The 72,089-nt window shown below is 36.9% G+C and overlaps 3 long non-coding RNA genes and 1 pseudogene across 5 annotated transcripts; all 4 read right to left on the bottom strand.

Annotated features, from left to right (window-relative positions):
• Positions 1 to 42,274: 42,274 nt before the first annotated feature.
• On the bottom strand, positions 42,275 to 44,553 carry LOC110868724 (annotated as a pseudogene).
• Positions 44,554 to 44,978: 425 nt separating this feature from the next.
• LOC110868723 lies at positions 44,979 to 47,742 on the bottom strand. Of its 2 annotated transcripts, none has more exons than XR_004862807.1 (5): positions 47,625 to 47,742; positions 47,432 to 47,528; positions 45,527 to 45,614; positions 45,297 to 45,402; positions 44,979 to 45,166 (listed from the first exon to the last, which is right to left on the bottom strand). It is a non-coding gene; the product is annotated as an uncharacterized LOC110868723 (long non-coding RNA). The 2 variants fall into 2 exon arrangements; XR_002552693.2 differs by having other exon boundaries at positions 44,982 to 45,166; positions 45,297 to 45,387.
• A 2,454-nt stretch (positions 47,743 to 50,196) lies between these two features.
• LOC110867371 lies at positions 50,197 to 51,020 on the bottom strand. 2 transcript variants are annotated; one of them, XR_002551550.2, is made up of 4 exons: positions 50,783 to 51,020; positions 50,568 to 50,623; positions 50,337 to 50,382; positions 50,197 to 50,253 (listed from the first exon to the last, which is right to left on the bottom strand). It is a non-coding gene; the product is annotated as an uncharacterized LOC110867371 (long non-coding RNA). The 2 variants fall into 2 exon arrangements; XR_004862808.1 differs by lacking the exon at positions 50,783 to 51,020 and having other exon boundaries at positions 50,568 to 50,711.
• Positions 51,021 to 54,309: 3,289 nt separating this feature from the next.
• On the bottom strand, positions 54,310 to 55,296 carry LOC110867370. Its single transcript, XR_002551549.2, has 3 exons — positions 55,213 to 55,296; positions 54,705 to 54,761; positions 54,310 to 54,613 (listed from the first exon to the last, which is right to left on the bottom strand). It is a non-coding gene; the product is annotated as an uncharacterized LOC110867370 (long non-coding RNA).
• Positions 55,297 to 72,089: the final 16,793 nt, after the last annotated feature.

Below are 72,089 nucleotides of genomic sequence, written 5' to 3'. Positions count from 1 at the left end.
GAAGGAGGATCCATGCTTCTCCTGTTTTGAGGATCCTACTTGTCTCTCCTGGATCCTTTTGTCATCCTCTAGCCGGATGAACCTGAGTGCTCGAGTTCTTACTTCATCTAGATTCCTGCATGGTGTCATAACAAGATCATCATAGAATAATGAATCCTTAAGCAGTCCCATTTTGAAGGCTTCAACAGCCGTAGCCATATCCAAGTTGGGGATGTCCAAGGATTCCTTACTAAATTTAGTTATATAAGCCCTTAATGATTCATTATGATTTTGAGTTATCCTGTACAAATCACTAGTTAATCTTTCAAATTTTCTACTACAAGAGAATTGGTTATTGAATAAATTAACTAAATTGGCAAATGAAGTAATAGAGTAAGGGGGAAGACTTAGCAGCCACTTAAGAGCTGATCCAGTAAGAGTGGATCCAAATCCTTTACATAGGCATGCTTCCTTCAACTTTTCTGGGATAGGATTGATCTCCATCCTTTCCCTGTATCGTGCTATGTGTTCCTCTGGATCCGTTGTACCATCATACAGCTTCATAGTAGGGATATGGAACCTTTTGGGTACCTCTGCATCACAAATTGGTGGTGCAAAGCGAGATACCTTGTGGCTTCCATCAATCTCTGGGATAGGCTTGACTACCCCTGGAACACTTGAGATCATATCTTTTAGCTTCTGCAACTCCCTGGCCATAGCATGATTGGTACCTGTATCCTTCATGAATCCATGGTTAGTGGTAGGATAATTATTTAAAGTGTTACCTCCCATTGGGTTCAAGTTAGGGAATCCATATTGCTGGGATTCTGGAACAACGGAGGGACCAGTGGAAGCAATGGTCTGCATTGGAATGAAGTCCCCTTGATGGACATCTAGACTTCCTGTTTGCAAACTTTTTAGGGATCCTGGCATCTGGAAGGATCCTGGTGTCTGGGATGATCCTGGAACGAAGGAGGATCCTTGAACCTGGGATGATCCTGGAACAAAGGAGGATCCTTGGCCCAGGAATGATCCTGGAACAAAGTAGGATCCTTGAAACTGCTGTGCCCCCGGATAGGCTCCCGGATTCATGAAGGATCCCGAATGCTGGGGGTAGGATCCTGCCGGCTGGAAGTGTGAGCCTAATGCCTGAGTCATTGCCATCGATCCGTGGTGCAATCCTCTTGATTCTCCCATGATTTGCACGTCTGGACATCCTGATGGCTGAGAAGTAATCATTGGAGTATCAAAGCTCAAGGATTTGGGCATCAGTGGAGAATGATCCTCTGCCGTTTTCTTCTGTCTTTTGAGATCTCCAATTTCCCTGAGGATCCTTTCATTAGTTTCATCCTGTCGCTGCATACGATCCTTCATCTGCAAAATCAAAGTAAATACATCACTAGTACTGGGAATATAAGAATTCATAGCAGAAGGAGATGGAGTTTTAGAAGTAGTAGGAATTTGTCTCTTCTCAGCATTCTTCTGGGATCCTGCCGGTGGTGGAGGCAGAATGTTCTGGGACGAGGTGACTGCAGACATTGCCGTGGACATGTTTTTCAATGATGAAGCCATGTAATTCTTTGAAATGATTTCGAACAAAAGGTTTTCTTATGAATGAAGCACCAATTGCCCCACGGTGGGCGCCAAACTGTTTTGGTCAAAAATCACACAAGGATAATGTAACCAAACTTTATGTAAACGGGGTATGATGCTTGGTTAATTGTAAAAGTAAAGGATCACTTTTATGAGAAATATGCAAAGACACAATGATTTATACGAGGAAAAAGCCATTGATCAATATATGATCTCCGGCATAAAAAACCTCGGGTGATGGCAACTACCGATCACCAAACTTCAATATAAGAACAAAATGGGTACAACTTCAGATGATAATGAGCTGAGTACAAGGATCACTATTGTTTCGAGTGTCTAAGTGTGTGAGAGTTGCGTTGTATGTCGTGTGTTCTTCCAAATGAGGAAGAGTGGTATTTATACAAGTGTAGGTGACCTATTTTAAGTAAAAAGACTAATAATCAGCTCATTACCCCTTTAGAAATAAAAGACAATCTAGCCTAAATTGCCGCCCATAAATCAAGCTAAGTTTCCATATCCTTTGCAACGTCTATCTTCGATTAAGCTCATGCCATAATTGTGAAGACGCGTCCCTTGATTATGATGCTAAGTGCGTATCCTGCTAGATGTTCCTGCAAAATAACATTGTTTTAAACGGAGGTAACTGTTAGCATGAGGATCCTTTGATGGTCCATGATCCTGATCCTGAAGTCCTGCTGAGGATCACTGTTTGCCAAAGAAACAAGGATCACTGGTTAGGATCACGTATAAGGATCATGTATAATAAAAATCCAGCCCTAACAATACCCTCCACTTTCCGTTTTTCTTTTGGACAACAACCACATTGGCTAACCATTTTGGATATTTTACCTCTCTGATCATACCTGCTCGAAGTAGTCTCTCTACTTCTTCCTGGATAATGGCATTCCTTTCTGGTGCAAACTTCCTCCTTTTTTGATGGATTGGTTTGATCGACCTGTCAATGCCAAGTTTATGAGTGATAATATCCTTAGATATACCTGTCATATCTTCATGTTTCCATGCAAAGGTAGATTTTCTTCTTTTGAGGAAGGATATTATGTCTTCTTTCAACTTGCCAAGGATCCCTGATCCGATATAGATTTTTGATTCAGGATCACTAGGATCCAAAAGGATTTCGTCCACATCCTGTTCCCTTGCCTCCAAGACACTCCTTGGAGGATACTGTAATTGCTATTGCTCCCTTGGCTTCGAGGTTGGTTTCATGGATGAGGTATAGCAATCCTTAGCCTCTTGCTGGTCACTGTCGATCTTGATTATCCCCCATGGGCTAGGGAGTTTCACACATTGATGGTAGGTGGATGGGACTGCTTTCATATCATGTATCCAGGGCCTGCCAAGGATAACATTACAACAAAACAGTCAATGACACAAAATTTTTGATAATTATGTAATCCTTCCACGTAGATTGGGAGTTTACTGTCCCCCAGGGTTTTCTTAGTTTCCCCACTGAATCCCACAAGCACGGAGGATCTTGGTGTGATATCTGATTCCGGGATACCCATTTTCTTTAGAACATCAAGCTGGATAATGTTTACTGAGCTTCCTCCGTCGATAAGGATCCTACGGACAAAATGGTTAGAAATAAAGAGAGTAATAACTAAACTATCATGATGAGGATCCTGGATGTTAATGCGATCATCCTCATCAAACGTTATCGTTTTTCCTTCCGAGACACTTGATGTTCGAATAGGTCTTTCACCATTATCCATTTTAGCTTCCTTTGCATGCCTTCTAGCCGCTGAGAAGGATGTACCACAGATGTCTGATCCTCCAGAAATAAAGTTGATCACTTGTGCGTTTGCCGGAGGGGCTGGAGCTTTTTCAGGGATCCTTTCAGGATCCTGAGTCTTTTGCTTTTTCCTTCCCAACAATTCTTTCAAATGTCCCTTGCTTAGCAGATATCCAATTTCCTTTCTTAATGCGATGCATTCTTCAGTTAGATGCCCGAAATCCTCGTGGTATGCACACCACTTTGACTTGTCTTTAGTCCCGGATGGTTTATCATTCTTTCTGGGCCACCTGGCTTTTTCGCCTAGATTCTGCATTGCAAGGATTAGTTCATGATTGTCAACAGAAAAACAATATTCAGAAATTGGAGGATAATCCTCATCATCCTCTTCTTGGTCAACAGCATGCACGTTCTGGTTGTCATTTCTATGGTAGGATTTGAATTTATTGCTCTTGAAGGAGGATCCTTGCTTCTCCTGTTTTGAGGATCCTACTTGTCTCTCCTGGATCCTCTTGTCATCCTCTAGCCGGATGAACCTGAGTGCCCGAGTTCTTACTTCATCTAGGTTCCTGCACGGTGTCATAACAAGATCATCATAGAACACTGAATCCTTAAGCAGTCCCATTTTGAAGGCCTCAACACCCGTGGCCATATCCAAGTTGGGAATGTCCAAGGATTCTTTACTGAATTTAGTTATATAATCCCTTAACGATTCATTATGACTTTGAATTACCCTGTATAAATCACTAGTTAATCTTTCAAATGAAGTGATAGAGTAAGGGGGAAGACTTAGCAGCCATTTAAGAGCTGATCCCGTAAGAGTGGATCCAAATCCTTTACATAGGCATGCTTCCTTTAACTTTCTGGGATTGGATTGATCTCCATCCTCTCCCTGTATTGTGGTATGTGCTCCTCAGGATCCGTTGTACCATCATACAGCTTCATAGTAGGGATATGGAATCTTTTGGGTACCTCTGCATCACAAATTGGTGGTGCAAAACGAGATACCTTATGGCTTCCATCTGCAATCTCCGGGATAGGCTTGACTACCCCTGGAACACTTGAGATCATATCCTTCAGCTTCTGCAACTCCCTGGCCATAGCATGATTGATACCTGTATCCTGCACGAATCCATGGTTAGTGGTAAGATAATTATTTAAGGTGTTACCTCCCGTTGGGTTCAAGTTAGGAATACTGGGTGTGAATCCATATGGCTGGGATTCTGGGATGATGGAGGGACCAGTGGAGGCAATGGTCTGCATTGGAATGAAATCCCCTTGATGGACATCTAGATTTCCCGTTTGCAAACTCTTTAGGGATCCTGGCATCTGGGAGGATCCTGGTATCTGAGACGATCCCGGAACAAAGGAGGATCCTTGAACCTGGGATGATCCTTGAACAAAGGAGGATCCTTGAACCTGGGATGATCCTGGAACGAAGGAGGATCCTAAGCTCATGAAGGATCCCAAATGCTGGGCGTAAGATCCCGCCGGTTGGAAATATGATCCTGATGCCTGAGTCATTGTTGCTGGGCCGAAATGCACTCCTCTTGATCCACCCATATATTGAATGTCTGGGACCTCTGATGGCTGAGAAGTAATCATTGGAGTATCAAAATTCAAAGATTTAGGCATTAGTGGGGAATGATCCTCTGCCGTTTTCTTTTGCCTTTTGAGATCTCCGATTTCTCTGAGGATCCTGTCATTAGTTTCATCCTGCTGCTGCATACGATCCCTCATCTGCAAAATCAAAGTAAATATATCACTAGTACTGGGAACAGAAGAAGTTAGAGCAGAAGATGATGGTTTAGAGGAGATAGAAGTTGGTCTCTTCTCAGCATTTTTCTGAGATCCAGCTGGTGGTGGAGGCAAAGGTGGAATGCCAGTAGATGAATTGACTGCCGACATCGCTGTGGATGTATTCTTCAATGATGAAGCCATATAACTCTTTGAAATGATTTCGAACAGAAAGTTTTCTTATGAATGAAGCACCAATGGCCCCACGGTGGGCGCCAAACTGTTTTGGTCAAAAATCACACAAGGATAATGCAACCAAACTCTAAGTAAACGGGGAATGATGCTTGGTTTGTTGTAAAAGTAAAGGATCACTTTAGTAAGAAATATGCAAGTGACACAAGGATTTATACGAGGAAAAAGCCCTTGATCAATGTATGATCTCCGGCATAAAAAACCTCGGGTGATGGCAACTACCGATCACCAAACTTCAATATAACAAAAAATGGTTACAACTTCGGATGATAATGAGCTGAGTACAAGGATCACTATAGTATCGAGTGTCTAAGCGTGTGAGAAATGTGTTCTGTGTCTTCCGAATGGGGAAGAGTGTTATATATACAAGTGTGAGTGACCTATTTTAGGTAAATAGACTAACAATCAGCTCATTACCCCTTTAGAAATAAAAGTAAATCTAGCCTAAATTATCGCCCTTAAATCATGCCGAGTTTCCATATCCTTTACAACGTTCCTCTCTGATTAAGCATATGCCAAAGTTGTAAAGACGCGTCCCTTGTTTGCGATGCTAAGAGCAGATCCTGCTAGACATTCCTGCAAGATAACATTAAATTCAATGAAAACAACTGTTAGCATGAGGATCCCTATGATGGCCCGTGATCCTGATCCTGGAACTCTGCTGAGGATCACTATCTGCCAAAGAAACAAGGATCACTGGTTAGGATCACATGTAAGGATCATGTGTTATAAAAATCCAGCCCTAACAAAGATCATCATCAACAATCTGAAGAAGAAACTTGGATCCAAGAAAGGGAAATGGGCAGAAGAATTACCTTATGTGCTTTGGGCTGATAGGACAACCCCCAAGAATGCTACTGGTCAAACACCATTCTCTTTGGTATTTGGGGCAGAATCAGTGATCCCAACAGAAATGGTGGTTCCAACTGCTAGAACAAGTACCCGTGATCCTGAGGAGAATGATGCAAACCTGGCTCAAGACTTGGATACTATTGAGGAAATCAGGGATCTGGCTAGGATAAGGATGGCTAGCTACCAACAAAGAATGGCTGGTGCTTACAACAAAAATGTCAGGATAAGGAAATTCCAAGTTGGGGATATGGTATTGAGAAAAGCATTCCAGAATACCACCAATCCTGCTGATGGGAAATTGGCACCAAAATGGGAAGGCCCTTATTTGATTGAAGCCGAAGCAGGAAAGGGGGCATATAGACTGCTAACCATGGAGGGTAATTTGTTACCAAGAGCCTGGAATGCTGTCCACTTGAAGAAATATTTCATGTGAGCAGGATCCTTCTGGCACATATGATCCTTACATTAGAAGTATCCTTCAAGGATCCCTGAAGTATCGATGATCCTTACTCTGGTAATGTCCTAAGCTCGAACTCTTATTTACATATTTTCTTATTTAAGGATAAGGATCATGTATCCTTCATCCTTCTCTCACGAGATTTTGAGTTCTGATAGTCCAGGTATCCTTAGCATATTGTCGACAATCTTCAGAAGCAACTCAGATCCTTGGGTTCAACCCCAGTTGTTTGGGCTTGTCCCCAGTTATCCTTGGGCTTGTCCCCAGTTTCGCCTGTAGCGCACGATGATCCTGGTATAGTTCAAGTCTTTGGGACCAGTACTCGCTTTAGGGGCTGATAATTCCATCGTAGTGGCTATACCTAGGATCCTACGTATAATGGTAGACGTACCATACATCCGTTCCTAAGGTTGCTAACGTTTTCACGTTAGCTAAGGTTTTGGCATTATCATGTCACTAAGTTTGGATAGTCGCCAGTAAGGGCCATACTCCAGTTCACCTATGATCTTTGGGCTTGTCCCCAGTTATCCTTTGGGCTTGTCCCTAGTTATCCTTTGGGCTTGTCCCCAGTTATCCTTTGGGCTTGTCCCCAGTTACTAACTTGTCTTTTATATTGGCTTAGTCCCAAGTTATATTCTATTTTCAGGTTTTCGAAGTAAAACAATTAAGGATCCTCAATCCTTATTATCCATTAAAGTTTTTCTTATGGTTATTGTTTTGGTCAAAAATCACACAAGGACAATGTAACCAAACTTTATGAAAACGGGGTATGATGCTTGGTTAATTATGAAAGTAAAGGATCACTTCTGTGATAAAAGATGCAAAGACACAATGATTTATACGAGGAAAAAGCCCTTGATCAATGTATGATCTCCGGCATAAAAAACCTCGGGTGATGGCAACTACCGATCACCAACTTCAATATATGAAAAATATGATTACAACTTTGGATGATAATGAGCTGAGTACAAGGATCACTATTGTTTCGAGTGTCTAAGTGTGTGAGAGTTGCGTTGTATGTCGTGTGTGTTCTTCCGAATGAGGAAGAGTGGTATTTATATGTGTGTTGGTGACCTATTTTAGGTAAAAGGACTAATTATCAGCTCATTACCCCTTTAGAAATAAAGACAATCTAGCCTAAATTGCTGCCCATGAATCAAGCCATGTTTCCATATCCTGTGCAACGTCTTTCTTCAATTAAGCTCTTGCCATAATTGTGAAGACGCGTCCCTGGATCATGATGCCTAGAGCATATCCTGCTAGATATTCCTGCAAAAATAACATTGCATTAAGCGAAGATGATCGTTAGTATGAGGATCCTATAATGTCCCATGATCCTGATCCTGAAGTCCTGCTGAGGATCACTGTCTGCCAAAGAAACAAGGATCACTGGTTAGGATCACGTGTAAGGATCACCTATAATAAAAATCCAGCCCTAACAATTGCCCCCAAAATATAAAGAGTTTATTGTAAATAAACGAATTATATTTTGCTCTGATCTTTATCTCCAACGGACTATTCGGATAACTAGCCGTTATAAGCGGACTAGCCGTTGTGATCATTACGTCACAGATGTGACAATCCCTGCAAATCATGATTATAAATAGGAGATAGGGTTAGGATCATTCTGCATTTAAATTTGAGATATCATCCCTTTATAATCGCTACCGAAGACTGATCAGGTATCCTCTTCTTCTTTCTTCCTTCTCTTTGCTCTGTTTTTTCTGCTCCGTCTCTGTTTCTGTTCCGTCACAAACATGTTGCTCCGGAATTCTCCACACGAGGATTCCAAGAAGGATAGTCCCCTAAAAGGCCAGGGGATTATCAAGGATTCCCCTACGGAGCGATGTTGCTTCACTGACGCTCATGTAGACAGAATTCGTCACTGCTTTCCAGCGAATACTGTCTTCAAATCCTCTACGCCTACCGCTCTGAGTGACTTTGTTTCGAATACCTGGGTGGCTTTTCCTGCTACTCCATTCACCATAGGGTATTCATATCCTTTTCCATCGTTCACCCAATCTTTCTTTTCCTTAACCGGCATCTCATATATCCAAGCTATGCCGATGATCTGGAGGGTTCTGTATACCTTTGAGAGGATCATCGAGCAGGAAGGGATTGATCTGGGGGTGGCGGAGTTAGCTGAGTTTTACGATCTCACCACATTTGGTTCTCACCGGTATTTGTTGAAACGGAAAGCCGGGGAGGATCACCCTGTCTTCAAGGTCACTAAGAACAATACAAACTGGAAGCGTCGCTTTTTCTTTGTTAGGAGGGATTCCATCCCAGATGGGAAGGATCTGCCCAAGGAATGGGCCACTCATGGTAGGATAGAGGATCCTCGAAGGATCACTAGCAGCCCTGTCTCATATAATGAGGATCACTAATATCTCTTTTTATCTCTTGTGCAGCTATATCCATTGCTCATCTGAAATTAAGCCCTGCTGCAAAAGAGAGAGTCCTAGCTTTTAAAAAGCTTAATCCTGAAGTCAGAAGTTTCCAAGTCACCGTCCAAGATTCTCAAGAAGTATCCTCTGCATCTGCCACTATGTCAAGTAAGTATCCTTACCAAAAAGTAAGTTTTAGGCAAAAAATATTAAATTAGTTAGGAGACTTATCCTGTTTTGATTGTGTAGGTGCTGGGAAATCCGCTAAGTCTGCCAAATCTGCCTCCTTGTTTGGGATTGATGATCTTGCCAAGGTCACGTCTTCGAAGAAGAAGACTTCTGTTGCTAGTCCTTCTGCTTCAGCCCCTAAATTACCCATTAGGGGTAAGGGAAAGAAGAGGAAAGTTTCTGAAGATCTTCAAGGATTTCCCCTGATTCGCCAGCAGTTTCTTGATTCTGTCAACGAGGTTAGGATCACTGCCCCTGTTGGTTATCCTGATGGTTTTTGAGGATCATCCGTGTCTGACGTTATATCCTGTTGCTTTTGCAGAAACTTACTGAAATAGAATCTTATGTTAGCCACGTTGAAGATCAGGATCGCCAGATTGCCGACCTTCATCAAATGGGTGTGCTGAAGGATCTCAAGATCACTGATCTTGAGAAGGAGATCCGGGCTGTTAAGGATGAGGCTGTCAAAGCATTGATCAAGTTCGATTATGAGAAGCATGACATTACTCAGGACGCTAAAGTCTCTGCCGCGATAGCTATGTACAAGATACAACTTCAAATGGCCGAGGAAGCTCAGGATCCCACCTTTGACAAGAGCTCGTGGGATGTTGAAGGTTGGAAGGCAAGGCTGGCGGATCTGGAGGACGAGGATGAGGCTGAGGACATCCCCATGTTGAAGGGTGGTGATGCTGACCAGGATCAGGGCGGAGAAGCAGGTGGTGATGGAGCAGCAAAGGTGTAGGCTGCATGATTGGGCGATGATGGATATTGTTGACTAGGCCGGAGCCCAATTTTTTAGGTTTGGTAGTGGTTTTTTGTGGTTGTTGATGTTTGAAACAATTATGGTCTGTAATCTCTGAACAATAGTTTCTTAGGGTTAAGGATCCTGGATCCTTTGAACAATAGGTAGGATTACAAAAGGTGGAGGGATCCTCTGTTTGGGGGATGAAGCCTTTGTGATCCAGCCGCTTTTTATTTCCTGCATAATGCTAAGACCGCATAGACAATGGACACCCTTTGCCAACCCATGTGGACGGGCCACGTTTTGCTGGTAGAAATGTGGGTTGGCAATTTTGACAACTTTCTGAAAGGGTTAATGATCCTTTTATTTAATAATATAACTTAACTTTTCTGGCTTATCTCGTGTTGTTATCCTTATCTTCTTGTTTCTCAGTTGTTTTTGTAGTATATTTTAAAGTAGCAAGAGTTGAAAATATGTTATCCAAATTTAGGATATGATCCTAGATCAAATATCCTGATATTGAAAGTTTTCAAAGTACTTTAGTTCAAGGATCATAGGTTTGGTTGTCAAAGTATAAGGGTCGGTTAGTATAACCAATATAGTCAAGGATCATACCTGAGGATCCAAGTTAGGATCCTAACCTTTATTCGGGATAACCATTAGTAAAACTTTAATGGATGATAAGGATTAAGGATCCTTATTTGTTTAACTTCGAGAACCTGAAAGATGGAACGTATCTTGGGACTAAGCCAATGTAAGAGATAAATTAGTAGCTGGGGACATGCCCAAAGTATAACTGAGGATGATCCCGGAGGATCACTGGGGACAAGCCCAAAGGATAACTGGGGACAAGCCCAAAGGATAACTGTGGACAAGCCCAAAGGATCGTATGTAAACTGGAGTATGGCCCTTACTGGCGACTATCCAAACTTAGTGACATGAAAATGTCAAAACCTTAGCTAACGTGAAAAACGTTAGAAACCTTAGGAACGGATGTATGGTGCGTCCACCATTATACGTAGGATCCTGGGTATAGCTAGTACGATGAGGTTGCCAGCCCCGGAAGTGGGCACTGATCCCAAAGACGTGAACTATATCAGGATCATCGTGCGCTGCTGGCGGAAACTGGGGATAATCCCAAGGATAACTGGGGTTGGACCCAAGGATCTGTGGTGCTTTTGGAGATCTTTGACGATTTGCTGAAGATACCTGAACTATCATAACTCAAATGGTTTGTGAGTAGAGGATGAAGGATACATGATCCTTATCCTTAGGTAAAAAGTAAGAAAATGCAATAGTTTTAGGATAAGCATATTACCAGAGTAAGGATCACTGATATCTCCGGGATCCTTCAAGGATACTTCAATATAAGGATCACATGCATGAAGGATCATGTTCACATGAAATATTTCTTTAAGTGAACAGCATTCCAGGCTCTTGGTAACAAGTTTCCTTCCATGGTTAGCAACCTGTATGCCCCCTTTCCTGCTTCAGCTTCAATCAAGTAGGGACCTGCCCATTTTGGTGCTAGCTTCCTGTCAGCAGGATTGATAGTATTTTGAAATGCTTTTCTCAACACCATATCTCCGACTTGGAACTTCCTTATCCTGACATTTTTGTTGTAGGTACCAGCCATTCTTTGTTGGTAGCTTGCCATCCTTATTCTAGCTAGATCCCTGATTTCCTCAATAGTATCCAAATCCTGAGTTAGGATTGCAGCATTTTCTTCAGGATCACGAGCAATTTTTCTAGCAGTTGGGATCACCATTTCTGTTGGGATCACTGCTTCTGCCCCAAATACTAAAGAGAAAGGTGTTTGACCAGTGGCATTCTTGGGAGTTGTCCTATCAGCCCATAACACATAAGGTAACTCCTCTGCCCATTTCCCTTTCTTGGATCCTAGCTTCTTCTTCAGATTGTTGATGATGATCTTGTTGGATGATTCTGCTTGACCATTGGCTTGTGGATGAACTGGTGTTGATGTTATCATCTTGATTCCCCAACTGTCACAAAAGTTAGTGGTTCTGCTTCCAATGAATTGGGAGCCATAATCACATACAATTTCAGAGGGAATGCCAAATCTAGTTATAATGTTTCTTTTAATGAAGGATATGACTTCCTTTTCTCTGACTTGAGCGAAGGCTTCAGCTTCTATCCACTTGGAAGAATAGTCAGTCATGGCAAGCATAAATACTTTTCCACCAGGTGCTTTAGGGAGCTTGCCAACTATATCCATTCCCCATCTCATGAATGGCCAAGAGGATGGTATAGGGTGTAGCAGTTCAGCTGGTTGATGAAGGATATTGTTGTGTCTTTGACAAGGATCACATTTCCTGGCATATTCTACAGCATCCCTTTTCATGGTTGGCCAGTAGTATCCTGTTCTAAGGATCCTTGAGAATAATGCCCTGCCCCCAGTGTGGTTTCCACAATCTCCTTCATGGAAGTCTCTCAACACTTCTTCAATTTCAGGATCCTCAATACATCTTAAGTATGGTCCTGCAAGGGATTGTTTATATAGCACATTATTTAAGATTGTAAATTGAGATACCTTGATCCGGAAAGCTCTAGGATTTTCTCCCATTGGAATCTCTCCGTTTTGCAAGTATTTCATGATTGGTGAGACCCATGATCCTGAATAAGATTGAGTTTCTTCACTAGGGATTATTGCAGTATCCTCTTCTATTTCCATGGCCACTTGACTTTCAATAGCAGGAGCCAGGATGTGGATGATAGGGATACTTATGTCTTCTGGAATTTTTAAGGATGATCCTAAGTTGGCCAATGCATCAGCTTCCGTGTTATCCTCCCTTGGTACCTGTGTTAAGCTGAAAGAAACAAAAGAGAGTGCCAATTCTTTGACTATCTCTAAATATTTGGTTAGTTTTTCACCTTTAACAGCATAGGATCCATTAAAGTGATTGGTGATCAATAATGAGTCTACATATACTTTAAGATATTTTACCCCCATATCCTTAGCAATTTGTAAGCCAGCAATTAAGGCTTCATATTCAGCCTCATTGTTAGTTGCTTGGAACTCACAGGCTATGGAGTGGGGTATTATGTCCCCCTGTGGCGATTTTAGTAGGATCCCAAGCCCTGTGCCCTTGACATTTGAGGATCCGTCAGTGTGTAATATCCAAGGATCCTTGGTTTCATCCAGCTGCTGGACCTCCAATTCTGCTTCTTTTTGTAGATCACTACTGAAATCAGCCACAAAGTCGGCTAAGGCTTGTGATTTAATGGCTGTTCTTGGTTCATATCTTATATCATGGGCACTAAGCTTCACTGCCCACTTAGCCATTCTCCCTGACATCTTCGGTTTCCTGAGGACATTCTTAATTGGAAAATTAGTTTTAACAACAATAGTATGGGTTTCAAAATAATGCCTTAACTTAGTGGATGCCATGATTAATGCAAGAATAAGTTTTTCGAGGTGTGAGTACCTGGATTCGGCATCAAGTAAACTTTTACTTACATAGTAGATAGGATATTGTGTACCTTCATGATCCTTGACAAGGACAGCACTTACAGCGGTTGAGGATACTGCCAGATATAAGGATAACACATCTCCTTTTTCCGGTTTTGCTAATGCTGGTGCTAAGGACATATACTCTTTAAGGGCTTGTAAAGCATTCTCATGCTTCTCAGTCCATTCAAACTTCTTATTCTTCCTTAGGATATCGTAAAATTCTCTGCATTTCTCTGAGGATTTCGATATGAACCTGTTCAGGGCTGCTATCCTGCCTGTCAGCCTCTGCACATCCTTAGCATTGGTAGGGGATTTGATATTTACTAATGCTTTGATTTGCTCCGGACTTGCTTCGATTCCCCTCTGAGTCACCATATATCCTAGGAATTTTCCTGCCTTAACGCCGAAGTGGCATTTTGAAGGATTGAGCTTCATGTTATAATTATCAAGGATATCAAATGCTTCTTCTAAATTCCTTAGGTGATCCTCAGCTTTCTTTGACTTGACTACCATATCGTCTATGTATACCTCCATAGTCTTTCCAATTTGGTCTTTGAACATCATATTCACCAGCCTTTGATATGTTGCACCTGCGTTTCTTAGTCCAAAAGGCATGGCAATACAACAATATAAACCGGTTGGGGTCATAAAGGCTGTATCCTCTTGGTCAGATGGTTCCATCTGAATTTGTTGGAATCCAGATGATGCATCCATAAAGGTTAACAGTTCATGCCCCGCTGTTGCATCCACCATGGAGTCAATGTGGGGTAATGGGAAAGGATCCTTGGGACATGCCTTATTCAAATCAGTGAAATCGACACATACCCTCCACTTTCCGTTTTTCTTTTGGACAACAACCACATTGGCTAACCATTTTGGATACTTTACCTCTCTGATCATACCTGCTCGAAGTAGTCTCTCTACTTCTTCTTGGATAATGGCATTCCTTTCTGGTGCAAACTTCCTCCTTTTTTGATGGATTGGTTTGATAGACCTGTCAATGCCAAGTTTGTGAGTAATAATATCCTTAGGTATACCTGTCATATCTTCATGTTTCCAAGCAAAGGTGGATTTTCTTCTTTTGAGGAAGGATATTAAGTCTTCTTTCATCTGGCCAAGGATCCCTGATCCGATATAGATTTTTGATTCAGGATCACTGGGATCCAAAAGGATTTCGTCCACATCCTGTTCCCTTGCCTCCAAGACGTTCCTCGGAGGATACTGTAATTGCTACTGCTCCCTTGGCTTCGAGGTTGGCTTCATAGACGAGGTATAACAATCCTTAGCCTCTTGCTGATCACTGTCGATCTTGATTATCCCCCATGGGCTAGGGAGCTTCACACATTGATGGTAGGTAGATGGAACTGCTTTCATGTCATGTATCCAAGGCCTGCCAAGGATAACGTTGCAACAAGACAAACAGTCAATAACACAAAATTTTTGGTAATTATGTAATCCTTCCACGTAGATTGGGAGTTTGATGTCCCCCAGAGTTTTCTTCGTTTCCCCACTGAATCCTACAAGCACGGAGGATCTCGGTGTGATGTCTGATTCTGGGATTCCCATCTTCTTCAGGACATCAAGCTGGATGATGTTTACTGAGCTCCCTCCATCAATAAGGATCCTGCGGACAAAATGGTTAGAGATAAAGAGAGTGATAACTAAACTATCATGGTGAGGATCCTGAATGTTAATGCGATCATCCTCATCAAATGTTATCATCTTCCCTTCTGAGACACTTGAGGTTCTAATAGGCCTTTCTCCATTATCCATTTTTGATTCTTTTGCATGTCTTTTGGCCGCTGAAAAGGATGTACCACAGATGTCTGATCCTCCGGATATAAAGTTGATCACTTGTGCGTTTGCCGGGGGTGCTGGAGCCTTTTCAGGGATCCTTTCAGGATCCTGGGTCCTTTGCTTTTTTCTCCCTAACAATTCTTTTAGATGCCCCTTGCTTAGCAGGTATCCAATTTCTCTTCTTAAGGCTATGCAATCTTCAGTTAGATGCCCGAAATCCTCATGGTATGCACACCATTTGGACTTGTCTTTAGTCCCGGATGGTTTATCATTCTTCCTGGGCCACCTAGCTTTTTCACCTAGATTCTGCATTGCAAGGATTAGTTCATGATTATCAACGGAAAAACAATATTCTGAGATTGGAGGATATTCTTCATCATCCTCTTCTTGGTCAACAGCATGCACATTCTTGTTCTCATTTCTATGGTAGGATTTGAACTTGTTGCTCTTGAAGGAGGATCCTTGCTTATCTTGTTTTGAGGATCCTACTTGTCTCTCCTGGATCCTCTTGTCATCCTCTAGCCGGATGAACCTGAGTGCTCGAGTTCTTACTTCATCTAGATTCCTGCACGGTGTCATAACAAGATCATCATAGAATAATGAATCCTTAAGCAGTCCCATTTTGAAGGCTTCAACAGCCGTAGCCATATCCAAGTTGGGAATGTCCAAGGATTCTTTACTAAATTTAGTTATATAATCCCTTAATGATTCATTATGATTTTGAGTTATCCTGTACAAATCGCTAGTTAATTTTTCAAATTTTCTACTACAAGAGAATTGGTTATTGAATAAATTAACTAAATTAGCAAATGAAGTAATAGAGTAGGGGGGAAGACTTAGCAGCCACTTAAGAGCTGATCCAGTAAGAGTAGATCCAAATCCTTTACATAGGCATGCTTCCTTCAACTTTTCTGGGATAGGATTGATCTCCATCCTCTCCCTGTATTGTGCTATATGCTCCTCTGGATCCGGTGTGCCATCATACAGCTTCATGGTAGGGATATGGAACCTTTTGGGTACCTCTGCATCACAAATTGGTGGTGCAAAGCGATATACTTTGTGGCTCCCATCTGCAATCTCTGGGATAGGCTTGACTACCCCTGGAACACTTGAGATCATCTCTTTTAGCTTCTGCAACTCCCTGGCCATAGCATGATTGGTACCTGTATCCTGCATGAATCCATGGTTAGTGGTAGGATAATTATTTAGAGTGTTACCTCCCATTGGGTTCAAGTTAGGGAACCCATATTGCTGGGATTCTGGAACAACGGAGGGACCAGTGGAAGCAATGGTCTGCATTGGAATGAAGTCCCCTTGATGGACATCTAGACTTCCTGTTTGCAAACTTTTTAGGGATCCTGGTATCTGGAAGGATCCTGGTGTCTGGGATGATCCTGGAACGAGGTAGGATCCTTGAAACTGCTGTGCCCCCGGATAGGCTCCTGAATTCATGAAGGATCCCATGTACTGAGGATAGGATCCTATTGGCTGAAAATGTGAGCCTGATGTCTGAGTCATTGCTGCCGACTTGAGATGTGATCCTCTTGACTCCCCTATGATTTGCACGTCCGGGATCCCTGATGGCTGGGAAGTGATCATTGGAATATCGAAGCTCAAGGATTTGGGCATCAGTGGGGAATGATCCTCTGCCACTTTCTTTTGTCTTTTGAGGTCTCCAATTTCCCTGAGGATCCTGTCATTAGTCTCATCCTGCCGCTGCATACGATCCTTCATCTGCAAAATTAAAGCAAATACATCACTAGTACTGGGAATAGAAGAATTCATAGCAGAAGAAGATAGAGGTTTAGAGAAAGTGGGAGTTGATCTCTTCTCAGTATTTTTCTGAGATCCTGCCGGTGGAGGAGGCAAAGTGGTCTGTGATGAGGTGACTGCAGACATCGCCGTGGACGTGTTCTTCAATGATGAAGCCATGTAACTCTTTGAAATGATTTCGAACAAAAGATTTTCTTATGAACGAAGCACCAATTGCCCCACGGTGGGCGCCAAACTGTTTTAGTCAAAAATCACACAAGGACAATGTAACCAAACTTTATGAAAACGGGGTATGATGCTTGGTTAATTATGAAAGTAAAGGATCACTTCTGTGATAAAAGATGCAAAGACACAATGATTTATACGAGGAAAAAGCCCTTGATCAATGTATGATCTCCGGCATAAAAAACCTCGGGTGATGGCAACTACCGATCACCAACTTCAATATATGAAAAATATGATTACAACTTTGGATGATAATGAGCTGAGTACAAGGATCACTATTGTTTCGAGTGTCTAAGTGTGTGAGAGTTGCGTTGTATGTCGTGTGTGTTCTTCCGAATGAGGAAGAGTGGTATTTATATGTGTGTTGGTGACCTATTTTAGGTAAAAGGACTAATTATCAGCTCATTACCCCTTTAGAAATAAAGACAATCTAGCCTAAATTGCTGCTCATGAATCAAGCCATGTTTCCATATCCTGTGCAACGTCTTTCTTCAATTAAGCTCTTGCCATAATTGTGAAGACGCGTCCCTGGATCATGATGCCTAGAGCATATCCTGCTAGATATTCCTGCAAAAATAACATTGCATTAAGCGAAGATGATCGTTAGTATGAGGATCCTATAATGTCCCATGATCCTGATCCTGAAGTCCTGCTGAGGATCACTGTCTGCCAAAGAAACAAGGATCACTGGTTAGGATCACGTGTAAGGATCACCTATAATAAAAATCCAGCCCTAACAGTTATCCTGATTAAATGTTAGGATTCTAACTTGGATTCTCAGGTATGATCCTTAACTGTTTTGATTTCATTCACTATTTTGAATAACCCTTACACTTTGACAACTGAACCTATGATCCTTAAAATTAACTACTTTTTGGAAGTTTTTGACTATAGGATATTTGATCCTGGATCATATCCTAAATTTCTTAAACATAATTTGCTTAACTTTTCTTACTCAGACAAGTATAAATCAAAACAATTGAGAGTTTAAAGGATATACAAGGATAACATCACAAGATAAGTCAAAAGTTAAAGTTTTATTCATTCACAAAATATTTAACCCTTTAAAGTTGTCAAAATTGCCAACCCACGTTTCTACCAGCAAAACATGGCCCGTCCACATGGGTTGGCAAAGGGTGTCCATTGTTCATGCGGTCATAGCAGTGCAGGAAATAAAGATCGGCAAGATAACAAGTGGCTTCATCCCCCAAACAAAGGATCCCTCCACCACCTATTATCCTACCTATTGTTCAAAAGGATCATGGATCCTTACCCTAAAAACTATTGTTCAAAGTACAAACCATCAAACTATCCAAACAAACAACCACCAAACAAAAAAAATTGGGCTCCGGCTAAGTCTCGAAATTTCCATCATCGCCCAATCCTGCAGCTCAATCCTTCGCTGCACCATCGCCTCCAGCTCCGCTTGCCTCACCACCTTGGTCCTTGCAAGTGCATCCACCCTCAAGCATCGGGATCTCCTCAGCCTCTTCATCATCCTCCAGTTCAGCCAGCCTAGCCTTCCAGCCTTCGACGTCCCAGGTGCTCTTGTCAAAAGCAGGATCCTGAGCTTCCATGGCCATTTGCAGCTGGATCTTGTACATAGCTATCGCGGCAGAGACCTTGGCATCCTGGGTGATCTCGTGCTTCTCATAGTCGAAGTTGATCAGCATCTTGGTGGCTTCCCCCTTGGTGGCTTGAAGCTCCTTCTCAAGATCAGCTATCTTGAGATCCTTCAACACACCAACCTGTTGAAGGTCAGCAATCTGGCGATCCTGATCCTCAACGTGGCCAACATATGTCTCTATCTCAGCAAATTTCTACAAGGAAGACAAGGAGTAACATCAGAAACAAGTAATCCTCAAAACTAGCAGGATACACAAGCAGGGACAGTGATCCTTACCTCGTTCAAGTAATCCAGACACTGTTGGCGGAGCAGGGGCAGTCCTTGCAAATCCTCAGCTTCAGAGGCCTTTCTCTTCTTGCCTCCCTTTCCCCTAATAGGTGCCTTGGGGATAGAAGCACTTGGGCTAGCAGTAGTCTTCTTCCTTGAGGATTTGACGTTAGTGAGATCAGTGATGCTGAACTTCGAAGCTGACTTAGTGGATTTTCCAGCACCTACACAACCAAAACAAGATAAGTATCTTAATTTTATTTGACTCTCATTATATAATTACTCTTTAAAATAGGATACTTACTTGACATTGTGACAGAACCGGAGGATACTTCCTGAGAATCTTGGGTGGTAACCTTGAAAGTTCTTATTTCAGGATCAAGCTTCTTGAAGGCCAAAAGTCTCTCTTTTGCAGCAGGAGTCAACCTAAGATGAGAAACAGAGATAGCTGCACAACGAGAAAACAAAAGAATATCAGTGATCCTTATACTAAAGGATAAGCTCTACGGTGATCCTTCCAGGATCCTCTATCCTACCATGGGTAGCCCACTTCTTGGGTAAATCCTTCCCATCAGGGATGGTATCTCTCCTCACAAAAAAGAACCGCCTCTTCTAGTTGGTGTCATTCTTGGTAGCCTTGAAGATCGGATGCTCCTCCCCGGGTCTACGTTTAAACAGATAACGATGGGAACCAAAGGTGGTCAGATCGTATAGCTCACCCAACTCGGCCATACCTAAGTCAATCCCCTCTTGCTCGATGATCCTCTCAAGGGTAAACAAAACCCTCCAAATCATCAGCATGGCCTGGATGTAAGATATGCCGGTCAAGGAGAAGAAGGCTTGGGTGAAGGCTGGAAAGGGATACCCATGAATCGGAGGTGTGGTCACTCAGGGCAGAAGGATCATAAGCTTTGAACACCGTATTTGCAGGAAAACAGCACCGAATCCTGTCAATCTGAGGATCAGCGAAGATACAGCGTTCTTTAGCAGAGTTTGTGATGATCCCTTGGCTCTTAAAGGGGCTTTCTTTCTGCTGATCCTTGGCAGGAGAATTCCGGAGCAACATTTTGAACGAAATAGACACAAGAAGAAAAACAGAGCAATCGAGAGAGAAGATGAAGGGAATACCTGTTCAATCCTCTAGTTGCGGTTATAAAGGGAGAAGTTCTTGATTTTAAATGCAAACGATCCTATCCCTATCTCTATTTATAATCATGATTTGTGCAGGGCTGTCACCTCCGTGACGTCAGGGTTGCAACGGATAGTTCGTTCACAACGGCTATATATCCGTTGAGTTAGTTACAGATAAGATCAGCAAAATATAACTCGTTAATATTACATAATTACTCCTTATATTTTGGGGGCAATTGTTAGGGCAGGATTTTAATGACCTATGATCCTTACATGATATCCTAACAAGTGATCCTTGTTTCTTTGGCAGATAGTGATCCTCAGAAGAGCTTCAGGATCAGGATCATGGATCATCCTAAGGATCCTCATACTAACGATTGTTCTCTTTATATTTAATGTTGTTTTGCAGGAATTACGAGTTGGACCTGGTCTTGGCAACGTTATTAAGGAATCTTTCACGCTAATTTCGCACATGCATAACCAGAAATAGACGTTGTAGAGAATATGGAAACTTAGCACAAATTACGGGTGTGACAACTCGAAACTTAGAACCTTCTTGTATCTTGATGTAACATGCTTGAACATTTCGTGACTAGTTAACTTGTTGAAGTTACTAATAAATGTGAACCTTCTATGTGGTATGTGTTTTGTTTGTGTGTATATATAGATATATATATATATGCGTGTTTTATGCGAGCCAAGAACCCGACTCGAGACCATAAGGTCTCGAGTGAACATAACCGAATTGGGCCTTTGGGCCGTGACCTCCTTAACCGGCTAGTAAGCCTTTAGGGTGCACCACTTGGGCTAGTATATATATATGTCACCCTAGCCAACCTTGTCACTTTTGATCAACACACACACCCATATTCTCACCCTTTCCCTCTCTAAAAAAAACCCTAAGAAACACAAACACACTTTAGTAGCCGGCTAACGCTAGGATTTCGGATCAAGCTTGGAAATCAACTTTGGAGTTCACCTTTCCTATCTCTCAACCGGTTAGTGTTCTTGATGTTTAATGAGTAACATTGGTGATTCATGTTGTGTTTGTGCTTAGGATTGATAAAGCATGATAAAACTATTTGACAATATGTTGGTTGTTGAGTTATGCATGATGTTTTGATGTTCAAAGAAATCGGTTCATAAGTGTTTCTTGTTATGTGTTAAAAATCGGATTATGATGATAATAAGTCAATGCATTGTATGTTAAAGTGTGAATGGTGTTATCGGTTTACTTGGGTTTGAATCCGAAGGGTTTGGGTGTTCATACTAAATGAATTGACTAATGAATATGCTTGCCATCATAGGATGCATATTAGTGAGTTATAGTTCATAATTTTGCTTGAACAAGGGTTGAATGTGTTATGAATATGTTTTGAATGTTTGAAGAACATGAAGAACTACTTGAATATGCTTTGAATGTGGTTTGAATGTTGAAATCTGAATCTGTTTGATCCATTTTTAGTAAATATTAGACAACAAAACATGTTTTAGTGGATTGTACCTTATAGTGTTGCATGACATTTGAATTTCATTGGATAGTACAACTGTGCAGAATCAGCAACTGTTGGGGAGTCGAGACTCCTGGTTGCGACTCGAAACCTCCACGTTGCGACACCAGTTGCGAGTCGAGAACACCTGGTTACGACTCGCAACCATAACATGACAAGCCGAAACCATAGTTGCGACATAGGTTGCGACTCGCAACCGCCTATGATCAACAGCATGACTCGAAACCTTGGTTGCGAGTCCGGTTACGACTCGCGACCAAAAGCAGCATAACCCGAGACCGGGGTTGCGAGTCTTGTTGCGACTCGAGACCACACTTGTTGGGCTTGCTTGGTTACGGGCCTAAGTTAGTGGGCCGGGCTTATGGACTTCTGTGTTACTGTTGACGCGTTGTTTTGGGCCTGTTATTACGAGCCCAACCGTTAGGGCCTCACACTTAGACTTTGGGTTGTATTTGATTGTTAACTGTGAAACTTGTTGCGAACTATCGATGAACTGCCATGATAGAACTTGTATGCCGTGATTGCTACTTGTACGTGCACTGCTTGGTTCGAATCTGATATAAGTGGTATCTATGTTAGGACGTCATTGACTACTTGCAACTTGATTGACCTTTCTGTGATTAATTGCCGAGCAAACCGAGGTGAGTTCACGCCCTCTACAAAGCATGGGATTCCCTGGGTTGGGAATGGGGTTAAGGAACGTGGGTTCCTCGTCCTCCTTGGGTAGGACAGCTATGGTTCAGGAATGTGATTCCTCGTCCGGACGGACGGATAACTCGTACTAGACCAAAACTCTATCACGAAGTCCCTCCTTTTTGTATCGACTTAATCGCCGGGCCAATGGCGAGCGGGTCATTAGTTAGATAGCGCTATTTAGGTCTGACAAACCTCACACCGTGCCGCAGAGGACGGGCGTGAACTAATGGATCTGGGGCACGTCAATGATGATAGACATTGACGGTTTTCAGGGCACATAAACATGACTACAGTCAGCAGTCGATATGGTAACGAGTCTAGTGTACGCATGGGGTAGCCCCCACGGCCGAAATGCCTGATAACTAACATGGGGTAGCCCCCACGGCTGGAATGCCAGAGTAACTGGGAATGAACAAGTCACGTTTTTAAACTATGGGGTAACCCCCACGGCAGGATGCCAGATAAAGGAAAACTGTTTTCGAAACAACTAAAACGAACACCCAACTGTGAACTCACTCAACTAGTTGTTGACTCGTTACTACATGCTTTGCAGGACCATAGGTACTCAGCTGGAGCTGGCATGGAGGAGAGTCGTTGTGGGACATGGATTGCTGCGTACCATGATAACTTGAAAACATTTGAACTTATGTTTTAACTTTAAGACTTATGCTTCCGCTTACAACTTAAACCTTGTTTTGTTTGAACACCAATCGTATTGGTTAGACTTTTATAACTATTTATATGCTTGTTCAGTATGATTGGTGGCTGGATCCTGGTCAGTCACGCCTCCAAGCGGTAGTACTCCGCAGGTGGGATTTTGGGGGTGTGACAGATTGGTATCAGAGCCATTGGTTATAGTGAACTAGGTTTTAATAAAGGAGAAACGTTTTTGTTAAAACCAGACTATAACCGGTATAGTGCTCAACGGTCCACAACGACGCTCCACTCCACATGCAAGGCTCGACGTTCTAGGTATTATGATATGTGTATATTGCCTACTTGTTAGTTACATAGTACATTGCCCATGGTATGCTTGATTAGTATAACTACTGTTGCTTGAACACGTGCGTGCTTACTCTATCCTACTATCGTACTTTCGCGAACCTCTCTCACACGTGTTACTCTGATATGAAGAATCATGTCTGGACGCGTTAACATGACACAAGCCCAGTTGACGGCTTTGATCAACGAACGAGTTGCCGCAGCACTCGCTGCTGCACACGCAGGAGGTATATCCTGCAGCCCGAACTTATCCTAGGATCTTTAGGATCCTACTCTCGTGAACCAACCTTTGTGTTAAACTCTGTCTTTCTTTCACCTACCTTAGGTCAATATGCTCAGGCACCGGTGTGCACTTTTAAGACCTTTATGGACTGCCGACCCACTACTTTTAGCGGAACTGAAGGAGCTGTAGGCCTCCTACACTGGTTTGAGAAACTAGAATCTGTGTTCGAAATGTGTGAATGCCCTGAAGCGCGCAGGGTGAAGTATGCTACTGGAACTCTCGAGGGTTTGGCCCTCACGTGGTGGAATGCTCAAGTGCAAATGCTGGGGTTGGTTGCTGCCAACGCCACCCCATGGGAAACTTTCAAGGAAATGATCAGGGAGGAATACTGCAGTCGCGATGACATCCATAAGCTGGAAGATGAGTTCTACAATCTCAAGATGACGGGGTCAGAGATTGAGGCGTATACTAAGAGATCGCATGAGCTTGCCTTGTTGTGTCCTACTATGGTGGACCCTCCGTATAAGCGAATTGAACTCTATCTCAAGGGCTTGGTGCCAGAAATCCAAAGTCATGTGACTTCAGCAAACTTGACTACTATCCAGCAGGTTGTTCAGTTGGCTCACCGTCTCACTGATCAGGCGGTGGAGCAGAACAAGTTACCAAAGCGCATAGGTGCTGCAACTACTTCTGGTACCTCTAGTGAGAACAAACGGAAATGGGATGGAACTTCAAGCAAGGGTTCAACTTCTGTGCAATCTCAGTCTCAGCAGAGAAAGACTGACGACCACAAGAGCCCCAGTCAGCAATCGTCTGGTGGTCAAAGTCATGGTGGGTACAAGGGGAATCACCCCAAATGCAATCGTTGCAACCTACACCACAGTGGGCCATGCACCAGGGGCAACTGTCATCGGTGCAACAAGCCTGGTCATGTTGCAAAGGATTGCAGGAGCGCATACCCCGCCAACCAGAATCGTCAGCAACCTCAACAGAATCAGCGGCAACAACAGGGTAACAACAAAGGGTGCTTTCAGTGTGGAGCTGAAGGCCACTTCAAGAAAGATTGTCCCCAACTGAACCAGAACAACAACAACAACAATCAGGGGAATGGTAACAATGGGAACAACAACAACAACAACAATGGTGCTAGGGGGCGGGTGTTCGTGATTGGCCAAGGTGAAGCAAGGAATGATCCCAACGTGGTGACGGGTAAGTTCCTTCTCGACGACTTTTATGTTACAGTTTTATTTGATTCGGGTGCCGATACTAGCTACGTGTCACTAGAAGTTAGTAAAATGCTTAAGCGTATTCCAACACCCCTGAACACCAAGCACACTGTAGAGCTAGCTAATGGTAAGAGTTTGGAGGCCTCACACGTAGTCAAAGGTTGCCGACTTGTCCTCGCTAACCAAACCTTCTCTATTGACCTTATTCCTATCGTCTTGGGTAGTTTCGACGTTGTCATTGGGATGGATTGGTTATCCCAACACCGAGCAGAGATTCTTTGCAACGAGAAGATCGTTCGTATTCCTGGTTTAGGTAGTGAACCTCTCATGATTCGTGGCGACAAGAGAAGTGCTGTTGAGAACATCATCTCTCTTCTTAAGGCCCAGAAGTGCTTACGAAAGGGCCACACTGCGATTTTGGCTCTAGTTACTGACACCACAGAGAAAGAGAAGAAGCGAGAAGATTTTCCAGTGGTACGTGACTATCCTGAGGTATTCCCTGAGGAATTACCTGGTCTTCCGCCCCATCGCCAAGTCGAGTTTCAGATCGAATTAACTCCTGGAGCTGCGCCTATAGCACGTGCACCTTATCGTTTGGCTCCATCAGATTTGGAAGAACTCTCCACGCAACTACAGGAACTCCTGGATAAGGGATTTATTCGTCCTAGTTCATCGCCTTGGGGAGCTCCAGTACTATTTGTGAAGAAGAAGGACGGTACCTTTAGAATGTGTATCGACTATCGTGAACTCAACAAGGTGACTGTGAAGAACCGTTATCCTCTACCGCGCATTGACGACTTGTTCGACCAGTTGCAGGGGTCGAGCTACTATTCAAAGATCGATCTGAGATCGGGATATCACCAGCTGAGAGTTCGGGAAGAGGATGTCTCTAAGACAGCCTTTAGGACTCGATATGGGCACTATGAGTTTTTGGTCATGCCGTTTGGGCTGACAAACGCGCCCGCAGTTTTCATGGACTTGATGAACCGAGTGTGCAAGCCTTATCTGGACAAGTTCGTTATAGTCTTCATCGACGACATCCTGATCTATTCTAAGAGTCAGGGGGAGCACGAACAGCATCTACGACTTATTCTGGAACTTCTTCGAACAGAACAGCTTTACGCAAAGTTCTCGAAATGCGACTTCTGGCTTCGTGAGGTCCATTTCCTAGGGCATGTGGTGAACAAGGATGGGATTCACGTTGATCCATCCAAGGTAGACGCTATTAAGAACTGGCCTGCACCTCGCACACCAAAGGAAATTCGCCAATTCTTGGGATTGGCAGGTTACTACAGGAGATTCATTAAGGATTTTTCTAAGATTGCGCAGCCTCTCACCTTACTAACGCAGAAAGGCGTTGTTTATCATTGGGGAAATGCACAAGAGTTAGCTTTTCAGCATCAAAAGGATAGACTTTGTAGTGCACCTATCCTTTCACTGCCAGAGGGCACAGACGATTTTGTGGTTTACTGTGATGCATCAATTCAAGGTCTTGGTTGTGTATTGATGCAACGAGATAAAGTTATAGCCTACGCCTCACGACAACTCAAAGTTCACGAGAAGAACTACACTACGCATGATTTAGAGCTGGGAGCTGTGGTTTTCGCACTTAAGTTATGGCGGCACTACCTGTACGGAACCAAGTGCGCAATCTACACCGACCACAGGAGCCTAGAGCACATATTCAAACAGAAGGAACTGAATATGCGGCAACGACGATGGGTCGAGCTGCTGAATGACTACGAGTGCTCCATCAGGTATCACCCGGGCAAGGCCAATGTGGTGGCCGACGCCCTAAGTCGAAAGGACACTGCGCCTAAGCGCGTAAGAGCTTTACAACTCACGATTCATTCTAGTCTACCTTCGCAAATACGAGCTGCTCAGATAGAAGCACTGAAACCAGAAAACGTAAGGGCTGAAGCCCTACGCGGGTCAAGGCAACGCCTAGAACAGAAGGAAGACGGTGCTTACTACGTAACAGGACGCATTTGGGTCCCACTCTATGGCGACTTACGAGAACTTGTGATGGATGAAGCACACAAATCTCGCTACTCGGTACACCCTGGTTCGGACAAGATGTACCACGATATTAAAACTACGTATTGGTGGCCTAGCATGAAGGCCCACATAGCAACTTACGTCAGCAAGTGCTTGACTTGTGCGCGAGTCAAGACGGAATATCAGAAACCCTCAGGCCTACTCCAACAACCAGAGATACCACAATGGAAATGGGAGCAAATTTCCATGGATTTCGTTACTGGCCTACCTAGATCACAGCGCGGAAACGATACTATCTGGGTGATCGTGGATCGACTCACAAAATCCGCACACTTTTTGGCAATTAAGGAGACGGATAAATTCTCCACTTTAGCGGAAATATACCTCAAGGAAGTTGTTTCGAGGCACGGGGTGCCCACCTCTATCATCTCTGACCGAGATGCACGTTTTACTTCAGAACTGTGGCAACCAATGCACAAGTCTTTTGGCTCACGTCTAGATATGAGCACAGCGTATCACCCACAGACGGACGGACAGTCCGAACGCACTATTCAAACCTTAGAGGACATGCTTCGTGCATGTGTAATCGACTTTGGCAACAGCTGGGAAAAGCATCTGCCACTTGTGGAATTTTCATACAATAACAGCTACCACACCAGCATTAAAGCTGCTCCGTTCGAGGCATTGTACGGACGTAAATGCCGGTCACCTCTTTGTTGGGCAGAGGTGGGAGATAGTCAGATCACTGGTTCAGAACATGTGGTAGACACTACTGAGCGGATTGCTCAAATACGACAACGCATGGCGGCCGCTCGTGACCGTCAGAAGGCCTACGCCGATAAGGGCAGGAAACCACTTGAGCTCCAGGTTGGAGAGCGGGTATTACTCAAGGTTTCACCCTGGAAGGGTGTGGTTCGTTTTGGTAAACGGGGCAAACTCAACCCACCATACGTTGGACCTTTCGAAATCATTGAGAAAATGGGCAAGGTGGCCTACAGACTGAACTTACCAGCAGAACTCGGTGCAGTTCACAACGTTTTCCATGTGTCGAATCTGAAGAAGTGTCTGTCAGATGAGACCCACGTAGTTCCTCTGAAGGAACTCACGATCGACGAACAGTTGAAATTCGTCGAGGAACCAGTCGCAATCACGGACCGGGATGTTAAGGTCCTCAAGAGCACTAGAATACCTCTCGTTTGAGTTCGTTGGAACTCACGTCGCGGCCCAGAGTTCACCTGGGAGCGCGAAGATCGGATGAAACAAAAGTATCCCCAACTGTTTGCAAACAGTACGACCACTACTGAGGCTGAAGCTACGGAATTTCGGGACGAAATTCCAGATCAACGGGGGGAGGATGTGACACCCCAGGAAAACCGGGAAAACCATACAACTTGACTAGCTTCCTCAGTGAGTGCCATCAAATTTCGGGACGAAATTCCTTTCAACTTGGGGATGATGTGACAACTCGAAACTTAGAACCTTCTTGTATCTTGATGTAACATGCTTGAACATTTCGTGACTAGTTAACTTGTTGAAGTTACTAATAAATGTGAACCTTCTATGTGGTATGTGTTTTGTTTGTGTGTATATATAGATATATATATATGCGTGTTTTATGCGAGCCGAGAACCCGACTCGAGACCATAAGGTCTCGAGTGAACATAACCGAATTGGGCCTTTGGGCCGTGACCTCCTTAACCGGCTAGTAAGCCTTTAGGGTGCACCACTTGGGCTAGTATATATATATGTCACCCTAGCCAACCTTGTCACTTTTGATCAACACACACACCCATATTCTCACCCTTTCCCTCTCTAAAAAAAACCTCAAGAAACACAAACACACTTTAGTAGCCGGCTAACGCTAGGATTTCGGATCAAGCTTGGAAATCAACTTTGGAGTTCACCTTTCCTATCTCTCAACCGGTTAGTGTTCTTGATGTTTAATGAGTAACATTGGTGATTCATGTTGTGTTTGTGCTTAGGATTGATAAAGCATGATAAAACTATTTGACAATATGTTGGTTGTTGAGTTATGCATGATGTTTTGATGTTCAAAGAAATCGGTTCATAAGTGTTTCTTGTTATGTGTTAAAAATCGGATTATGATGATAATAAGTCAATGCATTGTATGTTAAAGTGTGAATGGTGTTATCGGTTTACTTGGGTTTGAATCCGAGGGGTTTGGGTGTTCATACTAAATGAATTGACTAATGAATATGCTTGCCATCATAGGATGCATATTAGTGAGTTATAGTTCATAATTTTGCTTGAACAAGGGTTGAATGTGTTATGAATATGTTTTGAATGTTTGAAGAACATGAAGAACTACTTGAATATGCTTTGAATGTGGTTTGAATGTTGAAATCTGAATCTGTTTGATCCATTTTTAGTAAATATTAGACAACAAAACATGTTTTAGTGGATTGTACCTTATAGTGTTGCATGACATTTGAATTTCATTGGATAGTACAACTGTGCAGAATCAGCAACTGTTGGGGAGTCGAGACTCCTGGTTGCGACTCGAAACCTCCACGTTGCGACACCAGTTGCGAGTCGAGAACACCTGGTTACGACTCGCAACCATAACATGACAAGCCGAAACCATAGTTGCGACATAGGTTGCGACTCGCAACCGCCTATGATCAACAGCATGACTCGAAACCTTGGTTGCGAGTCCGGTTACGACTCGCGACCAAAAGCAGCATAACCCGAGACCGGGGTTGCGAGTCTTGTTGCGACTCGAGACCACACTTGTTGGGCTTGCTTGGTTACGGGCCTAAGTTAGTGGGCCGGGCTTATGGACTTCTGTGTTACTGTTGACGCGTTGTTTTGGGCCTGTTATTACGAGCCCAACCGTTAGGGCCTCACACTTAGACTTTGGGTTGTATTTGATTGTTAACTGTGAAACTTGTTGCGAACTATCGATGAACTGCCATGATAGAACTTGTATGCCGTGATTGCTACTTGTACGTGCACTGCTTGGTTCGAATCTGATATAAGTGGTATCTATGTTAGGACGTCATTGACTACTTGCAACTTGATTGACCTTTCTGTGATTAATTGCCGAGCAAACCGAGGTGAGTTCACGCCCTCTACAAAGCATGGGATTCCCTGGGTTGGGAATGGGGTTAAGGAACGTGGGTTCCTCGTCCTCCTTGGGTAGGACAGCTATGGTTCAGGAATGTGATTCCTCGTCCGGACGGACGGATAACTCGTACTAGACCAAAACTCTATCACGAAGTCCCTCCTTTTTGTATCGACTTAATCGCCGGGCCAATGGCGAGCGGGTCATTAGTTAGATAGCGCTATTTAGGTCTGACAAACCTCACACCGTGCCGCAGAGGACGGGCGTGAACTAATGGATCTGGGGCACGTCAATGATGATAGACATTGACGGTTTTCAGGGCACATAAACATGACTACAGTCAGCAGTCGATATGGTAACGAGTCTAGTGTACGCATGGGGTAGCCCCCACGGCCGAAATGCCTGATAACTAACATGGGGTAGCCCCCACGGCTGGAATGCCAGAGTAACTGGGAATGAACAAGTCACGTTTTTAAACTATGGGGTAACCCCCACGGCAGGATGCCAGATAAAGGAAAACTGTTTTCGAAACAACTAAAACGAACACCCAACTGTGAACTCACTCAACTAGTTGTTGACTCGTTACTACATGCTTTGCAGGACCATAGGTACTCAGCTGGAGCTGGCATGGAGGATAGTCGTTGTGGGACATGGATTGCTGCGTACCATGATAACTTGAAAACATTTGAACTTATGTTTTAACTTTAAGACTTATGCTTCCGCTTACAACTTAAACCTTGTTTTGTTTGAACACCAATCGTATTGGTTAGACTTTTATAACTATTTATATGCTTGTTCAGTATGATTGGTGGCTGGATCCTGGTCAGTCACGCCTCCAAGCGGTAGTACTCCGCAGGTGGGATTTTGGGGGTGTGACAACGGGCGTTTAGTTACGCTAAATTTACTTCTGTTTCTAAAGGGGTAACGAGCTAGTAGTTAGGTGACTTACCTAAATTCAACCACACACACTTATATAAAGGGCACTCTCAAGCATTCGGAAGACACAACACATCTCTTACACACTCTAGCATACTACACCATAGTGATCCTTGTACCTAGCTCGTTACCATCCAAAGTTGTAAACATTGTTTATTATATTGAAGTTTGGTGATCGGTAGTTTCCATCACCCGAGGTTTTTTATGCCGGAGATCATTCATTGATCAAGGGCTTTTTCCTCGTATAAATCCTTGTGTCACTTGTGCAATTTACATTTAAGTGATCCTTTACTTTATCCATCACTACAAGCATCATTCCCCGTTAACAGAGAGTTTGGTTGCATTATCCTTGTGTGATTTTTGACCAAAACACTAAGTATTATAATAATAACTTCATCTTCTCCGAGCTTAAAATAGTCCGGCTGCAACTTTACGTCGACCGGAAAATTATGTTTTCATTGACCAAAAATTTTTGTTTCTATCTCATCTTCATATCTGTACTTAGGAGTATCCTAATATTTGCTTAGGGGTATCCCAATACATAAAACGGAGATTAAAAAAGAAAAATTGCACTTCGCGAAGAAAATTGAGGGGTATCCCGTGCAACCCCTGGATCCCACATAGATCCGCCCTTGGTATATGCTAAGAGAGAGAAATATTCGACTTAGTGCTCCGCAACGATATTTGTACGATATTTGTATGATTATTTATGATGAAGTGTAACTTCACTTTTGTATGAAAATCATAAACTCATTATACCCTAGAGTTGCCTATCATAAACTCATTATACCCTAGAGTTCCCTAAAATCTTTCTAAAATCATACAACCAAGGAAAAAGCTGATTTGTATCATCAGAGTAAATGAAATATTCAAGACTGATGATGACATGGGAAGAAAATGATACGGTATAACACTTGACAATGATTTCCAAAAATATTGCTATAATTAATGTTTCCATTTTTAAACTTTATAATTCAAAGAAAGTGCTTTAATATAATTATATTCTATTATTTTCTATAAATAATTGAGTAAATTACTTTTTGAGTCCTCATATTTTAGTGGTTTTAACTACTTGAATCTAAAATAAAAAAGTTTAACGCTCAGAGTTCTTAAACGCTTATTTTATAATATTTTAAGTCCAATTTATTAACACTTATACTTTGATTTTGGACTCAGATGGTTAAAACAAATAAAACACAGGTACTCAAAACGTTATAAAATGAACGGTTAGGGACTCGAAGCGTTAAAATTTTTGATTTTGAACCCAGGTGGTTAAAACCAGTAAAACATAGAGACTCAAAAAGTAATTTACTCTAAATAATTTGAATACTAATAAATTTAAATTTCTTTGATCCCTAAATAATTCCGTATATTTTCCAATTTATACATTATATTTAACCTGATTAGCTTACATATAAACAAGCTATAAACAAGTCAGTAATACATTTAGTTTTGTACATACAAAATTAGCAAAATAAAATCAAATCTTAAATATTATTAAGTAAGACAACTTCATTAATAAGTTGTCGGACGTTTTAAAATAAAAACATTGATGGTGGGAAAATCTGTTTGCCGACATTGTCTCATCATGTTTTGGAGTGAAACCCTTATTATTAATTTGCCGACACAGATTACTGTTGAGATGATGAGCGATTAAGCCAAAAACACCTCAGCTAATGGACATGTTTGTGTTTTGTGATGACATTTACATGCATGGAATTTTGTAATACATGCATGCACCGCTTCTCATTTTGAAATACATGCATCCACCTAAGAACTTAATTACATGGATGGAGCTTATGATTTATAGCTAATTTTACCTTTAAGTACTAATTTTTTTTAACAGGTTTAGATTTTATAGTTTCAATTTTGTAATATTTTTGGGTATTAACACCCAAATTAGTTAATTTTATCAATATAATGATTAAAATACCCTTCCATTTTTTCTAATTTTATCAATTTAACACCTTTGGATACTAACACCTAATTTTATTTAAGTTTAAATCAATTTTACAAAATGTATTTATTTTCTTATTATTTTCATCTTTTTATTATATCTCTTAATTAACATAAATCTATTTTTTTTATTTTCATCTTTTTATTAAATTTCTTATTTAACATAAAATCTTCTAGTTACACCAGTATTTTTTTTGTTCATTTACATTTTAATTAAAAAGATAGAAACTGTATAAGCTCTAAAATAGTAAAATGTAAATGAAAAAAAAAATACTGGTGTAACTAGTAGATTTTATGTTAAATAAGAAATTTAATAAAAATATAAAAATAAAAAAAATAAATAGATTTTATGTTAATTAAGAGATATAATAAAAAGATGAAAATAATAAAAAAAATAAATAGATTTTGTAAAATTGATTTAAACTTAAATAAACTTAGGTGTTAGTACCCAAAGGTTTTACATTGATAAAACTAAAAAAATGGAAGGGTATTTTAGTCATTATATTGATAAAATTAACTAATTTTGGCATTAGTACCCAGAGGTGTTACAAAATTAAAATCATAAAACTTAAACTTGTTAAAAAAAATTAGTACCCAAAAATGAAACTAGCTATAAACCATAGAGTCCATCTATGTAATTAACTTCTAAAATTTTTAACTCAACAGTATTTAATGTTAACGTGAGGTTTTCTCACTTAATAGAGGTGTATGGTTGCTGGGCCGTCCTCGAGGGCCCTCTTGGCCCTATGTAAATAAAATTTGGCTCCTATATTTTAAAGTAATTATATGTTAAACTCAATAACATATAATAAAAAGTAACATAGATAAACGATTAAACAAATTAATATAAACAAAAAATAGTTAACTTAAATAAACATTTAATATTAACAAACAACTAAAAGTAATAAAACAAATCAAATAAAAAGGAATACGAAATAATATGAACTAGTATTTGGGGCCCGTGCTTTGCGGTGGAACGTTAAACCATACACGCCCGTTGCAGTGTGTTAACACGAAAAATTAGACCGCAACATAAAACAAAGAAAAAACAATAAGTTGACTTAGGATCCCTGCGTTGCGACCGGGCCATTAAACGGGCAATATATAGATGTAAAAATGTTGAACCGCACTCCCGAGTTGCAGCTTGTTAAATCGCAAATTTTAGACCGAAACGTAAAACGAAAATTTTGTGACAAGTTTGTAAAAGATGAAAAGCATAAGGCTAAAAGTAAACAAATAATAGCAAAAATTGTTGAACCACGTACACGCGTTGCAGCGTGTTAACTCGCAAAAATTTGACCGATACGTAAAACATAAATAAATAACTAAGTCGACGTAGGTCCCGCACGTTGTGACTGGGCCGTTAAACCATAAATAAATTGTGACCATAAACTCTTTGTGACAAACATGTAAAGGTTTAATAGTATAAGGGTTAAAAAGAAAAATGAAAAATGTAAGGGTTAAACATGGAAGGTTTAAAAGTATAACGGTTAAAAAGTAAAAAAAAATGAATGAAAAGCATAAGGGTTAAATATGGAAGGTTGAAAACTTAAAGGGTTAAAGGAAAAGAAAAGGGTTAAACATGGAAGGTTGAAAAGTTAAATGGTTAAAAACAAAGTGAAATTGAATACTGTTTTTGTGAGAGGAAGTATATTTGTAAATTAATATATAGTTAATTAATTGATATCTATATGTATTGGGTAAAAAACTCAATATTTTTAGAACCTTTTTCTTCTTCTTTATATTTGGGTTTTTGGCCCAAGCTTTAACAAATGAAAACTCGAAAAAATAGAAGAAACCAGAATGTTATCATGTCTCAAACTAAAGACCCATGTATTAACAAGTAAACGCGGAACCATTAGAGCCAAAAAAGTTGTTAATGTTTTATTTAGGATCGTAAATAATATATATATAAATATATAATAAAATATTTTTTTGAAACCTCAAATATTTTGGGTCCTGTTTGATGGCGTACCTTGGACACCTCTAAGGCAGCTTTGACCAAATGGGAAAACATAGGCAAACTGCAAAGAAAGTAATTTTAAATAATTGATACAAAGTATAGTGAGTAATGATTGGTGTTAAAAAATTATTATTTATAAAAAAGAATATCTAATATGTGTTGTATATTTTAGACGAATGGAGCTTATTAGCTTAGATTGGGTATAATATTTATGATATGTATAAATACTGTTTCTAGACCGGTCGTTTTAAGGGCATGTAAGTGATGTGACCTCATTCTACCTTCAATACCGTCCCCTACCTCTAGGCAATACTCACCTCTTCAACTTGCTTGGATATTCGGAATGTCATGTGCTAGATAATGACCTATAAAGTGGTAGAGGCCTAAGCAAATCGAAATACTTGTGAGATCAATTTGTGAAATGCTTGAATTTAACTAATAAGTGGCTTTCATATACAAAGCTTTATTAGGCTCGTGATGCAGATACTTGTATAAATAATAATAGTTTTTATTTAAATAACTAATAAGATTATATATATATATATATATATATATATATATATATATATATAGGGGGATGATTCATTGAGAAATACTAAAAAAAGTACGTAACAGGGGAACCATACATTTAACATGTAGATGTCAATTATTTAAAAAAAATCAAAGATTTTACATATAAATACATGTAAAAGCATTTAAAAAATCTAAATCTAAAAAAATTCAAAAACTCTTAAAAAGGTAAAAGACAAATTTTACAAAGATATTTTTTTATTGGAATAGCTTCTACATATCATTATATGCAAAAGCTCCGAAATTTTTTTTGAAAAGATAATTTTTACCATCTTAAATTGAAATTTTAAGATATATTTAACATGTAAAATACATTGTTCCTGTGTCTCCATTGAACCTCACCCTATATATATATATATATAGAGAGAGAGAGTAGGGTTCGCACGGAAAGTGTGTTTTTCCTAGAAAGTCTAGGAAGCGATCTGGTCCATCCGATTGGTGTGTTTAAGGGTTGAGATTAAATCAATGGCAATCATTTGAGTTTAATTAATTGATTGTTTTAAATGAGTAGGGGCAATTTTGTCAATGGCCGTGTTTTAAATCAATTAGATAACCGCCTAGTTCCTAAATTCAAGCGATTTTCCCTCTCTCTCTCTCTCCAAACCCATCTTGGAAACCCCAATCCCTACAAAAAATAACTACAATCATGGAAGAAGATAACTTTAGAAACGATGGAGAGCACCGGATCAAATTAAAACACTTCTCCATCTCCACCATCTCCGAGTTCATCATCACCATTCAAATATTGTTCTTATCATCTCCGTTTTCTTGACGATGTGTTTTAACAGCAAGCAAATTAATACAGTTGTGTTTTAGCAGCAAGCAGATTCATACAGTTGTGGTTTAGCATCCAGATTCATACATATGTGTTTTAACAGCAAGCAGATTCATACAGTTGTGTTTTATCATTCAGATTCATACAGATGTGTTTTAACAGCAAACAGATTCATACAGATGTGTTTTAACAACAAGCAGATTCATACAGATGTGTTTTAACAGCAAGCAGATTCATACAGATGTGTTTTAACATCTAGATTCATACATATGTGTTTTAACAGCAAGCAGATTCATACAGTTGTGTTTTAACAGCAAGCAGATTCATACAGATGTGTTTTAACAGCAAGCAGATTCATACAGATGTGTTTTAACAGCAAAGCAAATTCATACAGATGTGTTTTAACATCCAGATTCATACAGATGTGTTTTAACAGCAAGCAGATTCATACAACTGTGTTTTAGCATTCAGATTCGTACAGTTGTGTTTTAACAGCAAACAGATTCATACAGTTGTGTTTTAACAGCAAGCAGATTCATACACTTGTGTTTTAGCATTCAGATTCATACAGTTGTGTTTTAACAGCAATCAGATTCATACCCTGTGTTTTACCATCTTTATATTGTGGGATCTATAAAAAAAATTGACTTTAGCCCTGTAAACTGTTAAAACACAGCACCATGAACATGCTGATAAATTCCAGTAATCTTCTGAACAATGGAATATGCGATGTAATGTAACATGGAATTTTAGTTAATGAACACATTGACTTCCATATTTGAATTCGAAAATAATAAAAATTCCGAAAATCATGGAATTTTAGTTAATGAAGATACATTTCAAAAATAAAATTAAAATGTGAAATTACATGATAGCCCTTCTACTTAAAATCCCTCAATGACACATGTCCAATTCTTATTCCTTCCTAGACTTTCTAGGAAAAATAGACTTTCCACCCAACGCCTACTCTCTCTCTCTCTCTCTCTCTCTCTATATATATATATATATATATATATATATATATATATATATATATATATATAGGGTAATGCTAGATAAAAAACCCTAAAATTCTTAGAAAACTCTGGAAACCCAAATGGGAAGCCATTTTTACCCAACCTCCCGACATTTTTTTTTTTTGAAAAAAATTACACATGTAATATACATGTTTTAGAGTGTTTTGGGCCAAAAAAAACAAAAAAGCGCCGAAGGGATTTTTTTTAAAAAAATAAACAAATTTCAGCTCCTAACACGTGTTAAGCAAAAAAGACATAATTTTGCTGAAATTCGCTGAAACTTTTTTTTTTTTAAAATATCCCTTCGGCGCTTTTTTGATTTTTTTGGCCCAAAAGTCTTAAAAACATGTATATTACATGTGTTATTTTTTTCAAAAAAAAAATGTCGGGAGCTTGGGTTTTCTAGGGTTTTTTTATATATATAGGGTTTTCTATATAGCCCAACCCTATATATATATATATATATATATATATATATATATATATATAGGGGGCCGCTAAAACGAAAACCACCCCTAGTTGCGAGAACCACTCTTCACCAATCAGATAATAACATCCAAAAGGGTAATATAGTCATTTAATCAAAACCATCAAATCATCTCTCTCCTCTTTAAAGTCCATTTTTAAAGTCATTTCAATTTCTCTCTCTTCACATCAAATCATCTATCTCTCCTCTTTATAAATTTTTGTTATTTTGTAAAATTTTTTTCTTTTTTTAAATTCCAAGTAAATAATAATAAATAACTTTATTATATACATATTTTTAATTTAATTTGAGGGTTGCAAGTTGCAACACGAGGAAAATAACTTTATTTATAATTACAATACAAGTTCTGTTAAGAATATTATATTTACAAATAAACATCTTTTACTCTATTTGTATTAACCACTATGTTTGTTTGTCACACATATAATTTAAGTATTTAACGCATTAAAATAACATTGTGGCCGACTTAAATCACTTTATTATGTTTTATAGTTATAATCTTCATACAATTATATATACCAAAAATCAGTTTATTCCAATCGAATGGGTTAAAACCGTAAAAAAGTTTTCGTATAAATTTTTGCTTGTAAAAATAGTTTTTATAAAAAAAATTGTAGAAAAATTTTGGTAAAAAAGTTTTTGTAAAAAAAAGTTTAAAACTGTAAAAAAGAGTTTTCGTAAAAAAACGTAAAAAAGTTTAAAAAACGTGTGTGTAAAAAAAATTTGTAAAAAAAGGTTAAAACCGTAAACTTTTTATCGTAAAACGTACACTTTTTAACGTAAAACGTAAATTTTTTAACGTAAGACGTAAACTTTTTAACGTAAAACGTAAACTTTTTAACGTAACACGTAAAACGTAAATTTTTTAACGTAAGTCATAAAACGTAAACTTTTATGTAAAAACTTTTTAACGTAAAACATAAAACTTTTTTTATGTGAATTGTAGAATGTACAACGTAAAACGTAAACTTTTAATGTAAACTTATATGTAAAACGTAAAACTCTTTTATGTAAATTAAAAAATGGCTCGTAAAAAAACCGTGTGATAAAACGGCGCGTAAACAAGGTGCGCGAATACGGGGCGTAAAAACAGCGCGTAAAAATGGGACGTAAAAAACGGCGCGTAAAACCGGGCATAAAAAAACGGCGCGAAAAAAACGGAGTGTAAAACGGGGCGTAAAAAACGGCTCCTAAAAACGTTATTTTTAAACAAATCTTGAAAAAAATATATATCAAAAAATCTGATTTCAAAAGGTTGTTTAATAAAAAAAATCTAATTTTTAATAAAAAAAACAATTAATGTGATAAGACAAAAAAGGTAATAAAAAACAATAAATCTAATAAGACAAAAAAAACAAATTTACTTAAACTAGGATTAAGATCCGCCCGCGTTGCGGCGCGGGTACATCGTAAACATTGAATGGATTGGTTCAAACGTTATATAATGCATTAACCATAGGAAAACACACATTTCAACGTATCCAGTTGAATTCAATGTAACCTGTATAAGCATTGTGATTGGATCAACCGTAAAGTAAATCAAATTCATATTGAACAATCATAACGTATTATATGTGACCCAACTCATACATACAAAACGTAACAGGTATGAAGGAAAATCTGCACATGTAATCTAAAGGGATTAATTAGAGCTTTCGAAAAAAAAGGGAAAAAGAAACCATAATTTGACTCCACTCAGTTCGAAACAAACTTTACGAAACATACATAAAATACACACGAAAAATATTATATTTGACCTGAATCATTTCCCAAAAAAATTTACGTCGAAACGTAGAACAACTTGAATTTATACTAAAACGTACATAAAAATATGCACGTAAAAATGGTTTCTTTAAACGAAAACGTATTATATTTGACCTGCCTCGTTTATAAAAAAGTTTACGTCGAAATGTAGAACAAATCATATTTATACCTACCCGTACATAAAATATGCACGTAAAAAATAGTTTTTAAGTAAAGGAAGTATGTGGGTAAACCGAAACAAAATATTAGTAAAAAATTTAATAGGTTAAGAGCGTTCGTAAAACAGTGCCAAGTAACACCAATGCCACAACGACATCAATATCAACATCGTAAAAATAAAATAGATAAAATGGGAAAAATTACACTAAATGAAAAGCAGATTTAAAATCGTTGAACCATGCACACCCGTTACAGTGTGTTAATGCTAAGAAATTAACCAGAAACGTAAAACGTAGAAAATAATAACTTAGTCGATCTAGGGCCCGCCCGTTGCGGCGAACTTGTCAAAAGGGAAAAATGGACACGTTCCGACGGGTCTATCAAATATGAAAAAATAGAGCAAAAAACGTTGAACCTCACATGCACGTTACGACGTGTTAACTCGCAAAATTTAGAACGAAAAGTAAAAATTGCGAAAGATAAAAAGTATGGGTGACCAAAGTTGTAAATAATAAAGTGTTGTGTTAAATTATTAAAGATGGAAAACTTTGGGTTAAAAGTGAAAAAAATTAAAAGAGGTTAAAATACAAAATATGAAAATGTTTGGGTTAAAAGTAAAAAAACAAAGTTTCTTTTCTTTTTTTTTTTTTTTTTGAAAAACTCCTCAAGCTTGGGGTACAATACACAATGCAATAAAAAGTTGCTAATTTATACTTTGTTAATAATAGACGTGTAACGAAACATAAAACGAAAAACTTGCAAAAGGTGAAAAGTATGGAGGAATAAAGTTGAAGATAGAAAATGTAAATGTTAAATTGAAAAAGATAAAAAACTTTAGGTTAAAAGTGAAAAGGGTTTTAATGTAAAACATGAAAACCTTTTAGGTTTAAAGTGGAAATTCAATATATTTTTTTTAAATACACCCAATGCATGGTGTACAACTCCTAAAGCATTATAATGTTGCTTATTTATAGTAATAAAATACCCTGTAAAATTAAAATATTAAAAACATAATTAGACAAAATGAATTTTATAATAGTTTTAATTACTTTTAATATCATTCATCTATCTTGAAGATCTAATGATTAGAAAGTGGTTCTCTCGGTTCTTACAACTTGGGGTAGTTATCATTTTAGAGGCCTTATATATATATATATATATATATATATATATATATATACTAGTCGTCTACCCGCGCGATGCGGCGGGAAACATATCACTTAGGTTGGCGAGTTTAGGGCTATGTACGGGGATGTAGTTTCCGATATGGCATGCGACTACGATGGTGGCAGTGTAGCAGAACGTGAGGGTCGGTTGCGGCCTTCTTCAACTGCGGAGAATCAGCGATGTGCGGCGATTGGTGGTTTTGTGATGGTGTTTGGTGGTTATTGTGTGATAGCCGGTTACCGGCTTCAGGAGAAAACAAAGAAAATTATGTGATTCTAGTTATGTTATAAGGGGTTTTAAAGATGTGGGTAAATCAATAGTTTTGAATGATTTTCTGTTTTTTTTTCTTTCAAATGGCCGGCCTTAGGAAGGCAATGGTAATTGTTTTTTACTCCAACTATAAAGGCCATTTACATATAATGCGTATATATATATTTTTATAACTTCAAAAATTATATATATTTTAGTTTATTGTTGTCATCAAGAGGGTTTTTAGCTAAATATTTGTTTTTATTTAGACCCTAAAAATTGGTTAAGTCAGCATTATGAGGCGGGCGCAACAATTTACAACGCGATACTCATTTTTGTCAATTTATCAGTCCTCTCGTGATATGTTATTATGTGAAATGAACACTACCTTAGTTCTTAATGACTCTTTCTGATGCATTCCCGTTATGCCATAAACTAATTTTCGGTAGCACACCCATTTTCCCACTTTACAAATCATCTTAACGTTGACTGAGTTAACCATTGTCGCTGGGTAAGATCCGAACCACCAAACACCACCACAGTTCCATTATTGGTGGCTTATTCCACCACCAGCACTCACCCAGCCCCTACATTCACTCTGTTTTTACTTATAAATGTGTCGATTCGATTTATTTTTAATATCTAATATGTCTATGACTATCAACATATCATACAATTCTAAATAAACTCATTCTTTTATAGTAAACTACTATACAATCTCTGCTGGGAAAAAACCTTTCAGTTGTATCAAGAGTAAAGATTATACATTCAATAGATGTTTTGTCTAATAAGAAAACAATAGATGCAACTGTTGGAAACTAAAAAAATGGCTAATAAGAAAACAAGAGATGTAACTGTTGGAAAATGGGAAAACAAAATAATTACTAAAGAGCTTTCAAAAATGAAACAGCGCAATGAGTCAAAGGGCCGGCTCATCGGTTTGGGGGCACAAAATAGATAAAAAAAAACGGGGGCACTTTTTTTATTAAAAAATTGTAATATAGAGTGAGTTGGTTAGTTGAAACATTTTGCTAATGGGTCAAAACAAATGAATAAACTAATATATAAAAAGAGCACAACCTGGAATTTGGAAGACTACATGTACCAATACATTGATCAATTTTATTTCTCCGGCTGATTTCGAGTTTTCTACATGCATACATAGTGCAAGACTAAACATATACAAAATCATTTACACAGTAAAAGATATAAGCCACAGTAATAATAACTGAAAGGTTGTTGGTATAAAAAAGAACCAAAGTATCAACGGTCAAAACAAATGAATAAATAATATACAGAATTGAAAAGCTATAATTGTACCATTGTTGCAAACCATGTCCAGAATCTTGGTTTAAAGAGTGTGCCTAGGTGTTGTAAATTTGCAGTCATTGCACATATACGTAATACGTAGGATGGCTGCGTTCGATGCGGTTGCGCGGGCTGCAGCGTTGTGGTTGTGCTCGCTGCGGCATTGGGTCGGGCTGGCTAGGGTTGTGCTCGCTGCGCCGATGTGGCTGCGTTCGCTAGGACAAAACGCGTTACAAAGTGCCAACCACTGGGACCCATACATTTTAACTCGTTAACAATCCAGGCCCGTACATCCTGACCCGTTACGATCCAGCTCCATACGTTTTGTTTAACCTGTTACACAACCATCTATTCATACCTGCAGACCAGCTCCGGCCAAAAAACGCAAGTCTGAGTTCTTTAATTTGGAAAACATCTCGGTATCTTACAGATTCCTGCCTCTGCGTTCTTCCTCTAACACAACAGAAAGGTGTTGAAATTCATCGTTTAACCAATCTGGATCATAAATCTTTGAAAGCGTGGAAATTGCCTCGGAACTACTTTTCTACATAATAGAAAAATATATTTTAAAAAATATAGCATAGACAAACAAATGAATGTAAAACGGTTCATAATATCCATAAAACGCAAAATAGTTTACATTCTTGTAAAGCCAACATGGCGACTCAGGCAAAAACAACATCAACGCAAACTGAAGAATAGCGGGTACCGCGGCGATTCCAAGCATCCATCGCCATGTTCCACGAACCTATCAAGAAAAATACGAATAAGGCCATACAGGTCAACAAAGATTATGAAATAATATAGCTTTAAAAAGTCCCACCTGTGTGAAACGGAGATTAACGAGGTACCATAGAAACTAACCACCGGTGATCATAAGCACATTGGTGCTTACAAGACCACCGCGTATTTCCGAAGGCGCTGCTTCTGCAATATACATCAGAGCGGTAACAGAAGCTATACCGACACCCAGCCCGACTAATAAACGATCGAATATAAGCATGTATGGTTCGGGTGCAGCTGCCATCACAAAAGATCCAAGTGCGAAAATTACATTAGAAATAAGCGTAGCACTTTTGCGACCTTGAACGCCGTTTAACCACCCACCGGCTACAGCTCTAATCATTGCATCGAGTAAAGCCATGCTAAGAATTGTCTCCGGCGTATAACATACATAATTTAAAAGGTCAAAGATTGAAGCAAAGGGCCAAGAGTTAAGTAACTGATAACTGATATTGCACCTGTAAGAAGTTGCTTTGATCAACAGCCTCGAAGTCATCACGAATGTACAGAAGGGCTCCTGATATGACTCCTGAAACAAATTTTTAAATGTCAAAAGAGTAAGCACGATTACATTGGGTGAATTATTCATTATGCACAGGTATCTACTGATCAAAAACAGGAAAGTTGCATACAGTTAAACCCTATGTTCGATTAAATCGCGAACAATTCTCATCACATGGCCTTGTAAATCAAACTGTTTGGTCCACAGCAGCATATTTGGGTTGTGCTTTTACCTCAATCGGGTCAAATATACTTTCTATGTTAGAAATTATTACCTTTCTGCATCAAACTATCAAACTGATATAATTTGTGGATCAAATCTGCAACATAAATAAGCTAATAATAACCATAAAAAGTAAACTAAGTGTGTTTGAAACATAATCAGGTTACCTTTTTGTGCATATGGCCAACTCTACCTGCTGGAAGTAGACAGTATCAGGTGAATTATCATGTATTGCGTTGGAGCAAATCAACTACACATCCGACTGCAAACACAAGAAAAATTTCAAGAAAAAATACGCAGATTAATTAAAATATACAAATGCCTAGCAATAGCAATGTATACATACATATATGCAAATATAAGAGTGTGTGCACACAATATTGCAAGAAATAGAAAGTGTAGAATCAACATGCCAAATTTCATAGGTTACGCAAGAACCCAACATTTATGTTATACCATATAGAAAAAGAAAAAACAAGATCTTGCGGTATTGATAATATAGAGTCATCATACGACAATTTCTATTAACGAGCATACAATTAGACCCATTTATCGAAAAAACAACATCATACTGAACAGGAGAAACATATACACAAACATTCAACAATTGAAGCATAACAAACCAACACACATTACGCACCTCCAATTCTTCCAAATTTGAGTAAAGTCCCCCAACAAGTTTGCTCACTACTAGAAAAAACACCTTTCTTGACATGCATTGCGTGTCATAAAAGGGTCTTTATGACACGCAAATGCGAGTCCTTGATTGAGGAGTCATAAAATTAACATGACATGCATTTGTGTGTCATGTTTTTATGACACACATTTAATGACACGCATTCATGACACACATTCATGACACACATTTTATGACACTCATTTTATGACATCTTTTAATGACACTCATTTTATGACACTTTTTAATGACACACGTTCATGATAAGCATTTATGACATATACGTATGACATTCATTTACGCGTGTCATGCTTTTAATTGTATAATTTTTTTTATAAAATTACTAATTTGCCCTGCATACATGTATAATAACGAAAACAATAAATCTTTTTCATAAAACAAATACAATATATATATACCAAAACAATCCATTACATAATCATTTGTCAAGTATACTACAAATATTTTAACGTTAACAAAAAAAAAAGAATTGTTTGTCAATACATTATAAACACCTAAAATACGATTTGTCACTTAAAAATAGAGGTAACCGCATAAGTCGACCAATCTTCGCGAATGCCATCCATATCCGCAGCCGAGTATTCCTCTACTCCTTTCCCAACCTGAGACAACAATTAAATAAAATAAATAATAAAAATCAGAATTTAATCCTAATATATGAATTTAAGAATTTGTCTGGATATATAAGTACATATTTCTCTAATATACAGACTAAAATATGCCTAAACTTACATTATCATTGTCAAGTATTTCAACTCCATCATAAGCTATCTCCTTCATAAACTTCATCAGTGTGGTTCTTTTACGCATCCGCTTAAGAAGACTAGAAACAGAAAAGCTTTAAAAAGTGAAACTACTAGAATACCATCTGTTCCATTAGGATAGCTTACCACTGGTGGATGATCACATTGATTGCATGTAACAAATATTAATGCAATTCATATATACACAATATAAGTTACCTCTTTGGACACCAAGTTGATCTGAGAATGACCCAGACTGCATAAACCGGACATGCCAGAAGTTCTTGAAAATCAAAGGTGGAACTTCCTAAGAGATTGAAGCAAAATAAAAAAGAAGTTTAGCATAAAAAAAATCTACTCCAAAACAATTTTCGACAATTTATAAGAGAAGGGTTGATTCAAGTTTATATGGAGGTTGCAGGTTCAAGTCCCACAAGTGAAAGGATTAAAAAAAATTAAGAAAAAAAAAGATAAACCTGATTAGCAGTCCAATTTTCAAAAACATTAATAGTCCGAAATCTCATTAATGAAATTAGGGGGCAAAGGAGCCAAGCCACTTGAGCTCGGCTAAAAAAACTCAAAACAAGCCAAACTTAAACAAGCTCAGGCCTAAAAACAAGCTCGTTTAGCAAACGAGCCTGACTTCGAGCTTCGTTAATCGAACTTAAGCCGGTCCGCGAGGTAAATGCATCGTAATGATTCTAGACACCATAGTTATAACTTATATCTTTCTTGAGCTTAATTTCCTGCCACTAAAAACTTGAAGAAATATAACCTAACCTCAATGAAATTAAACTCAGATGAATAACAGAAATTTGGACCTCAAATGTTAATTTTTTATGCAGACTGTGATGTATGTGCTCACAGGCATGGCAAACTAATATTCCATTGTTTTTTGTCAAGGCCAATGTTTAGGCAACGGGCTCAAATATTACATACAATTTAATATGAATGGCAATTGATCTAAATAAAATTCTATAAAATTAACATAAAGAAACATTACATATCTTAAACGGGTCATATTCAAATGTTTGTTGAAAAGTAAGACATATCTCAATAAGTTCATACCATGCCACTTATCGGTTGTGAAACTTATAAATATTTATTTAGGTACATCAATTATTTCAGACAACATAGGAATTATATTAAATTAAAATACATCAACTCTTTCAAACAACATAGGAATAATATTAAATTAAAAAAAGAAGACACCTATCACAAACTTAAGGTGCGCAATTTAGGGTGTACGGGGTGGTCGCGGCAAGGGGTGCGGCAAGCCCCTTTGCCGCTCGGCAAACACCGCCGCCACCAATATTTGCCGCACGGGGAGGAGATCTTTCGGGGAAAGCTTGCCTTATGCTATGCTTAACCAATGAGATATTTTGTTTTGTTTTTTTTTTAATGGTTTGGGGGAAACCACCCCTATGTTTTTTGGGTAAGAGGGAAGAATGAAAGGGGAGATGACATGGCATATTATAATTGAGTGGGTGAAATTTTCCCCCGAACTCATTAGGCATGCACCCCCTTACACCCTTAGAAACTATTTGTTTCACCCAACTGCTAAAAAAAGAGTCATTTTAAAGAACACCTTGTGTGCAAAATAAGTTCTTTTAATTCATTCAAACATCTTTAACAAAAAAACTAATGATCACTATTCATGGCATATGCTACAGTTCTGTTGCAATGCTTTCACGAAAGTATGCAAACCAACTAAAAAACAAAATACAAAATCACAGAAACTAAATTGAGAAGCACAATTGTGATTAAAGCTAAGCACCAACTAGAGTTCTTCAATTAACCCTTAAATTCCAAGTAAACACAGCAGGTAAAGTCAAAAAAAATCATAACTAAACCAACAGCTTTTTGTTGTTTCTTTTTTCTGCCATGGATAAACTCTGATCGCTAGTTCTGTAGAAACAAGTGATGCTTCAATGTTGTCACAAACAAGTAAGACTCAACAAAAAGTGAACCATCTACCTTGACTTTATGGATCACATCCATTTGAACTCAATTTATGTATTAAGAATACAGTACCAACAAAACAAAACACTAGATTGAAAAATTAGGGAAAAAGGAAAATTACTCCATCAAACGTCCAGTGGAGTTCAGGTACGCATAACTCACCGTAGTTCCCATCAAACGTCCAGTAGAGTTCTCGTACGCATAACTCCGATCAAGACTCTGGTGACCATCGATGAGCCTTTGATCTTGGGCTTAATTCCTGCAAAATTCAAACCAGATCTTACGTTAATGAGAAGATTAAACGGAGACTGAATGATGATAATAACAATAGTAGATAAATAACGGAATTGGAGACCGGAGAGGTAGCCGACGGTGACGTTGTTGGAAAAGGTGAAGATGGTTAGAGCTGATGTGAAGATGGTAGCGGTAGGCGCTAGGGTTTTCAACTAATGCAGAAAGATATGTGTATTTGTGTTATTAATTAACTGGGGGATTAGAAATGAGAAGTATTATGATGGATTTTGGGAGGGGAAAGAAAATTTAGGCAGAAAATATAAAAATATGAGCGGGAATTTAAAATTTTCATGTGGGAAATTAAGTTGGGGATTATATTCGAAGCAAACGAGTCGAGCTACTCTAGTTCGGCTCCAAACAAAAACTTGAAACGAGCCGACCTTAAAATTAATATGAGTTTAGCTTATCGATCTCAAGCTGGTTTGCGAGCCTTCACGAGCCCACCGTTTACATATTTTTCAATTAATATATTAAATATATATTTAAACAATAATAATAATAATTGCCACTTGTAAAATATATTAAACGATCCGAACCCGAGCTTAGGCCGAGATCCAACTTCAAAAACTACCTACAAGCGGAATTCAAAGCTTATAACAAAAGGTACATGCATACACAGTGGCGGAGCTAGCCCATTGGACATAACAATACATATAATACCTATATTTATATACTATTTAACATTCCTTGATGGGGAACTTGTGTTCATTCGTCATAGTGTTAGAATAACATCACCTAAGACATAAGACTTGTTACGATTCTAGTGAGTTATTTAGATGATAGGGTGATATTACATTAGACTAAATATGCGTCTGACATACTACAAAAGTTCAGCATGGGATGTTCAAATTTTGCCATAACGCCGATAGATGTGAACGTAAATATGCGTCTGACATACTACAAAAGTTCAAGTATAAAGAAGATTGATTCGTATGGCAAGAAAGGGAGGTACGGATAGTCTCGGAGGGGCGGTTTGGAGGAGACTAAATTGGAAGGGCTAAACTGGAAATTATGATTAGAGATAATTAGGTTAATTCAGTCTAAATTATTTATGTTTATACGTATGTTTTGTCTAGTTTATTTAGAATAGGATTAGTTCCTTGTGTGGCAAGTTAGAATAAACTACAAATAGGGATAAGGTTTAGTTTTCTATTCATGCTCTGTAATTTGTTTCCAGTTTTAATTAAAAAGTGTGTTTAATTAAACCTTGTGTTCCTATTAAATCTCGGCTCCCAGTTAACACGGAACTGGCGGTGGTCCTCCCCGCCCACACCCAAGGCCGCCCATGATAAAAAGTAAATGTCATCGGAGGTATGTACTAATCAAACATGGCACACACAATGTGCCATTGAAGATCTAAATTAGTGGCACAAAAGTAAAATGTCATTAAAAGTGTGTGCCAGTAAATGGCTTTTTGTTTGTAGTGTTATACTAGATAAGCGCTTACATTATATAAGAAGTGATGACAACATCGGTCAGCTCGGTGAATGTAAAAACCGCTTCAAAATCATCACAGTTTAAGTATAAGTAACTATCATGCGCAAATAGATTCAATAGTAGTACTAAGCTAGCCTCTTGAATGATATCAATAGTGAATGCAATATGAATAGTATGAAATCTGAATATTTGCAGACTCAATGGTCATATCGTTGTTATGTAGAATAGGCTAACCATAAACTATAAACTGCATATATACTTGGACTCCATTGTTATGTAGATCCTAATTGTAACGAAGAACAAAAATTGTGCCCGAATCGTACCGGGTAATGCGAATTGAGGAAGTCAGTAGGAGCAAAAGGGTGGGATGAGAAATCATGAGAGACCGGTGAGAACATCGCCTCGTCGATAGGGTACCTTCCAAAACCAACACCAAATGGCATGGCCATCCCAAAACCACTAGACGAGACTAACTGTAGCGAGCTTGAACCTAAAAACAAGCTCGTTAAGTAAACTATCCCGAGCTCAACCCAACTCATGAGCCTAAACCAGACATTGTTAGTATAATTTTTAATTAATATATTAGATATATATCACTTTTCATAAATCCGTACATTTTTTTCTCTTTAACAGTTTTCAAGTTTTTCCCATGATTTGCTATTGGAAATTAACCGTTATGTCCATATTAAATAAACAATAACTGCTAAAGGAAATTAACCCTTATGTTTATATAATGTTTTTTTATGACGCTAAAAAGACGACACACAAAAACAGTTCCATAAATTTATTAAATTTTGTACAAGCATGACATTTTTTTCTTGACACGGATTTAAAATGTCATAAAATAAGTGTGTGTCATTATTCGTGTGTCAAGATAGATCTTGTTTTTTATGACGCTAAAAGGATGACACACAAAAATGTGTGTCATAAATATATTGAATTTTGTAAAACCATGACAATTTTTTTCTTGACAGGCACTTTCGAATGTCATAAAATGAGCGTGTGTCATTGTTTGCGTGTCAAGATAAATCTTTTTTTCTTTATGACGCTAAAAACATGACACACAAAAAAGAATGTCATAGATTTATTAAATTTTGTAAACCATGACATTTTTTTCTTAACATACGCCTTTGAATGTCATAAAATATGCGCGTGTCATTGTTCGCGTGTCAAGAGGAGTGTATTTTCTAGTAGTGGCTCCTAACAGTACCAAAATCCATAGGGTGCTTAATAATATCATGGTAATCAGGGAGCTGCATACAAACAAACCTCTTCATATATAAGTAACTAAAACAAAAACAATGTATGACACTTGGAAACTATCGAAACAACGCACCTCATTCGGATCAACAGGTTCAGAGAAATCGACATGAGTATCCTTCCTGCAGAACAGTTTAAATAAGTAAATAATCATAAATAAAGCTCTCTAAATCAAGAAATCGTAAAAGCAAATACAACATCAATAAAAACCGTAAAGCATCAAAATAAGAAAAAAGTGAAGCACAGACAAATGTATAAATTGATATTGGATAGAGTCGATTTGAATCAGAATCGTGGAAACTCTAACCTTAGATCGCTGAATCTGTAACATCATTGATGATGATGATCCCATCGTTGGTCTTCCTGCAGAGAAAAACGGCTGAAGCAATTAGGGTTTTAAACGGCTGAATGTCTTCATCACCCTAACAAACCCCTCTTCGTCTCCAATGCTAGTGCTGGATGGATAAATTCAAGAGAGGATTTGAACACAACAAAAAAAAAATCAAAACAATAGAAGCATACCTCTGTTTCGATTGATTTCTCTAAAAAAAATGCGACATTTGATTCGTTTAGGGTTTGGAGAAAAAAGCGACGGTGGTGATGTTTGATTTCCAGATCTGATGTCTTTTTTCGATGCAGGGTGAGGCGGAATGATGTTTTTCTTCAATGATTTACGGATGAATCGAGAGAGAGAGGAGCAGATCCAGATCTGATTCACATGGGATTTGAGAGAGAGAGAGAGAGAGAGAGAGAGAGAGAAGAGGCGTGTTTGAATTTTGAAATGTTGGATCTGGATTTGGGTTTGTTTGTAAGGTTTCAGTGAGCGGGAAAAGGGAAAAGGGTATTGTTGGAAAGGTAATGAATATTGTGCTTTTAAGGGTTGTACAACATGCATCAAGGGTGTTTTAAGGAAATTTTTATGGACTTTAGGTAGTCCCTTGGATATGCATTATAAAGTAGTATAGATATATATATATATAAGGAGAAGATCATGCGAGAACCACCTCTTATTGTGAGAATCGCGAGAACCAATGTGAACACACCAAAAATGCCTAAAAATAGCTAAAAATCACACAAAAATTTTTTTTTTTAATATTTTTTATATAAAAATCGCTACTTTTCGAAGTCAAAATTTTTTTTTTTAATTTTAAAAAAAAAAAATTTTTTTTGGCCACTAAAAGTAGCGATTTGAGCATAAAAAATATTAAAAAAAATTTTAGATTTTTTTTTTATTTTTTTAGGTTTTTTGGGGGTTTAGTTTTTAGCATTTTAACTTGGGGGGGTGGTGGTGGGGGGGGGGGGGGGTTTAGGTTTTTTTAGGTTTTTTTGGGGGTTTTAGTTTTTAGCATTTAGCTTTTCGGGGGGGCGGGGGGGTTAGGTTTTTTTTTTTTTTTGGGGGGGGGGGGGGTGGGGGGTTTAGGTTTTTTGGGGAGGGGGGTTAGGTTTTTTTAGGTTTTTTTTAGCTATTTTAGGTTGTGTTCACATTGGTTCTCAAGGTTCTCACAATAAGGGTGGTTCTCGCATTAGCCCCTCCCTATATATATATATAGGGCTTGGTTAGATAAGAAACCCCTTCTTTTTAAGAAAACTATGGAAACCCATTCTGAACCATTGATTAGCTTACATCTAAGTTGATCAAAGGCCATGATTATTTTGGTGTTAATAAAAATAAAAGGAAGTACAAAAGACTGCCAACTTGTACCATCCAAGGACATTTTCGGTAGGTAACATAAACATCAAATCACCATAAAAGCTTCTCTTTCTCTTACCTCTTTCTCTTTCCTCTTTCTCTTTCCCATTTCTTCTTCCCTGATCTTGAAGACAACCATAGCCACAACCATAAAAGCTTATCCGGACGGTTTGAAGACCCTTCTTCGTGTTCAGGTGTTGTTGATTAGAGAAACAATAACCTTTAGAGAGAGAACGATGACAAGATAAATGTTTTTAGAGAGAGAAAGTTGATGTTTTAGAGAGAGAAACAACAATCTTCATCATGTTCATCTATAATCTTTATTTTTTTAGAGAGAGAGAGATTTGAATGTTCAAGTGTGTGTGAGAGAAGAAGGTTTGAAGACCCTTCTTCGTGTTCATCGGACGGGTATAGATCCGGTAAGTGTTCTTGAAATATCATTTCACACTTGATTTTTTGTTGAAATGGTTGTTAATATGTTTTTATGTGCTGAAAGTGTTTTAGTAATGATTAATGGGGTATCCATGGTTAATGTTCATGTATTTTAAATAAATCAAAAACTTTAGGATGAAATTTTGAACGAGTTTTTTTGTTGGTTTGGTTGCTTGTTAGGGGCTTTTGATCTTAACGGTAGCTGTTCTTATGTTGGTTTGGGTTGCTTGTTTGGGTTCATGATCTGAACAGTAAGTGTTTTTTTTTTTTGGTTGCTTGATTCACAGACTCAGGCCCATAACATGTGTTAAGCCCCATGTTAGAATCTTATATAACGTGTGTTAATTTATAGAAACAAACCCATAAAGATATTCAATTGACAAGCTTGATGGATTTAAATAAATCCAAAACTTTAGGATGAGATTTTGAACGGGTTTTTTTGTTGGTTTGGGGCTTTTGATCTTAACAATAATTGTTTTTTTTTGTTGGGTTGCTTGATTTACAGAGACAGACCCATAACATGTGTTAAGCACCTGTTAGAATGATATATAATGTGTGTTGATTTACAGAAACAGATCCATAAAAGATATTGAATTGACAAGCTGGATGGATGTAGGCGACGTTAATGCGGGAAGTTGAATAAGTCACATCCTTTGGGAAAGATGTCTTCGTTCATTTATAGCATGTGTTGGTGGTTCATGCTGTAACAGAACACCATGATGTAACGTGTAATATGAAACGAGCCATTTATGGTAACACATGTACCGGTAATTTTGGAATATATAATATTGTATTCATGTATAAGCTAGTGGTTTACAAAACACCATGATGTGTATATACTGATCTAACATGTGTTACAATTTGTCTGTTCGGAACATGTAATTGCTTAACATGTGACAAGGGTGAAAACAGTCGACGGGGGCGATGAGTTTAATGGGGAGCTTAGTTAATATCGTAATCTTGTTGTAACCCCACTTGTATACATATGATAACATGTAAGCATCCATTATAACCCGACTTGTATTCATGTATATGAAAGTGGTTTGCAAAACACCATGATGTGCATATACTGACCGTAACACGTGAACAAGTTAACATGGAACATACAAGTTAATATCGTAACACCGTATACCTGAATCAAATGTGTTAAGCCTCTGTTATACCTGAATACATGAGTATAAGCTAGTGGTTTCCAAAACACCATGATGTGTATATACATACTGTAACATGTGTTAAAGTGACTGAAAATGTATAACGTGTGTTAAGCATCTATTATAACGTGTGTTAAGACTTCCATAATGGATGAATAAACTACAATAGTAACTTAACAACAACAGAGTAAACATGATATAACGTGTGTTAAGCCTCTATTATAACATGTGTTAAGACTTCCAGAATGGATGCATAAACTTCAATAGTAACTGTGACAGTAGAGGTACAAATACTGGCGCCTCCACCATTATAATCTTGTTGTAACCCGACTTGTATTCATGTATATGAAAGTGGTTTGCAAAACACTATGATGTGCATATACTGATAGTAAAAACGTGTACAAGTTAATATGGAACATACAAGTTAATATCGTAACACCGTATACCTGGGATAAAATGTGTTAACCCTCTGTTATAATCTTGGTTTAACCTAACATGGTGTCATGTATAAGCTATTGGTTTCCAAAACACCATGATGTGTATATACATACTGTAACATGTGTTAAGCGACTGAAATGTATAACGTGTGTTAAGCATCTATTATAACGTGTGTAAAGACTTCCACAGTGGATGAATAAACTCCAATAGTAACTTAATAACAACAGAGTAAACCTGATATAACGTGTGTTAAGCCTCTATTATAACATGTGTTAAGACTTCTAGAATGGATGCATAAACTTCAATAGTAACTGTAACAGTAAAGGTCCAAATACGAGCGCCTCCAACAGAAAATGTGTTAAGTCTAGACCGTTTTAACATCGTGTACTAGAGAAAACAAGAAGAGTCTCACATTACATATTACTAGTAAACAAAAATACATAGCACTAATACGTGTTACGTTGTACATGGGTTTCATGTCACATGTAACACATGCATGTCCTGAAGTTCAAACTATAACACGTGTTAATTGTGTTGTGCTGTAACATAAACATGGTCATGATCCTTAAGCATCTGATCCACGTTTGACGAAACCAACGGACCCGAGAATTGGATCTTGTTTCCCTTGTATCCATCACCATCCTAATAACAAAAAGATAAGATAACCGTTAAGTCGTTAACCACACATAACTATTAACACATTCATAGCCAGAAAATCTAGTAGAATCACCACCTGGTAAGGTAGCTACGGGTTGTAGTAACAGGATATGTCATCTAGTAGAATCACCACCTGGTAAGGATGAAAAAAAAAAGACAAACATTTTATTGAAAATAACATCACCGAAAATCAAAGAACTCAGAAAAAAAACTCAAAAGTAATGAATCTAACATCAAATCTGCTTCAAACCCATATGTTTGAAACACATATAGATCTGAAACAACTAAGAAGACCTGATTTTTGAAGAAAGAAATTGGGCACACAAAAATTTCTTCTTGGTCTTGATTTAAAATTTTTAAATAAACAAAAGAAGCTCTGATTTTAAATCTATCAAATATCATAAAAAGTATAAATTTAAACAAATTACATAAATAGCAAAAAAAACGTGTTTCTCTCACACACATTTGTGCGTATGTTCTTGGTGTCCAGATGAACAAGATGAATATTGTTGTTTCTCTCTCCAAAACATCAGTTTTCTCTCGCTAAAAACAGAATTAAAGATGTGATGAGAGCAACACCTTACTTTCTTTTCTTGAAGAGCTTCGATAATTGCTTCGATCCTCAGATTTGGTGGCTTCAATAGAAAGTAATGAGTATAAGATCTACCTGGCGACATTAACGGGTTATATGATGGATTTGTCTCAATGGACATTAATGGAGAAAGGAATAAATGAAGAAGTAAATTGTAAATGAAGATGTGCAGGACATTAATGAAGGTCTTTCTTAGAAATGAAAATGATAGATATGGAGTTAAAAAGATACATTGGGAAGATAAATGGGTAATAAATGTTGTCAAATCATAGTAGACAAAAGTCAAGTTATCTTTTAGAGTTAGGTAGTATAATGTTGAATTTACCAAAGTGCCCTCAAAAGCAAAAAGAAAGATGGAGATGGCTGGGACACGTGGCAAATTGTAGGCCTTGTAATGGGTTTTCAAAGTTTTCTCAAAATAAGGGGTTTTCTCTAGAGCATTATCCTATATATATATATATATATATATACACATATATGGCCGCTAAAATGAAATCCACCCCCAGTTAAGAGAACCACGAGAACCACTTTCCAACCATTGATCTTGGGAGATGGATGGATGGAATTAAAAGTAATAAAAACAATATTAAATTATCTTTGTCTTATTATGTTTTTAATATTTTAATGTTAAAAGGATAGTTTAGTAAATTTGCTTGTTTTGTCTTTATTGTATTTATTGTTTTTTATTACCTTTTATTAAATTAATTGTTTTAAATTATTATTAGATTTTTTAATTAAAAACATTTTAAAATCTGAATTTTTTTACAAAAAAAAAAACAATTTTTTTCAACATTTTTTTACAAAAAACGTTTTTACGAGCCGTTTTTTACGCCCCGTTTTTTACGCGTTGTTTTTTCGCCTAGTTTTTTACTCCCCGTTTTTACGCCCGAGATTTTTACGCGCCATATTTACGCCCCGTTTTCTAGGATCCGTATTTACGCGCCGTTTTTTACGCTCTGTTTTTTACGCGCCGTTTTACGCCCGGTTCTAATTCACCGTTTTTACGCCCCGTATTTATGCGCCCATTTTTTACTCCTAGTGTGACACGCCATTTTTTTAACGCGTCGTTTTTAACGCCCCTTTTTTACGTCTCATATTTACGCGCTGTTTTTACGCCTCGTATTTATGCACCTTTTTATCACCCGGTTTTTTTGCGGGCCGTTTTACGCCCCATTTTTTACGCGCTGTTTTTTATGCCCCGTTTTTACGCGCCGTTTTTATGCCTGATTTTACGCGCCGTTTTTTACGCTCGGTTTTACGCGCCGTTTTTAACCCCCGGTTTTACGTGTCGTTTTTTAACGCGCCATTTTTACGCCCCCGTATTTACGCGTCGTTTTATCACCCTGTTTTTTACGAGCCGTTTTTTACACCCGTTTTTACGGGCCGTTTTTTACACCCCGTTTTTCACGTGCGGTTTTTACGGGCCGTTTTTTACGCCCCGTTTTTTCGCCGCGTGTTTACGCGCCGTTTTTTTACACACACGTTTTTAAACTTTTTTTTACAACAAAACTTTTTTACAAAAAAACTTTTTTACAATTTTTTTTACAAAATTTTTACGAAAACTTTTTTACGGTTTTAACCTTTTTTTACACACACGTTTTTAAACTTTTTTACATTTTTTACGAAAACCTTTTTTAAGGTTTTAAACTTTTTTTTTACAAATTTTTTTTACAATTTAAAAAAAAAACTTTTTTACAAAATAACAAAAATTTATACCAAAACTTTTTTACGGTTTTAACTTTTATTACAGAGGTGATGAAGATGATGAATTCTTCATCAGGTAGAGAGAGAGAGATGAGAGGATGAGAGTTTCAAAAATATGAAAAGAGAGAAATTGAAAAGACTTTAAAATGGGACTTTAAAGAGGAGAGAGAGATGATTTGATGGTTTTGATTAAATTACTATATTACCCTTTTGGTTGTCATTATCTGACTGGTGGAGAGCGGTTCTCGCAACTGGGGATGATTTTCGTTTTAGCGACCCCATATATATATATATATATATATATATATATATATATATATATATATATATATATATATATATATATATATATATATATATATAGAGTTAGGTTCCTGTAAAAAAGGCCCAAAGTGTGAGAAATGTAAGAAAGAATATCAGCCATTAGATCTTTTGATCTAATGCTTGAGATCAATAGGGACCAAAATGTAAAATATTTATATTAATGTGGATTGAATTGAAATATCTAGGGGCAATTGTGTCTTTTTATCTTCATTTTGTAAATTAATTCAATCCAAAATCCCTGCAATTTTGTTCTCTCTCTATCATACATTCCTAATTTCTCTCTTTCTCTCTCTTTCTTCTTCCATATTCAGAACATAATCCCTGCAAACATCACGAATCTGAAGATACACTGGTACAGATCGTTACCAGATCGAAATCGACAAGCCGATCTACGACACCGTAGACGACGATGAGTACGAGAGCCTCGTGGCCAAACGGCAAGAAGATTACCGAAGCTTTATCATTGACGATGACGGTTTAGGTTACGCAGACGAAGGAGAAGAGGAGGATTGGACTAAATCCGGCGTCGTTCCGTCGTCTGAAGAGGAATCGGAAGGTGAATTGGAGAAGAAGAAACCGAAGAAGACGAAATCTGAAAAGAGAGAGGTGAATTGGAGAAGAAGAAATCTGTAAGGATTATTGAATGGTGTTTTTTTTACTGAATGGTGTTATTTTTTACTGAATGGTGTTATCTTTTATGAATGGTGTTATTTTTTACTGAATGGTGTTATCTTTTTCTGAATGGTGTTTTTTTTTCTTTTTCTGAATGGTGTTATATTTATTTACTAAATGATGTTATATTCTTGTACTGAATGGTGTTATCTTACTGAATGGTGTTATCTTTTCTGAATAGTGTTTTTTTGTTTCTGAATGGTGTTTTTTTTTCTGAATGGTGTTATATTTATTTACTGAATGGTGTTATATTCTTCTACTGAATGGTGTTATATTATTTACTGAATGGTGTTATTTTGTTTACTGAATGATGTTATTTTTTGTTTACTAGATGATGTTTTTTGTTTCTGAATGGTGTTATTTTATTTCTGAATGGTGTTTTTTGTTTACTGAATGGTGTTATATTTTTTTTTGTAAAGACACCATGAATTGAACATTTACTGAATGGTGTTAAAATGAATGATATTATGGACGGTTATAATTCTTTAAATCAAGGATTTTTTCTCTCCAAATCCTTAAATCAAGGATTACCATATTTGAATTTGTTAGTGCATTTACAATCATACCCTTTTCAATTAATTTAGATCTAATGGTTGAGATTCTTTCTTACCTTTCTCACACTTTTGGTCTTTTTTACAATAACTCCACCCTATATATATATATATATATATATATATATATATATATATATAGGGTGGGAGTTGGCTACAAAGTCTATTTTTCCTACAAAGTGTAAAAAGTCATAAAACACTATAATGTCAACCATAAAACACACTCAAAACTCACAAATAACATAGTGAAGATTACTAAAACACCATATTTGTGCATTTTGTGCTGTGTTTTGGATGATAAGGCTTTGATTATCGAATGACTAACATTAGTGTGTTTTATGTTGATTATCGTGTTGTGTTTTATATTCATAGTTGTACGATGATGTGATTGAAGTTTCTAAGGACTGTTAGGGTTTGGATATTGTGTTTTAGTGATCTTCACTATGTTATTTGTGGGTTTTGAGTGTATTTTATGGCTGAAATTGTAGTGTTTTATGACTTTGTGCACTTTGTAGGAAAAATGGACTTTGTAGCCGAACCTCACCCTATATATATATATATATATATATATATATATATATATATATATATATATAAGATCCTGTACATTAATCTAAAAGTGTGAGAAGGGTGATAAATATTGTGGTGATAACAAGTTGAACCTAATTGTGGTCATACGTGAAAGTAATTGGGGTGAATAGTATAGGTCTATAGATAGGTTATATTTTTAGAAAAAGTGTGTCGTACAATATGCCTTAACGTACGCTGCGTACGCGATGGCAAAATCCCACGTTATGTTACAAAAAAATGAAAATCGCATGTTTCAAAAAAACTGAAAATCGCTTGTACATAAAAAAAGGGAAATCGCTTGTTAAAAAAAAACTCAAAATCACATGTACATAAAAAGTGAAATCGCATGTAAAAAAATGAAAGTCGCATGTTATAAACCAAATTTCGCATGCTGATACTGAATCTCGTACGCAGCGTACGTTAAGGCATTTTGTACCATTACAAAACATCTACATAAACTAAACCATAATAAAGTAAAAAAGTTTTCATGTCCATCAACCCAACATCCAAAATGTACATATCAAATATACTAACCAACAACTTACCAAACCATAGCTGTTATAAACAAAATGCATACCAGTCTTGCTTAGATCGAGGTTACATCATTCAACACAATCTTCTTCTGGGAAGTTACATAAGTGAAGTGCAGCATATGACCAAACTCCAACTGGTTATCTGCCATGAACTTCCTCCAACCATCAACGGCGTAATGTAATGTACCACCGTTTAACTCCGTCTTCGTTTCATAAACCTCAACATCCCCAGTCATGTTTTGAACAGATAAAGGTTGCAAGTTATCAGACAGGCCTGCTCTCTCTACAACTTCAATAGGAAGACGCTAAATGCGTTGAAAGAAAACAAATATAAGTCAATAGAAAAATGAAATAAATATGATGGTAAATCATGTAAAAAAACATACCAGCGTATAGTCTCCTTTACGACTAAAGTTGAAGAATTCAGGATCCATGCCAACACCAGAAACTTTGCGTGCATCCCTTGTAATCTTCTTTCGATGCACACTTTTTGAACAACCTTTAAACGTTTCTTTCCCTTGTTTATGAAAAAAAAATATATAGAGGTGGTTAACAGCAAATATACTATATATTGTACAATTAAAGTTTTCTTGTATAAAGAGTATTTATGAAATTGCCTAACACACTGCTTTGGCTTAATTTCAATTTTATTGTTAATGTTAATGTATGTATAGACTATGATATTAGGGAAACAATTTTATTTTAACTAATAATCAATAATCTGAAATCTTTTAATAAAAAATCACTTAAAGAATTTTACGCATACTATCTAGACTTTGTATGACTTATAAACCATTTAGACCATTGAATCTAAACCTATTCACTTTTTACTAAAATAAGACTCGTTTCATTCTACTTGAACATGAATCTCAACAGATTCAACTTGACCACCAAAAAATAAAATATGAAAGATTCTCCAATTTGAATTTTAAACATGTTATTCACCAAGAATCAGCAGATGGACGATACGGAATAGAATCAGATTTTTTAGTACGTTGTCGGCCTTTGCATTCTTTCTTCAAATTCTCGACTGTCTCGGACACGTCAGCAAAAACTTTAGCTTTTCCTTTTCCTTTAACCTGTTGTGAAAGAATAATGTTAGCACATCCATTATTTTACATCTTAAATGTTTTTAGAAATCTATAGCTAAAACTATACCGCATCATATTTCATATACAAAACGTAATCGATTAAGTAGCATATATTCATCAATCGCACATATATTTTCAGATTAATAGCAAAAAACCATAGATGTTACAAAACCATTAGATACTTAAACATCGCAATGAACATAATCGGAATAGTAATCAAGAGTAAAACAGAAGGAAACATAGGGCAAAAAACCAACCCAGACCGACTTTCAATACGTTCTTATCGAGCTGCAGATTTACTTAAACAACTAATATACTAAACTTATTAAATTTATTGTATGATGTCATCAGTACTTGAAAAACTATTTGACTGGTAAACCTCCGAAATGAACAGTCTTGTTGTTAAACCTCTAATACAACCAATGTGATTATTGAACCTATTTCATATACCTTACGTATCTAGCACATTGATTTAACAATGTGTTTGTAGAACCAAATGACCAAAAACAGACTATAACACTAACGATCTAGATGCAAGCTCAGGTTTCAAATCAGTACTCAAGTTCGTATGGTTTCATTCAAGCTTGAGTTTCTAAACATGAGTTTTAATATGCATTATTCATAAATAAATTAATATAAATAAATGTTAGTGGTGGTAAACTTACATCTTGCATTGTCTTGAACTGTGAAGCATCACGTTTCCTCGACGTCTCTTGAACATGAACCTTCTTAGGTGTACGTGACTGGACTCTTCCTTCTGGTAGACTTGTTGATTTCTTACACAAAGTAAGAAAATCATTAACAACATGACTTTTAAAAATCAGAAAATTTAAATGAATCTAAAAAGCCCTATTTTTTTATACTTAATTAACTACCTTACTGAAAGATGGACTTTTATCAGGAATATAAATGTTATCATCATCCTTTATGTCCTGGAAAACATCAGTTGGAAAACAAATAAAATACGGGTAAAAATGGATACAAAATATAATACTTAATAGATACGCACCTTCAAAAGCGTTTCATAGTAATCAGCCTTAGATATCTGAAACACATCATCTTCATCGGATTTAACTTTCTTGCTCAACCTTATCTCTATCTCGTCTCGATAAACCGTTGAGTCAAATAAAAGATCATCCAGTTTTTCGAAGACCAGTAAATCATCTTCTTGTATGCCAAGATCGTTGCAAACTTCAGGCTATCCTTGGGAAAATACATAACTTGAATGAAGTTTACTTGTTGACACAGTCCACAAAGAACCCTTATAAGATATTTCACATGCGCCAGTTGGTGGGTTGTCTCCAAAACATTGTTGAACAAAACCATCTTCAATGATCTACATAAGATGAAACATAATACATAGAGTTTTCCCTTCTAAGTTAGATGATAAAGTGTGAAAAACCTGTTAACGATAAAATGTAATGAAAATAAAATGAGATTCCGTACTGTAACACCCAATCTTAGATAACAATTAATTGTGAAATAAGATTCACCAGATACGCCGTTAACATAACATGAAAGATTGAGACCAAAATGTGATAATGGAAGAAAGGTGAGCAAACAATCCTTTTGAAGATTAAGGTCTGAAGCAACTGTTTGCCAGCCGTCAGTTAAGACTGGCATAGATTTTACTCGTTTCAGAATTACTAACCATTTTTCCCACTTGCATGATAGATATGCAGCTTCTTATCTTCCCAATTCTCTCCATAGAATTGATTAACAAAGGTGATAGGTACATCCTGTATATATATTAATATTTAGTATAGAGTAAATTACTTTTTGAGTCCCTGTGTTTTAGTGGTTTTAACCACTTGAATCCAAAATCAAAAAGTTTAACGCCCTGAGTCCCTAACCATTTATTTTATAACGTTTTGAGTCCAATTTTGTTCATTTTATAACGATTTGAGTCCAAAAAATTGGACTCAAAAGGTTAAAATTTGGACTCAAAAGGACTCAAATGGTTAAAGAAAATGCTTATAGGGACTCAGGTCGTTAAACTTTTTGCTTTTGGACTCAACTAGTTAAAACCACTAAAACACAGGGACTCAAAAAGTAATTTACCCTTTAGTATATTTAGTATTATAACTTTTAAATATAAAAAATACTAAACAATAATAATCAAAAAAATGAATTATACGTAACATAAACAATGCTTACTATACTCAATGATGCCGGGTTTTGAAGATACTTTACAAACGAACAATACATTATCAAACCTGCAACAATAAATATGATAAGAAGGTTGCTTTCAAAAAACAAAAAATATCACATTCTCGTACTTTACTTAATACTAATACTTACAATATACATAACCAACACTACAAAAAGAATACTGATTTGATTGCACATACTAAGGATTCACATCATGAAAAAACCTAACGTAAATGGTTCAGAAATCTAGACTTTCTATAACCGTACAGTTATTATAACTAACTTTAATGGTTCAGAATCTTACAGTTCTTATAATAGTGTTTAACAAATTTTAACTGAATCATACAATATCAAATCGTCACTATTCGTTTATGACTATATTACGATCGGTAAATACACACATGTTGAACAGAGCATAAGAAAAATAAACTCAAAAGACTAAATTTTTTAACCATTAAACAGTCAATATTACTAACACATCAGTATAACCGGATCATCTCTCAAATACGTCAATGTAGTGTTAAATCAACGATTGGAAGTGATTAACTCAAAAATAATGTTAAAACTAAAGGAAGATTACTATTATTACTTGCAAATAAGGATTTCAACATCAACGATTGTAAGTGATTAAATCCAAAATCATGATAAAAGTAAAGCAAGATGACTATCGCAAACCTGTTAATAACGATTCCAACAACAAAATCGGCGCCGGCTGTTGTTCCGACGAAGCTTCCGGCGAAGTTTTGGAGCCCTAGATACTGTCTTCGAAGAGTTACTCCTTGTGATGATTTGAGAGATGATATGATATTATAGCATGTATGTAATGATACAATCTATTTTGTCAACCGTCATTTAACAATTTTACATCTACACCCCCTTTAATTTCAAATGTGACGAAATTGAGAATAATCTAACCATCACTTACAACAACACCGTTATATTTTCTAAATCTTTATATAATTTTAACCAAGTGTGAAATTATAAATACATATTTAAGAGAAGTTTTAAACTGTTAAATGTTTTTTAATTAACACAAATGTTTATATAACATCTCAAGTGATTTCCAACCTATCAACCGTGAATACTCACGGGTTGTTAATCTATCTTTATATACAAAAAATATATACACATATATTTATAATCTAACTTTGCATGATGAATAAGGAGGATTAATAAACGATAAGAACGTCTGTATGAGTAAAAATTGATAAAATATAATACTAAGAAAAAACAAAGTTTTTTTTATTCTTTTTATATCATATGATAAAAAATGGTAAACACTTTAAGCAACACATTATTCATTAACTTCTTCTTTAACCTCTACTTTAACACGTCCAAGACGTCCTTCAGGAATACGGACCAAATCTTCTGTGCCTCTAAAAACCATCATATCAAATTTTGACTCCGAAATCATGTCAAATATAATATAGTGTTCGTCTTGAATTTTCATGTCTTCTTTAATTTCATTCCATCCAGTAGTCATATACAAATTTTGACCATGTTTCTCCATAAAAACCAACCATGTACGGTTAGGATAAGCAGTTATAGTAACATGGTTCGTAGGTATTATGTTCTTCAACTTATTATGAACAAAAACTCTATCGATAAGCTGCAAGTAAAAAAAATATCTTAAAAAAAGTTTTATAAACTTAGTAAAACACTAATATAGTACAAACATAAAAAAATTAATTACCAAATGATCTTTATGTTCAGATAACTGTGATGTTTGGCAATATAAGAAATCATCTTGAGCAAGTGCCAAATCTTGATAGAAGTATATCAGTCGAAAAGTCAGACTACCTTCATACTGAAATAAAAGCAATGACTTATTTGGTAATAATAGTGACTGTATCATGTTGAACCATCTGTCGTGAAAAAAATATGAAGAGCCTGCTTTCCTAACTCAGACAGTAAAAACTCTTCGATGAGTCGTAATGATTTTAACCATCCCATCAGGAGCTAACTTGAAATAAGCTACCCAATTGTGGTAATTCCTTGGTAAAATCTGTATACAAACTAAAAAAATAAAAACAACATATTATAAAAAAAAATAAACTTGAAGATAACATGAACATACTCGAGACTTCATCTTGTCATCTTGTTGTCTGATAGATAAAGTAAAAAACATTTTAGCAACACCATTGATATATGAAATTTGAAGAGGAAGAAGATGATTATGTATTATGTATATTTATAAGATAAAGTTATTTAAGATTATAGTAAGAGTCTCAATTATGAAAACATTATTTGTCTATTTTGTGCAAAAATATATTATGATTTTATAAAAAAAAGATATAATACTAAAGTTTATTGCTTACAAAGTGGGAATTAGAAAAATAAAAATATAAAGACATTTATTGACTAAATTAAAAGAGTATATTTAAAGTTAGAAATTAAAAACAGGATTGTGTTTTTTTTCAATTTGTTTTAAAAGGAAAACGTTCAAAATTATTTAAAAATAGTATTTAATATTTGCTATAGATTGATATATATATATATATATATATATATATAGAAACAGGATCTGGAGAAAACGCTCAAAAGTGTGAGAACGGTGAGAACGCTTCCTGGCCCAACATGTGTCACGCCGCTTAGAAAAGGGCGGAGGGGCTTTTTTGTCCTTTCATCTTCTGCTTTTCCAGTTCCGCTTTTTCCCAATGTTGTTTTAATTTTTGGTTTTTAAGATTTTTGGCGTTAACCAAATTCAATAATTAATGGCGTTTTAATGGTTTCATTGTATCAACATTTTGGCGTTTATGGCTTTTATGGCGTTTATTCACATCGTATGCCATTGAAACCCAGGGGGCAGGAAATCTATTTGAATGGCGTTTTCCAAGGGGTTTTAAACAAGATGGCCTATTGTTCTATTATTTTTTTATAAACATTTTGGCGTTTGTGGTATCTTGGCGTTTTACTATTGTTAAATTATATTTCAACGACAGGAAAAAAAATACAAGGGAAGGAAATAAATTAAAAATCCTAATCGGATCTCTTTTCCCAATCTTCACTATAATCAGTCTCTCTCTTCTTTAATAGTACAAGAACTGTCATCAAATATATGGCGTTTTATGTAAAACTTAACAAACCCATCAGTTTGATTTTTTTTTGCCTGCTCGTCTGTTGAATTGGTTTTTTGTGGATGTTTGGGGACATAGATCTATGGCATGTGAGTGGGTTTTTCGCTTTTTCTTTATCTGGATCTTCATCTTTATAGTGAACCCACTCTTCAATGTCATTGATCTCTTCTCCTCATCCAAACCTTCTTCCAGAACAAAAAATTCAAAATGCCATATGTAACAACCCTCATCAAAACTATTATTTATTGTACTATTTCATCCAATAGGAAACCCTAACTGAGACACCCAAGTGATTCTGCACAAACCCTAAAAATTTCAGAACAATCAGAATCAGGATCAGGGCCCCTAAAACTCAGGGGGGGTATTCCCTACTTAACGTTTATCCTTATAAAACGTTGTCAAAATTGAAATTTACGAAAATGTCGACTCAGCAAGCCTACACCCACACGTGGCCACCCTATAGTGAAAATGCAACCCTTACGGACCGTAAGGGAGGAGTCTTACGGTCCGTAAGCATGTCAAAATTCGTATATAAATAGCAGACTTTGGGACTGGAATTTGGGCGATTGAACGACGTAAAAACTCGTAATACACACTGAGTTACGTTCTGTTTACTATCAAAATCACTAATTAGTATAGCGGGGTGCTGCTACGATACAGGGTATTAACTCGATCGCTGCTACGATTCAATGTCCGATCGATGGAAACTATCCGATGGATGTTTTAGTTCTATTCTTTGTCATTCGTCGTGATTCCGACAGGATGTTTGAGTATCACCCGAACTCGGTGAATACTCTGTCATTCGTTGTGAATCCGATGGATGTTTAAGTGATTGCACTTTGTCATTCGTTGTGAGGGTTTTAATCTCGTGAGTTATCGTAATTGCTGTATTAAGTTACCTACCTAGTTCGTATGCACTAGGTTACAAGGTTAAATCAATAGGCTAAGCTCTGCCTGTATAAATCTGCAATATATCAAGGATTATCTGTAGACTAAACTTTGGCCATATGAATCTGCATGCTTATAATGTGAGTCATTCTCTTTTTATCAACTGTTTTACAAAACTCCAAATTATTTTACAAAGTTATAATTACAGGGATTAAGTCTTTGTAATCACCAAATTACAGCCAGTATGTGGGGTTTTGTAGACATTACTTGATAATCTTCACCATTGGACAACGAGTTAGCCAAGGGGTGATATGACCATAGTCACAGACACCATTGGACGAATGGGCCAATGGGTCGAGTGACAAATACTGTGGGTAGTTAGGTTGATATCAGAAACATTGTAATCACTCTTAATACTGTAAATTATAACAAACAGGTCGTTTTATTAAATAGAATGATTCACTCAATATTTTCCGCTGACAAAACCTTTTTAAAACGCGTTTCAGGTAATTACAGTAGATTGGAGTAAAAGATGGATACGGCACTGAAAGGCATCAAGAAGTGGCTTATTTTATTAATTAAAATCAAATTAAGAAATATTGTTTTATGTAATAAAATTTATCTTTATTAAAGCTACCTTTGTAAAACATGGATTTATTCCATCTATTTAATAAATAAAAATCCGGTGTTTCTAAACTCTGATATTTTTCCTAACTCACAGTCCTGATTAAATTTCCGCTGCAATATTTTTCAAAATAATCACCGGTACCACTGTGTTGTTCGCGACTCCCGATTCCGTCCAGGGTGGGTCGGGGGTCGTGACAGAAGGTGGTATCAGAGCCACTGCTTTAAGTCTTTAGGTGTTGTGACAATAATACCTAAGTTCATATAAAAGAGTTAGGAGATTGCTATTAACTAGTAGCACACATTATAGCATTAAGACTTGAACTTAAGAAAAGATGCCTTAGTATAAACTTCAAAATAAGCTAAGTACTTATGTGAATAAATTATGATGGATTTTTGTATGCCATAAGAATGGTAATTAGAATATTGCAAGATATGATAAATAAGCAAGAATTAATAGTAATTATTGCTTATTGATATTACTTGGTCTGGAATAAGATATATTACGGGAATACAAATTTCCTTGATTCTAGATAAAAGCCCTAATGAAAGAGGCACTTAAAAAAAAATCTTGAAAAGATATTATTTATGGGAAATAGAAAATTTTCTCCGACAAGACTGGGTATGGTGTAGCAGACTCTCCAGTTTGTCCGGATATACTGAGGTTACCTCTCTGGCGCGAACCGGATAAGACGGCGTATATAATATGTCAAACAAGTGACAAGATTTCCCTAAATAGTATTATGACCAGATATTTGATTGGTTTTTGGAAATATGAATCTGTTAAATACATTGACCTGATAAACGGTATGTTTATTTCAGCATGTGAAATATGTAATTATATATATATATATATATATATATATCTATATCTATAAGAAATTCCACAAGTCAATATGGAATAAAGCATAAGCATAAGTGTCTAGATTTCTTTATTAGGAATCTCTTTTCCGATATCAAACATTATTTCGTTTGATCATCTGTCTCGTAGCTCGCATGATAAAATAAACAATGGAAATCCTTTAAGTTAAAACGCCATCAAAAGAATTTCTAACGCATTATCATAAACTATTAACGCAAGTAAGAAGCATGTAAAGTTATGATAATATACAAGAAAACACACGAAACTTAAATTATAAGTCCACAAAAGTTGAAGTATATCACACACAACTTTCGAAGCAAGACCTTTGGAAAATCTAAATTGGGCACGATAACACCAATGTTAATTCCGTCAGTAGAAGAATTACTAATCAAAAAGAAGCACTTTGCCACGTAAATTCTATAAACGACATGAATCTCGATGAGGTACGTTGTAACAAGATTTCACAATTATCAGTGCACAGTCTAATCAGAGTCATAATTATTATCACTGAAAAAGGAATCGTATACCTTTGCAAATTCCTTATTTTATTTTATTTAACATTCCCTGGTAATTTCACTTAACAACGGTTATCACACGAAATTCCAGATAAAAGTTCTTATATTTCTTTCGTTGAAATTCTGACTTTTGCATATAATAAATTAACTTTCGTGTTTCTACTTCCCCTAATAGTCATCATACCATGAGGATTTCTTTCATAGTAGCGAATATTGATTTATTTCATTTCTTGGTAAATCCACATGTTACACATGCACTGTTTGTTACACATGTGGTTCATTTGATTTATGAAGACCACTGGAGGACTTCATTCCGATTTGTTATTTTATCCAAACTCAAATATCATTCCGCTTTTTGTACTGTGAACCGCATTATTGCAAAACAATAACTCCTTGATATCGAGTCAATGAATTTCTTGAAAATTTTAATTTTCTTTGACATACACAGTTTCTATTGTGACCATGTCCGAACTTTCTTATTAAAACTTGTTTTGTTTAAATCAAGTTCAAATTATTTGACTTGCTCACATTATATATTCATTTCAAGATTCCATATGATGGATGGAAGCTATCATATACAAAATAGTCCCAACACGCACTTCATTTGTTTTGAACCATAATAGGCTTGTTTAGTCTTCAACTTCATTAACTCATTTCTTTGATCACGATCACCTTGTACTGACGTTTTCACAAAAATTTAAAACTTGCACTAATCTCGTTTATATATATCATATACGGATTTAATTATTTATATAAGTCATCTTAACACAAATCGTGTGCTAAGATAATGATACCCAAATTTTTGTCATATTTCAGTGTATCTCTTAATGATTCTTACAACATCAATCTAGCCTTTTTAGATAATTATTGCTTTAACATCTTCAATCGAAAAACATTATATAAAATTAATTATATATGGAAACTTACATAAGTGATTACCTAATTTACAAAATAGTATTACTATATTCTTATTAAACCATTGAGGTAAAGAATTTATATTTTTATATATATGTAAAAAAAATTTGTTTGAATTATACTCTCATTTAAGTGTATGTTTAGATAATTATTACTAGTATCAGTTTTATTATTAGTAATAAAATATTAATAGTAATAGTGTTAGTATTATTTTAAAATACTAGGGTTATTGTCAGGGGCAGGTATTAAATAGCCTAGCCTTAGTTAGGCATGGACTGGCCACCTATGCTTAAACAAGGCAGCACTAACCAATATCCGCCATGATAATGACTAGTTAATTAAGTCATCATACTTATTTAGTAAATCTTAATTATATATAAAAATATTTTACTTTGTACTGTAAAGAGAAGACATATTTTCATAAAATAATATAAGAATTAGAGGGACAAATAAAACTATATAAATAATAGTCTATCACATGTTTTGTGGTAACTATGTACAGTAACGCTCTGGCAAGAAAATGACTATATAAGAATAATATGGTAGTCATCAACTACGTTGGGTTAGGGGAACATGGTAATATATAAGAATAGTCCCCGTTTTCACTTATTTACAACATTTGTAAATACATTCACAACGTTATATGATTTCAAAATGAAAATAAGTAATCACATTGAATCGACCCATTAAGTATTATATATATTTACAAAATATTTCACAAATACTTTTGTACAATAAATATTTTTACACCTTTATTTACCACTTTCATTTAACGTTATAAATAAAAGTGAATTCTTTTACAAAATAATAATACTAAAATATTTTGTAATGTAATAACTTCATTGCGGTGTTCTGTAATGTATATTACATAATAAATATAAGTTATTTTACATAGTATAGTAAAATACTATAATATTTATTTAAAAGTAGTGACCATTTACATATAGTAAAAATGTGTAATAAATAATATATATTACATTTGCTTTACAAATATAATATAAATTGGTCATGCCAAAATAACTTGTTCTTATTATATTTCGCTCTATATGACATAGTATGAAAAAAATATGGTCACTAATAGTGTACTATCACATTGTTTCATAATTAAAACAACTTGGAACTTTAAACAATGATACACTAACTCTATTTTCTTTCCGTATATCCTTACAATTCACTCATGTCAGCACATTGATTTTCTCATATCATAATTTAATATTTGACAAATCATTTTTCATGCCTTTATTTCAATTGAAACCTGTCAATTCTAAAGTCTTACTCAGTTGCCAATCAAAGTAAGCTTTCTTTTGACAAAGAATTTTTATTGATTCTAAGAGTCCTTCACATTCATTCTAAATATCTATTAATCATATATCTTTTGGATTGAACCTAGTCACCTTAGAAATTATATTATATCATCTCATTCGTTTGTCATCAATTTCTTGAACTAATTCAGTTGAATCTTTGAATCCTACTTATGGTACAACTCGTATTCACAAAATTAGATATTTTGATTCTGTGACATCTATCTTAATATTGTTTTATTGACTAAAATATAACATAAGTCTAAAAGAAATATCATAAACCAAATCTCGAGGACGAGATTTTTATTAAGGTGGGAGAATGTAACAACCCTCATCAAAACTATTATTTATTGTATTATTTCATCCAATAGGAAACCCTAATTGAGACACCCAAGTGATTCTACACAAACCCTAAAAATTTCAGAACAATCAGAATCAGGATCAGGGCCCCTAAAACTCAGGGGGGGGTGGTATTCCCTACTTAACGATTATCCTTATAAAACGTTGTCAAAATTGAAATTTACGAAAATGTCGACTCAGCAAGCCTACACCCACACGTGGCCACCCTATAGTGAAAATGCAACCCTTATGGACCGTAAGGGAGGAGTCTTACGGTCCGTAAGCATGTCAAAATTCGTATATAAATAGCAGACATTGGGACTGGAATTTGGGCGATTGAACGACGTAAAAACTCGTAATACACACTGAGTTACGTTCTGTTTACTATCAAAATCACTAATTAGTATAGCGGGGTGCTGCTACGATACAGGGTATTAACTCGATCGCTGCTACGATTCAATGTCCAATCGATGGAAACTATCCGATGGATGTTTTAGTTCTATCCTTTGTCATTCGTCATAATTCCGACAGGATGTTTGAGTATCACCCGAACTCGGTGAATACTCTGTCATTCGTTGTGAATCCGATGGATGTTTAAGTGATTGCACTTTGTCATTCGTTGTGAGGGTTTTAATCTCATGAGTTATCGTAATTGCTGTATTAAGTTACCTACCTAGTTCGTATGCACTAGGTTACAAGGTTAAATCAATAGGCTAAGCTCTGCCTGTATAAATCTGCAATATATCAAGGAT

This window comes from Helianthus annuus, chromosome 7, assembly GCF_002127325.2.
Source record: "Helianthus annuus cultivar XRQ/B chromosome 7, HanXRQr2.0-SUNRISE, whole genome shotgun sequence".
Lineage (NCBI taxonomy): Eukaryota > Viridiplantae > Streptophyta > Magnoliopsida > Asterales > Asteraceae > Helianthus > Helianthus annuus.
The sequence above is the reverse complement of the archived record's forward strand: the minus strand, read 5'-3'. Positions and strand labels throughout refer to the sequence as shown.